We start from the raw sequence: 72,089 nt of genomic DNA on the forward strand, positions 1-72,089 counted from the left end.
GCTGAGGTGGGATGGTGGAGCAGGTGAGCAGGGGTGCCAGACCAAGGCGGGGCGCCAGTCACTGTCATTAGGGTGAGCTTCTGATGGTTACTGAAAATTCTTTGCTCCCATGCACTGCAGTCCCACCGGGTCCTTGCACCCATTGCTGGTGCCGGAGCTGGCCCCAATCACTCAACGCCATCAGCGGGTGTGCATGGTGGCTGCTGGCCCCGATTGCCCCTGAGGGCTTCTCCACCTCCCCCCTGCTCCTGAGAGGCAATTGGGACAGCAGCCGCCACTCACACCCACTAACCCTCGCTGCTGGCACTAGCCCCAATCACTCCACACTCTCAGCGGGTGTGAGCAGGGCTGGCGCCATCAGCGTGTGGGTACAGTGGCGATGGGAGCAGGGCTTCCAGCAGACAGGGGACTGGGGGCTGCGGTGGGAAGGGTCAGGAGGGGGCACTGAGGATGGGCCGAGACCCGCCCCTGTGCCCACCACAGCCTTGCGGCCCATAGTTCTTTTCAAGGTGCACAAATTCATGCACTGGGACCCTAGTAATCTTATAAAATGGCTGCTAGAAACGGTGGTGGCTAACTGCAAACATTTTTATATGTAGGTTAGAAAAGTCTTCAGAGAAGAACCACCTGAAGAGGGGTTTTAAGGATACTGAGGAATATTCCTTGGAGTCTACAATGGGAAGAGCATCTGTCATACCACAAAAGTATGAAATAGTTTGAGAATACTGGCCTTTATTGCATTGTGTATGGTGGTGATATATGGTGGAAAACAAAAGCTGAGATGAGACGCTATAGGGGAGGTAGAAGCTTGGCTCCAGTCTGCCTGTAGTTCATGCTGAGGTTTTCCACTTGCCCCTGTAGGCAATGCAGAGCCATTGTTCAACATTAATCAAGACCTTCCGTATTAAGACGGGTGACTTGGTCTCTTATTCCAAATTGCTGATAAGCTACTATGAAGTTTTCATGCCTGGGCAATAAGATAGCTCTTTTTAACAAAACATTTTAGTTGCTAATTTTGGTTTTAACATAGTGTAATTAAGCTAAGTTAAAAATCAGAGTTGTAGAGTTTAATATTTGTTCTAATAAAAAGTTTTTCAAAGGACACAATATACTTTCTAGTAGTAGTGGAGTCAATTTGTATAAGCCTCTCTCACTATTGGAAATAATGCCAAGAGGAAGAGAGATGTACTATATGAGGTAGTTTATATCATCAGTCTCAGGCTCACTAATTTACACATTTTAACATCTCTAAAATCAGAATGTGTTTTAAAATCAATGTCAGATCACAACTTTCATTCCAGATTGTTGGTTTTTCATTTTTTCAACCGGAAATAAAATAATAATACACTCTCTCAGATTTAGTGAAGCTACTGGTGATAATTTCAATGGAAATTTATTCTCTACAATAAGGAGCAAAGTTTTCATTCAAGTGCAGTCTCTGGAGTTTGGTTGGGAAGAGTAGAGCTCCCTGTGAATAACTCTGATTTTGATTTTAACTCTGTGACCCTTTAATATAGTGCCTCATGTTGTGGTGACCCCCCAGTTTCGTTGTTACAAATTGAATAAGGTTGAAGAATGGTGATTGATCACAAAGACAATATGTAATTGTATATGTGTTTTCCGATGGTCTTAGGCGACCCCTGTGGAAGGTCGTTAGACCCCCAAACAGTTTGTTAAAAAAGAAAAAATTAGAAAAATTAACTCTGAATAATTTTGATATTTTATATTTTTTCAAACTGAATAATTGCAAAATCTTCAAATGTGTAGATAAAATCAGAAAGACTTGAACATTTTAAATTAAATAATTTAAAAGAGAAACAAAATTGAATTATGTAATTCTTAAAATTGAGCATGGGAATAAGACTATATTAGGGAGAACTGTATAAGTAAATATATTTTTAACCCCAAATCCAGAAATTTTGGTTTTAGTCTTAAGTTTTATAATATGTGGTAAATACAAAATGTTGAAAGCATTTTTACCTGCTGGGTATAAGAAATATAATAAACAATTTCAAAATTGCAAGTTATTAATATCCTTTAGTTGAAAATTTCACTGCATATTTATACCTCATGAATTGATAATGATTCATCAGCTTGCAAATGTCTCAGTTTTTGTGTAAAGACTATATGTCAGAAGGTTTGGAAAATAAGCAATATGCTAAAACTAGTTTAAATATTTCAATAGAATTAAAATAAGCCCAGAATTAACATTTATATTTGCATTTATGGAAATTGTTGTTTGAGGATTTGCAACACATATTGGCTGTCATATCAAGATATATACTATATATATATTGAATAAAATATCTGATTATTTTGTTTGATTTCTTGATATCTTTAAAGTTTGCCTTTTTTATTTAACTTATATCTCTTTGAAAGAAAATAACTGTGATCTCTGTCTCTGAAGAGAAAGGTGACTCCCTCCTGTGGGTTTATAAAAGGTAACAGAAATCACTGATAGGATTATAGATTAGTAAAATATTATTTTTTATCTGTGCTCAATATTAAATAATTCTATATCCAGACTATTAATATTCTGCCATTCTGTAAGAAATCATTGATGAGGCAATGATTCTCTTCAAAGAAGCAGCCTTGGGGCCTAAGAATCAAATAATTTTGGACCTAGGAGATTCCTTCACCATAAGATGCCCTCCCACTCATGTACATTGAAGATGTCTTTTAAACTGGTTTAAGAAAAAAATGCAAGAGAATTAATATATATATATACTAGTGGCCCTGTGCATAAAATTCATGCATGGGGGCGGTCCCTCCACCCGGCCTGCACCCTCTCCAATCTGGGAACCCTTGAGGGATGTCCGATTGCTGGTTTAGGCCCAATCTCTGTGGGAATGGGCCTAAACCAGTGGTCAGACATCCCTCTAGCAATCTAGGACTACTGGCTCCTAACCGCTCACCTGTCTGCCTACCTGATTGCTCCTAGCCACTCTGCCTACTGGCCTGCTTGCCCCCAAATGCCTCCCCCGTTAGCCTGATCACCCCCAACTGCCCCCCCATCAGCCTGATCAGCACCAACTGCCCCCGCTGCCAGCCAGCTCACCCCCACCTGTCCTTCCCTCTGACCTGCTTGCCCTAAACTGCCTTTCCCGCTGGCCTGATCACTCTCAACTGACCCCCACTGATGGCCTGCTTGCCCCCAACTGTCCCCCCCTGCTAGCTTGCTCACCCCCAACTGCCCACCCCCCACCAGCCTGATCACCCACAACTTCCGTCCCATCCTGACCTGATCACCCACAACAGCTCTCCCCTCTTGGCCCCTAACTGCCTCTACCTCGGCCCTGCAACCATGGCTTTGTCTAGAAGAATGACCAGAAGGTCTCCTGGAAGCTCTCCCAGTCTAATTGGCATATTATCCTTTTATTAGTATAGATAATCAAACATATAGTATATATTATAAATACAATAATACAATACTATATGTATAGATAGATAGATGATAGATAGATAGATGATGATAGATAGATAGATAGATGATAGATAGATAGATGATAGATAGATAGATAGATAGATAGATGATAGATAGATAGATAGATAGATAGATAGATAGATAGATAGATAGAAAGAAAAAGGTAAAAAGGAGAGGGTGGCTATGGCAAAAACACTGATGGTTTTCCATCCAATATTTGTTCCCTCATTGTGTGCTTTTCTGCTTTCCTATTAGAACATCAGTTCTGGCTTTATAATACCTGGGTCTAAAACACACCTAATTCTCAGGTATTCAGTTGGTCTGAGATAGGACCTGAGAACTCCCATTTTTAACTAGTTCTCAAAAAGTTACTGATGCCGCTGGTTCAGGGAACACAATTTAAGAACCACTAGGCTAAGCCAATAATAGTAATTCCAGTGCTATTCAGATAGCAGACACCTGAATATTCATACATACAAGTTGATGACTGTTGCCCATTCTAATTAGTAATGTTCTGTTCTAACCAAAAGAGAACCATGCTATACTAGTTAAGTAGTTAAATATCACCCCCAAATAATTCATTTTCTTTTTCATTACTGGCTTAGAAGTGTCCAAGAAATTTAATTCTGGCCAATAAGTAATGAGAAGAGCTCCACTGAGAACTTGTGAAGAACATTCTTCTTGTTGTTGTTTTTTAATGCATAGAGAGAAAGACTGCTGGATCTGGGTATCGTCTCCTATTTGCATGTGACACCTGGAGATATGGAAGCTGCCTTTGTATAAAAACGGGAATGAACTTAAGAAGATAAGCCACTCACTGTAAAGGGCTGAGCATAGACACAAAGGGAGCTGGCGCCTTGATGATACTGTTGAGAGGTCTAGTGTAGGGACTATCCAATCTTTATTTGTTTATTTTTTGTTATATGAGATCATATGTGTTCTTAGTTTTAAGCCCTTTCACATCGTTTTATTTTTCTTGCAGCCAAAATCATCCTAACTGATGCAACGGTTAATCTATCTAGCATAATTAAATTGAAAGTACTACATCTCAGAAAGGATATATACACCCCTATGTTCATAGTAGCACAATTTACCATAACTAAGATTTGGGAACAGCCTAAGTGCCCATCAGCAGATGAGTGGATTAAAAAACTGTGGTACATCTACACAGTGGAATACTACACTGAGGTAAAAAAGAAGGAGTTCTTACCATTTGCAACAGCTGGAGAGCATTATGCTAAGTGAAATAAGCCAGTTTGAGAAAGATAAATATCATATGATCTCACTCATTTGTGGAATAAAATGAACAACATAAACTGTTGAACAAAAACAGATCCAGAGACAGAGAAGCATCGATCAGACTGTCAAACCTCAGAGGGAAGGTAGGGGAGGGCGGGGATAAGGGGAAAAGATCAACCAAACGATTTGTATGCATGCATATAAGCCGACCCAATGGACACAGACACCAGGGGGGTGAGGGCATGAGTGAAGACGTGGGGGGGGGCAATGGGAGGAATTCTTACCATTTGCAGCAGCATGTATGGAACTGGAGAGCATTCTAACTGCCCTCAACTGCCCCTGCTCCCCCCTGCTTCAGCACCACTGTGGCTTTGCCCTGAAGGAAGGCTGGGCAACCAGAAGATATCTGGCCCACCCAGTCTAATTAGCATATTACCCTTTTATTACTATAGATTTCCAATGTTATGTGATTTATTTTCATCTGTTTGGATTTAAAAACAAATCTAACAAGGTCAAATTGTTGTGATTATTTTCTTTTTGACAGAAATCAGGCGAAGCTTTCAAAATAGCAGTTTTAAAATTTAAATAAAAGAGTTTCATTTGTCAAAAAATATTTTTCTACTTGCTGATTACTTTGAAGTAAGGTGAATTTAGAGAAAGAAATACTACCTTTTGAAAAACAACTAATTACTAGTTTTTCATAATTTAAACAAAATTATCTCATATATTTTTAATATTCCTCATAGATGCCTCTATATTGGAAACCCATCTCTCTCTTTTTATCCTATTACTAGAGGCCTGACACACAAAATTTGTGTGTGGGTATCGTCCCTAGGCCTGGCCTGCAATCAGGGCCATCTCTCCCAGCTGCCCACAGCCGGCCCCACCCCCTGGCACCACCCGCTCCCAGTTCCCTGGTCACCATCGGGTGATCGGTGCCTGATGGCTGGGGGAAGGGACCGAGAGGTTGGCTGTTCCTGCCCACTCACTGGACCCACCACTGCCGCGGGTGGCCATGAGGCAATTGGACCCTGCCGGCAGGGGAAAGGGACCAAGAGGTGGTCAGTGCGCCTCATAGTGACCAGTCCAGCGGTCATTCTGGTCATTCTGTCATTAGGGTCAATTTGCATATTACCCTTTTATTGTATCGGATTACTCATGTTTGGCTTTGATATTTCTGGGCAGAAAACACTGAATTTTGCACTGACAACTCTCTGTCATCTGGACAAAATTAAATAGTAATGGGGCTGAGGTGGAAACAGTGGGACCTTTAAGGTATAGCGAAAGTAGTGAGCCCCGTTAGTTGACATGAACCCCCATAATTCATCATGAAGAGAATTAATGTCTTCACTCTCACTCTCCTGAGTTCACAACCAATTGAACTGTACACATGGATAAAACATTTGGAGATCAGACTTATAGATATATTTACTGCTAATGAAGTTAATTGAAGAACATGATTTGGGAGGTCAACAGGAAAGTTGGCCAACACTTCTAAATTCATAATAGCATATTTATCTACCCAGTTGGACAACCACATCCTGCCCAACGAATGTCTTCTCAGGAAGGCAAATGTGGAAAGATGGTGCAGAGAAACTAAGGTTCTTCTGCCAGGATCATTCATCAGCTAACACATTCCTCCTGGGGAGAAGCGAGCAGGGCACAATGCAGATAGAAATGTTTCTTCCATGCGAGAGCAGTGATGAGTAACTCTCTCCCTCATACCCACACCCAATATGGACTTTTTAGCTTCCTGTCTCTGATCCAGCTTAACAATTAGGCTAGTAGTCAATAAAGAATTAGGAAAGAGATTAGCAATTCAACCAGCTTTTCCACGATACCTAGTATTGTACTGCTTCTTCTATTTGGTAATTTAATGTTCTAAAATAAGTCATAAAATAGTATGAATATAACAACTCTAGTACTGAAATATTCTATTTTAACTCTAATCTCTAATTGTATCCAGGTACCTTGTCCAACAGAACTTGTCAGGGTTATGCAACACAAAGGTCAACATAGAGATGCCCATGATTTAAATTAAAATCTGAAGAAATTAAAAATGCAAACTTTTCTCTTTGTAAGTGAAAGTAAAATGTAATCAAGGTCCAAAGTAATTATACAAATAAATAAAAAATTGAAGTGTGAAAAAATGTTTCAGCCAAAGCAGTCTTTTCTCTCTCTTTCTCTCTCTCTCTCTTTCTTTCTTTAATCCTGGGTAGATTTGGTGTTCTTTCATCAGCAACCAGCTGGATTGTCTTTAAGTACATTATGTAAGACTTCCTCAGCACATTCAAAATTTGAATTAATCTAATGCAAATTCATTAATATTTAAATGTTTGTGAATTGTTAGTATTGACTTGTAATTGAATACACATATGTATAGTACAGTCTCCCATCATAAATTTTAGAAACGAGTCCCCAGTTGCTAGTCTTGTCCTGGGCAAAAATGATCTTTCCAGACCTCAACACTTTATGCCAACCAGACAACTGATGCTCATCCTGATAAAACCACAGGAGAGCCTGTGGGAGGGATAAAGCCACAACAGCTTTCTAGGGTGCAGTCTCACTCGTCTGCCTATCACAATGGTCCACAGATCATGACTTATAAACTGAAACTCAGTGGGGAATACATATCTCATCAAGAGACTATTTATGACATAATGTCTGCCTTATTTAATGTGTCCTTGTGGTGGGGAGTGGGGTCGGGTCAGAGAAATTTACCTTTATATATTGTGTCTTCTCTCTGAGTGAGCCCACTGAGACACTCTAACTTTCTTACAAAGTAGAGACATTTATAATTTGGCAACGACAGTTACCTGGATTTACTTCATACGCCTTCCTTCCTATCCAACATATTCAAAATCTCTTAATGTTTATTTGCCCATTAGATCTGTTTTTCTGTTTCCCTGGAATTTACTTACTCATTTCAGTATTCTTTTTGAGATCTTGCTTTTCTTTTTCTGTTTTCTAACACCAATCTCCATTCATTATTTCATCATAATAGTAACTAAAATACCCTTCCCTCTTTTCTTATCACACCTTACCAGCAATTAGATCCAAGCACATCGTTCATATTCCTTACCTCACTCCTGGCTTGTTCTTTAAGATTATAACTATTTTCAAAAGAAAATCTCTATCTTAATCTTTTTTTTACCCTGATATTTTTATAATTTTCATTGCTTCTATTCTGAGAGTTGTACTGAAATATATTCTCAGTACAAATGGTAAGTAATTTAATTACCATTTGAATTCCTGAAGAAATCTGTTTGATAGAGATCAGAATTTCCAAATACAGGTCCATGTAATTGCTTTATTCATGTTTGAGTATGCAATAATTTCATTAAACTACTTTCTTTCTCAATCAGAGAAGATTTGTTATACTCCATATCAACAATCTTTATACAGTTATGAGCTAAATAAGTATAATGGTTGGGTCAAAGATGGACCACATTATATGAGGCTGGTCCCATAAAATTATGATTAAAATTCCTATTGTCTAGTAATCTTGTAACCATTATAACATCACAGTATAATAGAATAAAAGAATCAGTCCTTCTGACTTCATCTTTTTTAAGACTGGCCAGTTCCTATAGCATGTTGGTTAGCAGATTCTGCTTACTTGTGAACATAGATATATTAATCATAAAAGGAATCTGACTTATGTCCTAGGAATTTCTCTGCTCTAAACTACTTGTCTAAGGAGATAAGGAAAAGTATGTGCAAAAATAATTATTATTTATCAAAAAATTTATAGCATAGCTTTATGGGGACTATAACAACTGGAATTTGTTGACCAAAAGCAAAGCAGTTGCACCCTCCTTTTCAGGCCCTTGCTAGTGTCCAGATGTCTCTAGTCATCCCTTCCCCTGACATAAAATAAGCCTGAATTTTGTATTTTCTCAAGATGGTTCTTTAGGAAACAAGTCCCCTGTTTTCATAGCTTGTTTGCTTTCTAAATACATTTGCTTTGCATTGCCCCCACACCTTGTCACTTGACTTAGTGCCTGGCTTATGGCTAGTGGTATGAGCTTTCACTTGGTTATCATGCATTATACAAATACCACTGTGTTACAATTGTCTGCAGTATTCAATACCGTAATAAACTAAAGAGCTTTGTAGCGTAGGTGCTGTGGAGAGCAGTATTTGTCACCCCAAAATATGTCTCTTTGCATAAGGGTTATTTTAGGCTGGATAATTTTAAGAAACAGCAGACAAGAGAAACTCTGCAAACCATGTAGAAGTTACTTTTTGTAAAAGGCATTTACATTTGTAAGGGAAATCTCTATTTGTGAAGGTATCAACCTCCTTGTACCAAGAAGAGGGAAATGACTTTATCTCTAGAAACTCTTATTAATGCAGAAGGCAATGACTTAAATCTGCATAACAACCTTTCACTTATTTACTGTGCCTTCCCTGGTAAATTCCATGATGCTATGATGTTTTAATTAAATTATTTTGGAGTTGATCCTTATTTCTTTTAGCATGGTTCTTATTTAGCTACTTATTAAAGTTGAATGCGAGAAGTAAACACAGTTGTGCACCAATATTTACCCAACAAGCACAGTGACAATTAACAAATTCTTCACTTCAGAATGTTGACAAAAGAACATTCAAATAAAACTGAGGGTGCTAGTTTAATATCTAATTTTTATTTAACATGTAGCCCAAAAATTCAAATCAGTTTCTTCACAGAATGCGCCAAAACCACGCTTTCCCTTACATCCCTGAGGCAGTAGGGATGTAATAATTCTTAACAAGATTCAAAGAGTAACTGCCAAATTTTATATTTCTATTGCTTTTAGTGATTGAAATTAAGAATAATTATAGTTATAATTTAATTTAACATTTTTAACTTAGAGCCCTATGGTAAATACAAATTTAAATATTTTTACATTTTAAATTATATGTATATCTTTTGTTGCTGGGATATGTAATGAGCGATCAACAAAAGTCTTTCAAGCATGAAAATATATTATAATAAAAAAATTATATGAGGAATGTAGAATGGAAATATAAGATCAAGGAAAAACTAAATGATATAAAATATTTATTGTTAAAAAATAAGCTTATTTATTTTACTTTTTAAAGACAACAGGTATTAAGTTACTATGATACTATGATACTTAGAGTACCTAGAGTTTTATTTAAGCAGTTATTTTATTTGTTCTATTAAGCAGTTATTTTATTTTAAAATAATAATAGCTACACTTGAAATGATAGTCTTCATAATTATTTTGGCCTATGAATAAAATTATAATGATTAATTAATAATTTTAAGAAATACATAGTTTTTTAAATTACTGTTTACATATATGAGCAAAATACAAAAAAATGAAGACACAACTTTATGTAATAACTAGAGGCCTGGTGCACTAAATTCATGCACTCACGGGTGAGGAAGGGTCCCTCAGCCCAGCCTGCACCCTTTTGCACTCTGGGAGCCTTTGGGAAGTGGGCCTAAAACATCAGTCAGACATCCTTAATGCTGCTGTGAAAGAAGGAGAGGCTCCTGCCATTGCCACTGCACTCGCCAGCTGTGATCCTGGCATCTGGCTGAGCAGCACTCCCCCTATGGGAGCACACTGACCACCAGGGGGCAGCTCCTGTGTTGAGCGTCTGCCCTCTGGTGGTAGTGTGCTTCATTTCATGGATTTGCATATTAGCCTTTTATTATATAGGATATCCCCACTTCCTTTAATATGTTTGCTAGTAAATTTATTCTCCGATCTCTTCATGAAGCCATAGGCTAGGTCCCTGGAGTCTAAAGTCATTGTCAACACTCTTATTCTTTATACAGATGGAGTCAACAGGGTGACTCCTCAGCCTATGGATGAGACACCTCATTCAAAGATGTTAGCTTTTCCTCAGTGCTTTCTACTGATCCCAGCTGCAACTCCAAACGACATTCAATGAGCAGAATTCAGAAAGCCGATCCAGTGCCAATTGACTAAGCTTGGCACGCAGCCACCTTGCTCTGTGATTTCATAGCGCCTGCAAGTTAAGGGCCAGGCCTAGAGGCCTGACTGAGAAATACAATAAAAGTAGCCAAATATTAATCCATCCACAAATGCCTAGAAGGCTCTATAGGAGCATTGCTTTACCAGGACTTCAAGGCTCTCTATTCTGTACAACCTAACATTGGCCTCATGGTTGCCTATATTGATGTGTACAAGAGTCAGGGGAAGGTCAGTTGAAGACATCCACCCCTTATACCCTTGTTAAGACCTATTCATACTCAAGCCAATTCCTATTACATAACAAATGACCCTGGGTCTGTAATGATAGTCACTCACTAGTAGACAAAGTATCCATAAACTGCAATGCTCCACGGAGGACAATCCCATTTAGGCTTTTACCTAAATTAGTTACACTGATTAAGGTGGAAACTTAAAGCAATCCCCATGGCTTCCCATAAACTTTGATGTCCACTTGTTATTTTGATCACTGAGTACCAATCTGTTTACTTCTCAATTTCCTGGACAAAGATCAAACTGCTATGGTTTTAGAACACTGATACTAGTAAGTATACCATTTCCCCCCCTATTCTGAATTTAGAACCATTCAAATAGCAATTTCTAGGAGGCAAATAAAATTCAAAATGTCAGTCAATTGGATACATCCATTGGAAAGCACGTCTTTATACCTGCAGTAAAAAGAACATGCATCTCTGCTCAGTCTAAATCCTAGACGAGCCTGCCCGTAACACTAGGCAAGAATTGTCTCATTTCTGAGATGCCAAAAAGAAAGAGAGAATGAGTCTATAGTATTTTCAGATTTTCTTTGGGTTAATTCCATTAGTGACAAGAACAGATACACCTCTGCCATTGGCAATTAGATTCTTATTTGTTTTCTGTGAGGTGTAAATATTAGAGAGAGACAACAGATCTGCTACTCTAGCCAAAATCCCTCCACATGAAAATATTAGCTCTAACATGATAAATATTGATAGTAAATCTAAGCTACTACAATGGTTAATTTTGTGTCAACCTGGTTGGGTCATGATTTCCAATGTTTGGTCAAATCTCAACATAGAAGTTTCTGGAACAGCAATTTTTAGGTGTGATTAATATTTAAATCAGTAGAGTTTAAGTAAAGCCTATTACTCTCCATAATGTGGGTGAGCCTCATTCAATTGGTTGAAGGTCTTAAAAGAGCAAAGTCTCCTGAACAGCGTCCAGCATGGTCAGTGGTGAACCTGAGGAGGGGCCATGAAGGATTAAAGAAAACAGACAAGAGAATATAGTTGGGGCCAGGTGGATCACTGCACCTGGATGAGGACACAGTGAACCCGCCTGTAAGCCAAATCTTTATTTTATAGTCAGATCACAGAAAACAAAACAAGGGAGTTGTCAAGATATTTACAATGTTCTTGCGAGTTTTAAATCACTTATTTCCTGCTATTGCAATCCTCTGAACTCTATCAAGCTTTGTTTTGGCAGCACTTGCTGTACCTCCCGCAGCCCACATCTCTCAGCTACCTAGGACTACAAGGTTGGACTATAAGGTCAACCTTACATAAAACCATAGTCTTTGGCTATAATTGTGCTGTGAAGGCTTTGCCACAATTGTATGTGTCTTTGCCACAAGAGGACCATGCCCTCTCATCAGTCCGAGGCTTGATCCTGTCCAAATGCTGTAGCCACTCTCCACTGTCTCCCTAGGAAGAGATATTTGCCTTTGGACTAGAACTGTAATCTTAGCTTTTTCCTGCCAAGCCCCTACAACCAAATGAGCCAAATCCTTAAAATTATCTATCATCTATCTATCATACACATTCTGTTGGTTTGGTTTCTTTTTTTAAAATTTACCTTTATTGTTTAAAGTATTATAAATGTCCCCCCTTTTCCCCACTAACCCCCCTCTTGTCCCCACTCTTGTCCCCTCCTTAAGCCTTCACCCCACTATTGTCTATGTTCATGTGTTATGCATACATGCATGTAAGTTATTTGGTTGATTTCTTCCCCCTGTCCCCCTTCCCCCCTTCTGTTTCTGTGGAAAATATAGACTAATATACTTAGTACAATCTTCTAAATATAACTCTGGATTTCAGTGGAATTTCTCTCTCTTGTTGGAAAATAGAACTTTTTAAACTAAAAAGTTCTGAGTTCTTATAATAGTTACCTTGATCATATATATATATATATATATATATATATATATATATATTATTGATTTTTTTACAGAAAGGAAGGGAGAGGGATAGAGAGTTAGAAACATCGATGAGAGAGAATCATCGATCAGCTGCCTCTTGCACACCCCCTACTGGGGTGTGCCTGCAGCCAAGGTACATGCCCTTGACTGGAATTGAACCTGGGACCACAGGCTGACGCTCTATCCACTGAGCCAAACTGGTCAGGGCAACCTTGATCTTTAAGACAATAGATCCATATTGAAAAATGTCATATTAATGACCACACTTGAAATACATTGGGGGGGAAACTCTCTGGGTCCTCAAAAATAACCTATAATTTTTCAGGTTTAATATCTATCAACTTGAATTAATCTATTTCTATATTTCTTTTCCCCCCTGGATTTCAATCTCCTTAAACTCTGAATTTGTTCCTTCTTCCTATATACTTAAAGTGAATGATACTCAGGAGTATAATAAGCACTCAATAGTTTTTCATATAAATAAATTAAATGACAACAATCTAGAATACTGAAATTAATTTAAAAAATGTAATATACTTCTTTTACCTGCATAAAATTCAAAACTCTTGCCTGCCTAGTGATAGTGTTGCAGCATTACTTTTCCAATAATGGTTGTTCTTCATCAGGAATGAAAGCTTTTGAAGTACACGAAGGATGGGGACACTTATTTTTTTTTTTATATATTTTATTGATTTTCTACAGAGAGGAAGGGAGAGAGATAGAGAGTCAGAAACATCAATGAGAGAGAAACATCGATCAGCTGCCCCCCGCACATCCCCCACTGGGGATGCGCCCGCAACCCAGATACATGCCCCCGACCGGAATCGAACCTGGGACCCCTCAGTCCGCAGGCCGACGATCTATCCACTGAGCCAAACCGGTTTTGGCAAGGGACACTTATGATGAACAAAAAATACACTGAATATACTTATTAATAGTAGAAGTTAAATAGTGATGCCATAAAATTTAGGTTATGCCAAAGTAAATATATTTTAGATATCATATCTTATATATTGCTTTAATTGCCATTTGAAAAAGTATATATGAATTAAGCTTTTCAACTCCCTTTCTTCCTTCTTTTTATTGTTCATTCATATCTTTTAATATTTCTTTCACCTGTAATATTAAATTGCTGATTTCAAAATTATCTTTGGTTGCAACATCTTCCTCTACAGACAGATCTTCATTAATTGATCTGACTGTGTAATTCCATGGCTTTACCTATATTATTGAAAACATGATCATAAATTAAAATCTTAATAGACATTATAGTCATACTAGAGGCCCGATGCATGAAATTCATGCAAGACTAGGCCTTCCTTCCCCGGGCTGCTGGTACTAGCTTCTCTCTGGCATCTGGGACTTGGGCTTCCCTCTGGCCTCAGCTTCATTTGGAAGGACATCTGGAATGATGTTTGGTATAATTAGCATATTACCATTTTATTATTCTATATAATAAAACCCTAATATGCAAATTGACTGAACAATGGAACAACCGGTCACTATGATGCACACTGACCACCAGGGGGCAGACACTCAATGCAGGAGCTGCCCCCTGGTAGTCAGTACACTCCCACAAAGGGAGCAATGCTCAGCCAGAAGCCAGGCTCACGGCCAGTGAGCACAGTGGCAGTGGCAGAAGTCTTCCCCACCTCCACTGCAGGCAGGCAGTAAGGAGAGAGGGGTCCCAGGCTGTGAGAGCCCCGAACTGTGAGAGGGATATTTGACTGCTGCTTAAGTGGGCAGTCTCGGGCTGCGAGAGGGCACAGGATGGGCTGAGAGACCCCCCTCCCTCCCTCAGTGCACGAATTTTGCGCACCTGGCCTCTAGTTATAGATAAATTGTAGAATTATTTTTTGTGCTGATTGGGCTATTTGAAGGTTACTATGCATACATAAATATATTCCTAGGCTAATAATAGTATATTATTTGGTTGAAAACAGTTTTTTCTACCACTTTGAGACATTACCTGAACTTCTGTCATCATTTGGTGATTATGGTTGTCCCCACAATGACCTTTCGGTGTCATTGCTTTGGGAACATCCATTTTCACTGGAACAGCATCTTTGAATACGAGACCTTAAAAGTCAATACTGTTCTTCCTGTGACCTACTTTCCGGATGACAATGTGACACATGGGAAATACACTTTGATGAATGAGGGTCTTTGTTGAACATTAGAACAAAAAGAACTAAATTGGGTCTCCAGATATTAATTATTCTCAAAGGCACAGACCATCCAGTGATCTTCAAATTGAGGGACAATTTTACACTTTAACATGATTGAGCGTGGAAACGTTTTAGACCTGGAGTGCAGTAAGCAATATTACAAATGGGTTAGGAAGAAGGAAAAAAAACTCACGACCACATTTATAAATTAAATTGAGAATGGTAATGTTCCCAGCCCTTAGACAGTTTGGCTAAGCAAAACTATCTAATTCAAAATCTAAAAAGAAAGGATAATTTACCCTCTTCTGTCAGTCTCTTAATAACCCATGGGCAGCTTGCTTTGTAACAGATCAAAGCACTTTAAAAACAGATGGATCTTGATCAAAGTCAACATAAATGATTTGGATGAATGCTTGATATAGGTAAAATAACAAGCAAATGTGTCTTTTGCCTTTTTATTTTTGCATAATGATAAGTTATTGTAATCTTATGTGTAAAAGTATATATAATCAATTTATCTTGTGAAATGTATACTCTTTATGTTGATTATGCAGATCCACTCCTGTTATGAGATCAGATTAAATAATGTATATGAAAATGGTTTTGGAAAATATAAAACATTATACAAATGAAAGTGATTATTATGATTATAATCTTAAATAGTGAGAGTAATTGCTGTGAACATCTTAAAATATGCTTGCAGCTAGGATAATCAGTCTGTCAGTTGTATTTACTTTATGAGGAAACACACAGAATTCTGTATTATGCCAACTGATAATCTTAAATGAATATGTAAAAGATACATGCGTATTACATTCCAAATGCCAACATATGAATTATGGCAATATTAATACAGACTATATACTCTTGAGTAATGGTAAGAAAAACAGCTGCAACCAAATAACTTCAATAAAAGGGGCTAAGGAGACAAGTTTGTATTTTCACAAAGCAGGGTAACTCATAGGTTGAGTGATATAGCACCATGGTGGCAATTCAGTATACTATAATCCCAAATCTGATTAGAACTGTTGGTTTTTGTATATGTTTGTTTGGTCAATACTGTGTCACATTTTCTCTCCCTCCCTCCATCCCTTTTTCCCTTCTTTCCTTCCTTCCCTCCCTCCCTCCTTCTTTTCCTTCCTTCCTTCCTTCCTTCCTTCCTTCCTTCCTTCCTTCCTTCCTTCCTTCCTTCCTTCCTTCCTTCCTTCCGCCTTCTTTCCTTTCTTCCCAGAGAAAATGTAAGCTCTTTATACAGAAGATTATAAATCTGTATTGTGGCTTACAAAAACAGTTTTCAATAAATAAAATGTACACTGTTGGCTGGGAGGTTTTATTTTACCCTAATTAAAAGCTAAAAGAGTATCCTGTTACTGTTTCATAGATTCTGGCAGAAGACACAAGACTTCTGAGTTAGAGACAAAGAAAGTTTACAGTCACAGCTAAGGAAGCAGCAAAGAATTACTATATTTGTTTTAGTCACCATAATCCGCCTCCCCCCAAACCCGGTGAGATGATGGACCCAGTGAGATGCAAACAGTGAGCTGGTTTTTGGGAGAGAAACAGTGAGTTTGGGGAGTCCACTGCTTCCACAGCAAGCAGTAAGTGAGCTGGTTTTTGTTTGTGTTTGTTTTTCAGGCTGATGGTTTTTATTTTTCAGGTTGGAACTTGATCCCAGTGAGAGGCGTGCAGGAGGCAGGAAGATGTGAGTTAACTGTGATAACACTCAAAAACCCAATGTGCAATAAAATAAGTTCCAGCTAGTAAACAACACTGGGGAATGTCCTGTCCCAGTCCACTAGAGAGCAGTCACACCCAGCAAGACCTGTAGTAGGAATAAAATAAACCCAAGGATAAATGTCTCTCTCAACATGTACCATGTTCATAAATGGTATATATATATATATATATATATATGATAAATATAAAGGTACACATAGATAAATAATATAACTATGCTCTCTCCAAATTAATTCATCAGTTTATTGAAAGTCCTGTCAAATTTCCAACTGGCTCACTTGAGGTTATAAAAGATATATAGATGGCTGGAGGGAGTGTATATTGACACATTTTTTATGGAATTTTACTTGGTGATATCTAGAAAAATAGTAATAGTCATGTGTGATTAGAATCTCTTTTTGTAAAGTGTTGACCTTAGTGGAACTCTCTTATATGTATACTAGAGGCGCGGCGCACAAAATCCATGCATGGGTACGGTCCCTAGGCCTGGCCTGTGATCAGGGCCATCTTCCCTGGCTTCTCACAGCTGGCTCTGCCCCCCACTGCCACCCATCCCCGGTTCCCCATTCTCCATCGGTGATCGAGGCCTGATGGCCAGGGAAAGGGACTGAGAGGTCGGCTGTTCCTGCCTGCTCTCTGGCCCTGCCCCTGCCATGGGTTGCCCTCTGTGTGAGGGGCAACCAACACTGTGGGGGCCTTGGCCTGGCACTGCCCACATCCCCCACAGTCCATTTCCAGTTCCCCATTTGCCATCAGGCGATCAGAGCCTGCCAGCTAGGGAAAGGGATCGAGAGGTGGTCAGTACACCTCATAGTGACTGGTCCAGCAGTCATTCCGCTGTTAGGGTCAATTTGCATATTACCCTTTTATTATATAGGACTAGATGCCTGCTGCATGAAAATTCATGCACTTGGGCGTAGGGGATTTCCTTAGCCCGGCCTGCACCCTCTTGCAGTCCAGGACACCTCAGGGGATGTCCACCTGCTGGCTTAGGTCTGCTCCCCAAGGGACTGGGCCTAAGCTGGCAGTCAGACATCTCTCTGGCAGCTCAAGTGCCCTTGGGGGATATCCGACTGTGGCTTAGGCCCCCTCTGGGTGAGTGGGCCTAAACCATAGTAGGACATCCTTAGCGTTTTCAAAGAAGTGGGAGAGGCTCCCAACACTGCCACTGCCCTTGCAGCTGTCAGCCCAGCTTGTGGCTGAGAAGAGCTCCCCTGTGGGAGTGCACTGACTACCAGGGGGCAGCTCCTGCATTGAGCGTCTGCCCCACTGGTAGTCAGTGCGCATCACAGTGACCGGTTGTTCCCAACCATTCTGCCTTTAGGGTCAATTTGCATATTACCCTTTTATTATATAGGATACGGGTGCTCATGGTGTAATGTTCCTACAATATTGTTTACCTTGAAAAAATTCTAAATGCTTGCTAATATGGGAATGGAGACATAAATTATTAAATACTAGAGGCCCGGTGCACGAAATTCATGCATGGAGGGACAGTCCCCGCAGCCCAGCCTGCACCCTCTCCAATCTAGGACCCCTCGGGAGATACCCGACTGCAGGTCACCCCTAACTGCCCCCCCTGCAGGGAATCAGGCCTAAACTGGCAGTCGGACATCTCTCTCACAATCCTGGACCACTGGTTCCTAATTGCTCACCTGTCTGCCTGCCTGGTCACCCTAACTTCCCCCTCCCCCCAGCTTAGACACTCCTCATTGCCCCCCCTTCCAGCCTAATTGCCCCCAATTGCCCCCCCATCAGCCTGGTTGCCCACAACTGCACTCCCCCCCCCACCACCACCAGCCTGGTCACCCCTAACAGCCTCTCATGCTGGCCTGGTCACTTCTTACTGCCTTCAAACCCCTGCTGGTCTGGTCGCCCCACACAGCCTGCTGCTCAGTCATTTGGTTGTAGGCAGCCATCTTGTGAGGGCATGAGGGTTAATTTGAATATTACCTCTTTATTATATAGGATTGATTAAAATAAATTAGCTAGATGTGGCTAAACTGTGATAATACTAAAAAACCAAATGTGCAATTAAATAAGTTACAAAATTATATATGCCATTTACACAAGTAAAAAAGCAGGACAATATTATTTTTTATGAACTTAAAATACTACAAAAGACACTATACATAAGGAGAGTATACAACCAGTTGAGGATAGTTATTACCTTTTGATAAAAAGGAAAAGGGGAAATAGAATCCAGTGGGAAGCTTTCACTGTTTATGAACTGTTTTATTTCTTTTGAAATAGAGAAGCAACAATGGAAAAATGTTGAGTTGTCAAATCTTGATGGTGGGAATATAAACATCTATCATAATTTTTGTTTCTGTCTGGATGCTGAAAATATTTTAATATTAAATTAAAGAAAAAGACAAAATATAAACACTTTGCTTGCCTGTCTGAATAAATTAATGCCTGTAAAAGCATTAAGATTGTTCCTCAATAGCTACACCTACTGTGTGATTAGTTTTGAGCATGAGCTATACTCTTATGTTCAAGTTTACAATTTAATCATAATCACTGTGAAAAATAGAAGAACATATGTTAGTTGAAAGACAACATTTTCCTAGGGCAAATAAATGTGAATAAGCAAGACAAGTTCTGCTTGGAAGGCTATTTGAAATAGGAATTAAGTATTTTAACCCAAAACAATGTCAGCCTTAATATTAAAAGCTCTGCAATAAGGAGCAAAATAATTTCTGGGATCTGTTTATCTGCACTATTATGTTTTAACGTCAGATTGTATTAGAGGCATTATTCTTATTACAGTTTCTGATTCATTCTACTAATGTATTTTTTTATATATTTTATTGATTTTTTACACAGAGGAAGGGAGAGGGATAGAGAGCTAGAAATATTGATGAGAGAGAAACATCGATCAGCTACCTCCTGCACACTCCCTACTGGGGATGTGCCCGCAACCAAGGTACATGCCCTTGACAGGAATCGAACCCAGGACCCTTGAGTCTGTAGGCCGATGCTCTATCCACTGAGCCAAACCAGTCAGGGCCTACTAATGTATTTTAACAATGCAATCAAATATTGATAAATTGACATAATCCTTTTGAAGCCCTTGTACATTTTGAGGTTTCAAAATAGTTTTCTCTGTTTGTCTAATGCTATGTATTTATGTCTGTTTTACTTTATTTTATAAACTTTATTTTATGATTTGAAAAATAATGCCATGTTTATCTATATAATAAAGAGGTAATATGCAAATTGGCTGTCACACCCTCCCACAAGATCATCGCCCCCACGGGGCCACAAGATGGCTGCCACAGGATGGCTGGCAGGGGAGGGCAGTTGTGGGCAATCAGGACAGCAGGGAAGGGCAGTTAGGGGCAACCAGGCCAGCAGGGTAGGGGAGTTGGGGGGACCAGGCCTGCAGGGGAGGGCAGTTGGGGGCAATCGGGCTGGCAGGGGAGCAGTTGGGCGTCGATCAGTCTGGCAGGGGAGTGGTTAGGGGGTGATCAGGCTGGCAGGCAGGCGAGCAGTTGGGAGCCAGCAGTCCCAGATTGTGAGAGGGTGCAGGCTGGGCTGAGCGAAAACCCCCTCTCATGCACTGGGCCTCTAGTTGCATAATGAAAAAAACACTCCAAAATAAACAAAGAAACCACCACCACCATACATTTAACACACACATGCACAATGATTCTTAAAAACATTTGGTTCCTTTTAGTACTTTTATATGCAATGTATACCATTGCTTTTAACATATTTGCAATCATAACATACAGTATAAACTATTATTATTGCTTCTGAAGTTTATTTTGAGATACAGTCTATCATTTAAAAGTCTTCCTATTACTTTAAGAAGGTGGATGGGTGGGTGGGTGGGAAGAGATTATTAACTGAAGAACTTTTATGCACACAGACAATAGTGTAGTGAAGGGTGCTTAGGCAAAAGATGCAAGAAACTGTCAGGGAAGGTACACTTTAAGACTAATTTAAGGTTTTTGAGTTGGAGGAAAGTTGTGTATCATCTGAAAGACCAGGCATTTTTTCCTTACCAAATACTACTATGTAAGTGATCAAAATCTCTACTTTATACAAGCTGCCAAAAAGAGAATGAAATTTTGTATCTCATGAGTAATTGCTGAATACTATGACAAACACACAATCCCCTGTCTTGGTTTGATCTATATTGTCTCTTAGTTTGATGTATTTGCAGTTTTAGTTTCTGCATTCAAAATTTTGTAGAATAGGGTTGAGAGAATCAATAAATGCAGTAAGCCTCAATATATTGATAAAAACAACAAAACACTCAATTCACCACTATGATAAATCTCTGAGGTATTTAAACAACATGTTGTGTTACAGAATAGTTGAGAAAAAAAATTTATATGGGCTAGGATTGCATAGTAGATAAATTAGTCTGCTTGCATCTGTACTTTCTCTTGCAAGAAAAGAAAACTTAATCTCACTTTAAAACTATAAAATATTTTTGCTAAATTACTTCTATATATATGTATATGGAAACAAAACAACCCAAACATTAGTCAATCAAAATAATTCAACTGGAATTTTTCATTCCTCACTCATTTTAATTATTGAAGTTTTACTTAAATAGGTCTGAATTTGTGTGTGTGTGTCTGATGTTTGACATAATATTCTATTAAAGGTCTGCACATGCACTATTACCAAATGCAGTACCCGTTAGACACATGTGGCTAATGAACATTTAAGTTGTGGCTAGTTCGTCCAAATTGAGATAAATGTAAAATACACACCAGACTTTAGGATATTTTATATAAAAATGAATAAAAAGTAGCTCATTGATGTTTTATATTGATTAAATGATAATATTTTGGATATATTCAGTTAAAGACATTATTAAATTATATTTCACCCTTATAAATTTTTAAGAGTGGCTACTAGAAAATTTAAAATATATGGATACGAACTTTACACATTTATGACAAACACTATATTTCTATTGGTCTGAAACACAATTAACAATGACAAGGATACACGTAACATGCTACAGAATTTTCTTAATTTTTGAGTATAGGACTCTAAAATGTTTATATCTATGTGCAAATTAAGTATCATTTTAACCCTGAATTAATTTTGTAAGATTCCTGCCAGGACATGTAGAACACGTGTTGAACTTATTAGTAGTCTCTAAGAGATGCTCTACCAAATTACAGCAACTAATTTTTATACATTTTGTGACTTTTAGTTTGAATTGCCCTCTGATTTGATAATATATATATATATATATATATATACATATATATATATATATATATATATATATATATATATATATATATATATAATATTTATGTTGAGAGTTTCTACCTGGGTCTGAAAAAGATAAGTTGTATTTTAAATTATACTTATGGATGCCAATTGTCACATAAAATTTGTAAGTGAACATAGCATGTGAGCCAAATCAGTTTCCTAAATAAATCCCAAAAACATGCAGTCTCCCATGCAGCCACAGCAGTGCTGGGACAAGGCTGGACTTCCTCTGCATGGCAGCCCTTCTAAAATCTCTTTAAGAATACATTTGACACATAGTAATTGAGCATAGTGGCTTGGGTTGATTTCTGGATTCCCTGTTCTGTTCCATTGATCTATATGCCTGTTCTTGTGCCAGTACCAGGCTGTTTTGAGCACAGTGGCTTTTTAGTATAATTTGACATCTGGTATTGATTCCTCCAATTTTGTTCTTCTTGGTCAAGATTGCTGTGGTTATTCGAAGTCCTTTTTGGTCCCATATAAAGTTTTGCAGTGTTTGTTCTAGATCTGTGAAATATGCGGTTGCTATTTTAATAGGGATTGCATTGAGTCTGTAGATTGCTGAGGGTAGTATTGGAGCAGAGACAGTCTCTTCAATAAGTGGTGTTGGGAAAATTGGACAAGTACAGGCAAAAAAAAAATGAAACTAGACCACCTACTTACACCATACACAAGAATAAACTCAAAATAGATAAGACTTAAATGTAAGACATGAAACCATAAAAATCCTAGAAGAAACCATAGGCACCAAAATCTCAGACATCTCTCCCAGCAATATGTTTACTGATACATCTCTTAGGACAATGGAAACTAAGAGGAAAATAAACAAATGGGACTATATCAACATAAAAAGCTTCTGCACTGCAAATGAAACCATCAACAAAACAAAAAGAGTCCACTATATGGGAGACCATATTTGCCAATGATACATCCAATAAGGGGTTAATTTCTAAACTATATAGGGAATTCATACAACTTAATAAAAGGAAAACAAACAATCTAATTAAAAAATGTACAAAGAACCTAAATAGGCACTTCTTCAAAGTGGACATACAGAGGCCAAGAAACATATGAAAAAATGCTCTACATCACTAATCGTCTAAGAGATGCAAATCGAAACAACAATGAGATATCACCTCACACTTGTCAGGATGACTATCATCAACAAATCAACAAAGGACAAGTGTTGGGAAGGATGCGGAGAAAAGGGAACTCTAGTGCACTGCTGGTGGGAATGCAGACTGGTGCAGCCACTGTGGAAAACAGTATGAAGTTTCCTCAAAATATTAAAAATGGAACTGCCTTATGACCCAGTGATTCCACTTCTAGGATTATACCCTAAGACCGTGGTCGGCAAACTGTGGCTCACGAGCCACATGCGGCTCTTTGGCCCCTTGAGTGTGGCTCTTCCTAAGCCTTAGGAGTACCCTAATTAAGTTAATAACAATGTACCTACCTATATAGTTTAAGTTTAAAAAATTTGGCTCTCAAAAGAAATTTCAATCATTGTACTGTTGATATTTGGCTCTGTTGACTAATGAGTTTGCCGACCACTGCCCTAAGAAATCAGAAACACTCATCAGGAAGAATGTATGCACTTTTATGTTCATAATATCACAATTCACAATAGCTAAGATTTGGAAACAACCTAAGTGCCCATCAGTAGATGAGTGGATAAAAAAAGCTGTGGTAGATTTATACCATGGAATACTATGCAGCTGTAAAAAAGAAAAAAACCTCTTACCATTTGCAACAGCATGGATGAACCTGGAGAGTATTATGCTAAACAAAATAAGCCAGTCCGAGAAAGCTACATATCACATGAACTCACTCATATGTGGACTCTAATGAACCAAATAAACTGTTGATAGAAAATAGACCCAGAGACAGAGAAGCATGAACAGACTGTTGAGCCTCAGAGGGAAGACAGGGGAGGGTGGGTGGGAAGAGATCAACCAATGAACTTGTATGCATATATGCATAATCTGTGGACACAGACAATGGGGTGATGAGGGCCTGGAGGGGATGGGGGAGACAGGAATGGGCTGGAAGGGTATAGTGGGGGGGGAAAGGAGGATTTATGTAATACTTTCAACAATAAAGATTTAATTAATAAATAAATAAATATAGAGTTCATTTCTAAAATAAAATAAAATAAACATATTTGAATATAATTTTAAACGTTTAAAAGATGAAAAATTATACCAGGGTAAACATACAGCCTGGGCATGTGACCTGACCGGGGATTGAATCATGAACTCCTGGTTTTTAGGTCAACACTATACCACTGAGCCACACCAGCCGGGCAACAGTAGTATTATTTTAATGTATGTCCTTATAAGTTTAAAAGTGGTGCATATTATTTGCCAAATCTGTTGAAATTTATGTTCTATTTGTTAGGTAAATCCTTTATTAATGGAATTTTTGCTTAATTAAGAACTATTAAATCATTCCTGCTAACATCACTATACAATTAGGTCATGGATTAGTAAGATTTATTTTTTTTTACATGAGTCTGAGGACTTAGATTTCCAACATTTTTGTTATAATAGAGAACCTATTTGGCACTTGTTTCTTTTCATTTCATACCATTATTGATGTATAATTTAATGATGGACTATTTCTAATGTATTTGTTGATAAATAGATCAGCTTTGCTGTCTATAGGATTACTGTGTTTTATCTTTTCTTCATTAAATTGTCAAGGCTGCTATCCTCAATCACAAGTACATCCTGTACAACAATGATTGGTAATATAAAAGTGCACTGAAGAGCATTTCAATTTTTGAACTTCCTGGGTTTAGGTTTTAGTTAATTATTCTACAATTGATTTGAATGTAGGGATGTCATTGATCTCCATCTCCCAAATGACTCACATATTGTCTGATATTAAACATGGCATTCAAGGTGGTATGTTAACTCTCTCAAGCAAAAGGAACACTACTGAGTGAATTATAATAAAGTTGTTATTATATTTGGGCTTTCTTTATTCAGGTCATTTATGGAAAGCTTCTGAGATGATGCCACGACCCTATATTCTTGGCCAATTATTCTGTCAATGTGTGCCCCAGTCTGACTCATGATATCATAGAGTTGCAAAGCAAATGAGAGCTTCTAGTCAGTCTCATTTTAGGAAGGCCAGAATGATTAACAGTTTTATAACATCATAAAAGTAATGATGTATCTGGGGAGAAAGGGAAAGTGACCTAACCCTTAATGCACAGTTTTAGAAGAATCCAAAATTCTTTTATGTACTAGCTGTGTGATATTTGGCAAGTTGTATAACCTATCTAGTTATTTTTTTTCATTTAGTCTAAACCGATAATGCCTACCCCATAGGTTTGTGCAAAAAATAAAAGCAGATACACAGTGATTGTTGAATTTCCTTCTTTTATTGTTATTGTTTCAGAGAAACCCACTACCAGAAATTAAAAATGATTTCTTGGTTATTGTCTCTTGGAAACATTACCCTTTATTATTTTCTAGATTAGCAAATTTTATTTAAAATCATTCTTAATGAAAGAATTAAAATATTCTAAAACATTGTATTGTCTTTGGTGGTTAAGCAGAGGGAGGAACGGAAAGGTATCATGACAGTTTGAGCTCCAGTCTCACGGCATTAGAAGTGAACTGAAGCTAGAGATATCTCAGCTTTTATATTTCCCGGAGTAGGGGGGTCTTTACAGATTGTTCCTTTATTCCATTGCAATTCCATGAACAACAGTGAAAATGAGGACTGATTCACTTGGCATCTGTGTAGCTCCCTTTGCCTCTTCTCTTGTCGTACAAACATAGGCTCCCAGGATCCTATTATTGCAGTTATTTCTTTTTTACACTAAGAAAAAACTTAGTTCTGTATGTGATATTGGTGAGATATTTCAAAGATGTCAAAATTCAGTTGTTTGATTGTTGACTTGTATTGCTGTTAAAGTTTAGGAAGTAGAATATAATGGTTGAAAACCAGGTATTTGAAATTGTACTTTACATCCTATAGCTATCCCAAAGTTAAAATATGGTATGTGTCAAACCATCTTTATTTCCATCGTCTAATTCTAGAGGAGAATTTTCAGAAGTGAATCTATTTTTTTTTAATTCAGACAAAACTGGTTAACTTCACTCTAGACTTGTGGGTTGTTGAGAAAAATACCTGGCTCGAGGCACCACAGCATTGGAAGAGCACTGCCTAAGTGTGATAAACGTGCCAGTAGAACTCCTCCAAATAAGAAGCAAAGGGGCAATGCCATATTTTTAAAATTAGGTTATACCTTTTTAAAAATTTCATGTTTGACATTAAAAAGTATATTTATTATAATTATTGACTAGTCAATACAATACACCCTTTTGTTTTAGAAAATAATTATGGGCAAACTTTTTTTTGGAACAGAAATTCATTAATGATAAGTTAGTTTTGAAATATGGGTAACAAAACCATTACATGTTAAGATAGCATTATAAAACATTAATTTACAACCCCCAATAAATTATTTGTACAATAGCAATATCGTTGCTTAATGGTATTTTCAATTTTTTATGCATTTTATGAGGTGGTTATATATTAATTGATGGCTAGCCAAACATGATATTGTTCTAAAACATCCCTTTGAAATTATCTTCATTTGATAAATAACTGAGGTTCAGAAAGATTAAATAAATTTTCCCATGTTACTCACACCAGAATTTGAACCCAGGAGGTCTTCTAATTCCTAAATCCTTTGATTTTACATTACACCCCAACACAATAAGAGATACAGAGATATTTCTGCAACAGGTTGCCTCATCTCTCTTCCTGCTGTCATTTTGGTTCCTCGTTCTGCACAAAATGCACAGAGCAGGTGTCGCCACGGCCCCAGGCTAATCAGGGTCTGGAGCAGAATCTGACAATGATGGAACAGTATCAGAGCTTCAAGAACAAGATTTCACACAGGCAACCACCTGAGCCTCGCTGGCAGCAGCAGCTGAAATCAATGAAAAAGCAGTCAGTAAGGAAAAGCAGAGTGGAGTGAAAAGAAGACACGAGAGGCTATGTCCAAACTGGGTCTTCAATGGGGCACAAGGGTTACCAAAATCACTAATCTAGAAATCTAAAAATATCCTCTTTATTGTCACAAAACCAGATGTCCATAAGAGCTCAGCTTCAGATACCTACATAGTTTTTGGCAAAGTAAAGATTGAAAGTTTATCCCAGCAAGCACAGTTAACAGCTACTGAGAAATTCAAAGTTCAAGGTGAAACTGTCTCAAATGTTAAACAGAACACTCTGACTCCAACTGTACAAGAAGAGAGTGAAGAGAAAGAGGTTTATGAGACAGGAGTGAAAGTTAAGGACATAGAATTGATTATGTCACAGGAGAAATGTGTTGACAGCAAAGGCAGTCCCAGCCCTGAAGAACAACAGTAATGATATTGTAACGCTGTTATAGAATTAACAATGTAACCATCTAAATATGAGGACCTTTTTTGTGTATTTTAAAATACTAACTGCAGCTTTGTTTGAAATTTGTACTGTTTCTATTATTAATAAGGTAATGATTTCTTGTGAATATATATATATATATAACAGTGATAATGTGGAGAGAGAAGTGAATTGACTTAATGCTAACTCACTTGAACTAGGGAGAGAACTTCTGAATCTACAGGAAGAAAACTGAAGCCCAAAGAACTTAACTTGCCCAAGTCTACCACTTGGGCTGTGATAGATCTAGTACTTTCACAGTGAGATTAAGAGAAAATGGTAACTACAAATTAAAGAAAATACAAAGATTAAGAAAGATTGCTGAGTAGTGTTTAAAAACCAATATATATTGAAGCTCAAATAAATAACCATTCTTTCCTTATAGTCATATGACCAAAGCAGTATCTTCTCAGTATAATTTTTCTAATCTATTTTCCCCAGAAAATGGAATAGTTATCTTTTTTGGTTCATATTTCCTCATTTGCTCTTCTTTCTTAATATTTTCTATTCCTTATCTCTTCTTAGGACCTGTTTTGTTCTTTAGACATTCAGCTAGTCTGCTAACAAAGAGAAATTCGGTAGCTGAAATATCATTGGCCAGGTTATTAATTACAGAATCAAGGTTCAGTGTACATAGAGCTCTGGAAGTATATCTCAGTGCTGCGGCTGATGCAATGGTGTGAGCACACTCCACCATGACATGCTTCCTCGGCACTCCAGGAAGTAGCAACACCCACCTGAATGAACTCCTAGAGCCACGTGCACAGTACCCCAGCCTTTCAGCCATTGGTCGCCTGTAGCAATGTGTCTCCCTCTGATTGGCCCCCTCATGCTATATATACCCCTGTGGTTCCACAATAAAACGGATCTGCGTCACCGAATCTGGTCTCCGGAGTCGTGCATGCAGACGCCCTAGCGCGTTGGGGCTCCATCGTCCTCACCCCCGAGGGACCCCCTGCTTCAGTTCAGTTTGTATGGTTGGTAAACAACTTTTATTGACAAACTAGAGGCCTGGTGCATGAAATTCGTGCACTGGTGGGGGGTGTCCCTCAGCCCAGCCTGCACCCTCTCCAATCTGGGACCCTGAAGGGGATGTCCTACTGGCAGTTTAGGCCTGATTCCTGTGGGATTGGGCAAAAACCGGCAGTCGGACATCCCTCTCACAATCTTGGACTGCTGGCTCCCAACCGCTCACCTGCTTGCCTGATTGCCTCTAACAGCTGCTGCCTGCCTGCCTTATCACCACCTAACCACTCCCCTGCCAGCCTGATTGACACCTAACTGCTCCCCTGCCAGCCTGATCCCCCCAACTGCCCTACCCTGCCAGCCCGGTCGCCCCTAACTGCCTTCCCCTGCCATCTCAGTCATCGCTAACTGCCCTCCCCTGCTGGCCTGATCACCCACAACTGCCCTCCCCTGCCAGTCATCTTGTGGTGGCCATCTTATGACTAGATGGGGGCAGCCATCTTGTGTGAGGGCATGATGATCAATTTGCATATTACCTCTTTATTATATAGGATACTGTCATAACAGAGCATGGATTAAATGCTCTTTCTTGTGCTGCTGAGTTCCTGGGTCACATATTTGCTTGGGCATATGTATTAAAGTATTTTCTCTAAATTTACACTTCACTGGGTTACCCAAGGCTTTCTGGGTGACTTCTCATTACTTGCTACTCGGTATGTGGCCCACTAACAAGCAACACTGGCATATTCTTATCTAATGCTCATTAAAATGGGGACTCTTAAGACCCCAGGACATACTGAGTAAAAACAGTATCCCAGATGGTTCTTCTTCACATTAAAGTTTGAAAACTACTGATATTTGCTATTCATTATCTCATAGGTAGATATTTCTTTACACAAATAGGGCCTGTTCTTCTAAGACTTTCATGTCATGGTTATATGGATATTATCTTTTATGATATTTACTTAGTACTCATGCATAGTTGATGCTCTGATGAGTATTGCAGAATGTAAAGTGGATTGGATAAGTATATTATTCCTCGTGGATGTGTCAAGTAATATCTGCAGAAACAGAAAGACCATGAAAGAATTGCATTTTAGAGTGAAGGCTTTACTGCCAATACAACCTCACACTTAATCACTCCTTATGTTTCTCTGAACACTATGAAATTTTACCCAATATATTTTTAGTGGATGCTGAATGCTATTAAGCTAAAACCCACAAATTTAAAAATAATTATCAATTTTTTATAGTAGAAATTGTAAATTCTAAATTAAACCATGAGCAATTAAAAAATGCCTTTTCCTTTTTAGGCAATTTTGTCATAATACTACAGATGAACACTTTAAGATATGGTATCAAGTTCTAGAAAGTAAATCCTCCCCAATTTTTTTTTAATATTTTTATTGATTTCAGAGAGAAAGGGAGAGGGAGATAGAGATAGAAACATCAATACTAAGAGGGAATTATTGATTGGCTGCCTCCTTCATGCCCCCTACTGGGGATCGAGCCTGCAACCCAAGCATGTGACCTTGACTGGAGTCAAACCCGGGACCCTCCAGTCCACAGGCCGACACTCTATCCACTGAGCCAAACCAGCTAGGGCCCCTCTCCAATTTTTGAATGAGAGCTTCATTAGCTCTTTGTGACAAAATGCAGTGTTTAATCTAGATAGCTTATGTAAGTCTGAAAGCTGTTTGCTAAAAAACATTTTTTAAAAAATCATTGGAAAGAAAAAAAACACCAGTGGATTATATTACGAAGCTCAACTAATATGAAATTGACTCCAAGTTTGCAATCTTCTCTATTCAAACCTAACCAAAGAAAATTCTGAATCTTAGCTAAAATAAACATACTTATAATGACAGGAAACCTAAGTGAATTAGCTCAATGTGATAGTCAGCTTTCTGAATGAGAGTTGCATAATATGAAAGATTCATCAAATGAGAAAAGAGTGCAGTTCAGATGTCAGCAGTATTTCAAAGTGAGCAGTAAGTGAGTAACTGAGTCCTGCAATCCTATCAGGAGAACAATACAATGGCATGCAGAAGAGCTTCTTGCTCTAAAATATATTCAGACTCCTCCTTTTTACCCCAAAAGATAATCCCATCTGTCGCCACAACTTTAAATTTTTTTTCTAAAGTTCTTCCTCTCTCATTCATATCTCCTATCTAAATTCTCTGTGTCAACCAAGTAAAATTCTTCACATCCATTAATATACCATAATAGATGCATTTTTTCCCCTAGTATATTGAAAACAATTTCCTCTGTTGTTTAGTAGCTACTTCTGTATTATACAAAGTTAAAACACTATGGTCAACACAAAATTACATTTTGCGGTACTCATATATCCTCCCCTTTCTACATGGTTGAAAGCAAAGAATTTTCCTGGTTAATTTTTGAAGTTTGCACATTATCCAACATATTTCAGAGCCATAATATGTTTTTCATTAATAGTTGTTGTATTGAATTCACATTAAAGTATGTATGGCTATTCAAATGTTGTATGTCATTATTCTTCTCTGATCTTGCTGTTCTGAGATCTTTTCATTACAAGAATTTTAACATTATATTTTGAAAGAAATATAAAAAATTAGCATTGCATTTTTTTTTATCATATTTTGAACATTTTTTGTCCAAGCATAAGTGACTCTTTCTTCATAGGGTCATTCTCTTAAAACGAAAAAAAAAGTCTTAAAAGTTTCTGTGAAAACAAATAGCTCTGTTTTATACTCATTAAATAATTAATATGTGAATATATTATATAACTTTATTAGCAATAATGAAGTCTAATGGGGTCTTCTGTTTATGTTTTATTGCCAAAGATATTCTCTTACTACATTTTTTTCTCTTTGTTAAGAAATGTGTGTATTTTAGATTTACTTTAAAAATTTTTAATTAATATTTTCAATATATTTTTTGTTTTACATATTTATCCTTTTTTGTTTTACATATTTAAAGTGTCTGGTTTTTCTGTAATTGGATTTTGGTCTTAAAATGTTATTACTTGGTGTGTATTACAATTAAGAATTTCGCTTCTAATATATTGCCTTCTGTTCTTGTCCTTAAAGCTGTTTCTTACTTTTTTAAAAAATACATATTTTAATTGATTTCAGAGAGAGATAGAAAACATCAATGATGAGAATCATTGACCAGCTGTGTTCTGCACGCCCCCTACTGGGGATTGAACCCACAACCTAGTTCATAGGTCGATGCTTAACCATAAAGCCACACAGGCAGGCTATTTCTTACTTTTAATTTCACTTTTTTGTCTGACCTTGAATAACTATTTTTCTTCATTAAATTTGATGACTCAAGTTCACACACTGTAATGCTTAAGAACCTCAAAATTAAATAGAACATCAGCCAGCTGGCATGGCTCAGTGATTGAGCATCTACCTATGAACCAGGAGGTCATGGTTAGATTCCCAGTCAGGGCACATGCCTGGGTTGTGTCCTAGATCCCCAGTATGGGGCATGCAGGAGGCAGCCGATCAATGATTCTTCCTCATCATTGATGTTTCTCTCTCTCTCTCCCTCCCCCTTTTTCTCTGAAATCAATAAAAATACATATTTAAAAAATTAAATAGAACATCAAGTTGTACATTTCTAAAACCTTATAGAAAAGTCAATATAAATATGAAGTGAGAAAATAAAACTAACACACAAATAATTTTTACACGGCCTTCATCCTTACAAAAAACTTACAACTGAGTAAAGAAATACTCCTTCCCTCATGAAACGTTTCTAAATTTTAGTCTATATACCATTTCCTTTCAATTCTTATTTCTATGTATATATTTCTTATATTGGCTTCTAATTGCTTTATAACTAACTATAAATATTAACTTGGATAAAATTGTACAGCCCTTGAAGAAATGGCTAAGGCTGTTTTGTATATTTCCAATATTTAAACATTTATATCACTTGTGATTACGTATTTTAGGTATTCAGCACATTGATGTACCTAAAATACACATTGATGAAAAATAATGTAATTTATGTAAAATATGCTATTAATTTGACTTCTATGGACCATGTTTCAGACATTGTGCTTTTATCACAATCATCCTACGTGCTATAACCCCCACCTTGGTTTTATTATTCCATTTTAGGGAACACAACTTAAAATACTTTAGGTCGCTCTAGTAACAAGTTCTATAATGAGAATTTAAACATAGATTTGTTTTTTAAACCCACATTCTTGAATAAATCAAATATAAAATGTAAACTAATGATAGTTCTTAACATCGGTTCTTTTGAATCAATTTATATTTAACATATACGATTGGCAACAAAGCTATGTGCATTATTTAGCTTTAAGAACCTCTTAGCTATGTCTAAACAGCCAAACAGCAAATTCCATCTTCTAATAATTAAAACATTAGACAACTATCCGCTTCAGTGCAAAAGGGACCTTCCCCCCCATGGCTCTCTAATCAAAGACACTTTCCTTCTGTTCAAGTACTCACTCCAGAGGTTACAATTCACAGGATGTACAGAAATTTCCCTGGCATCTGCTTCTTACTCAGTATAACACTTCTGCTGGGACAAAATCATGAATCACAAGATTTTATTGAAGCAAAGTAAGGAGTTGTGACTCATCCAATCATGCTCACATAAGAAAAGTGTTGTGTTTAATTACACTAGGCAAGAATCTCAGGCATCAAATCTCTGCAACCAGGCCCTCAAGTATAGTTATCTCTAGGTACCTATTATTGTAATAGCTTTGTCACCTATTTTAAAAATAATAAAAAGCATTCATGAAGCCTTCGCCAGGTTTCAGACATTGTGTTATTATCACAATTAATCATGCTACACCCCCTACCTTGGTTTTATTATTCCATTTTAGGGAACACAACTTAAAATACTTTAGTTTAAGTCGCTCTATTTAACAAGTTCTATAATGAGAATTTAAAAATAAATATGTTTTTCTTTAAAGCCACATCCTTGAATAAATAAAATATGAAGTGTAAACTAACTTACATTTACTCTTTACATTTATCCTACTGTGACAATTGGAAAAAATTGTTTTAGAATATTAATTTTGGAATCTAAAGGAAGTTTTCAAGGGATTCATATATAGTTTTGTGAGTGTGATTGTTTTGACTTAGTTTTCCAGATCAATGGTTGACATCAATTTTACCAGTATAGATATCTCTTAATCTTTGGAGATAAACATAAATAACTTTATGACCAGTTTTTCAGCATTCACTGCCATTTTAATTTGAAGAATACCATTTAAATCTGACATTTTGATTATGTCATTAAACAGATACAATATACATCATATTGAGTCAACAGAAATAGCATAATTAGATAAATTGAGCAATGATCTTGCCATCAAATTTTATTAATGCTGATAATCAACTCAAAAAGCTTTTATGAAGTGATTCTCTTAATCCAATAGAAATTCTGTGTCTGTTATTTTTATCATGTGCTTTTTAACAACAGCTAAATATTTTGATTGGTTGATTGATTGATTTATTCATTCATCCATTCATTAGTTGCTTATGTTGCCTTTAAGACACTGATTCCCAAAATTGTTGACTGCACAAGTCATCTTGAGAGTTTATAACCTGTTGCATCACAAAGATTCTGATTCAGTAATTGACAAACAAAATTTGGTAATTCTGAAGCAGATTAAATGCATCAGGGAATAAAACTTATTAATATCAGTCACCAAATATATTTACTGAAAAACACTCTATTAGTTTAAATAGCATATATTCATGTCTGTATTTTTTAAATTTTTTTCTTATTAAAAGATAAAACCTATTATTATATTTTATTTTTAATTACTTATGAAATTTACTGGGATTACATTGTTAATCATTTTATTTTTCAATTGCAGATGGCATTAAATATTACATTAGTTTCAGGTGTATAGCATAGTGGTTAGCATATAATTTACAGTGATCCACCCGATATTTAAAGCACCCACTTGACCCCATACATATTTATTAAAATATTATTGACTATATTAGAGGCCTGGTGCACGAAATTCGTGGGGGGTCCCTTCAGCCCAGCCTGCACCCTCTCCAATCCGGGACCCCTCGGGGGATATCCAACTGCCAGTTTAGTCCCGATCCCTTGGCCTAAACTGGCAGTTGGACATCCTTCTCACAATCCTGGACTCCTGGCTCCTAACCGCTCACCTGCCTGCCTGCCTGCCTGCCTAATCGCCCTTAAATGCCCCCCCCCCCACCAGCCTGATCACCCCTAACTGCCCTCCCACCGGCCTGGTTGCCCCCAACTGCCCCCCTGCCGGCCTGGTTGCCCCACACAGCCTGTTCGGTTGCCCATTCGGTTGCGAAGGTCACCTAGGCTTTTACACAGATAGATTTCCTATACGTTATTTTGCATCCTCATGACTATTTTGTAACTACAATTTGTACTTCTTAATCCCTTCACTTTTTTCACCCAGTCCCCCAACCCACCTTTGCTCTGGCAACCATGAGTTTGTTCTCTGTATCTATCTGTTTTTGTTTTTGCTGGTTTATTTTGTTCTTTACGTTCTGCATATAAGTGAAATAACATGGTCTCTGTCTTTCTTTGGCTGACTTCTTTCACGTAGCATAGTACCTTCTAAGACAATCCATGCAGTAGCAAATGGTAAGATTTCATTCATTTTTTAAAAATTTATATAGGGAGATAAATTTGTATACAGATTTTAGGATATTTGTGGAACAAATGTAATTACTCAGTAGTTTTGAAAAACCATAATTTTCAAATACATATATTCTTTATTACCTTTATTTCAAAATTATTTTCCCTGAAAATTTCCTCTTAGGTAAGTACAAAATATAGGTAATGTCACATCTTTTCCTAAAGGTGGCATAAAATATTACAAGCTGATTGAAAATTAGAGAGTTCATATTTATACATTAATATTGTTATTAGATATAAATATCTTATAACCCTGTTTAAGCTGTAGGTCTTTTTTTTTTGTCTTTTCTCTACTGTTATATTTAATTAGAATAAAGCCCAGAAAATATGTGGTTTACTCATTTTCAGTTGCTTGTTCTAATTTTTGTAGTCATAAAAAATTTGGCAAAATATTAACTTGTATTTTATAATTACATATATTTAGTTTTGATATAAGCATACCATCTGGATTTATTTGGTGTGTACTGTGAAAAGTTAAATAATCTTTGCCAAACTAAAAGATATTGAAGTATTAATGAAGGTTGACAGGTATCTTTCATTACTAACAAAATGAACACAAATATCAAGGAAAGAACTCACTATGGGAAAAATAAACACAGAAATAGTTAATTGTGGGAGAAATAAGCAGGATTACCAGCTATAGACTTGCAGAAGATCTTATTGTATTAATTATCACTGGGTTTTGATGTGTCTTATTAAATTTTAGTCAAGTTTTACTCAGAGAAGCTAATTTAAATAGGCTTTGTGTTGAGCTCTGTCATAATGTTTAAAATCAGAGTGATGCACTTGAATCACAGAGTGGTGGTAAACAATGCCATGTTCTCTGGGTGCCATAGGGATGAATGCCAGTCTGGTTTTCTGTGAAGCCTCGTTAATGATCTCAAAGACAGAGTAAATAGTGTGCTAATGAAATTCTGAAGTGAGCTCAGATAAGCAGGTAGTGAAAATTCTGCTAAAAAAAAAAAGGTCACTATTTGAAACTACCTAAAACGGGTAGGATCTTGGCCAAAAAGTTAAAACATTTAATTTTAAAAATAAAATATAGCTGAAGAAATTAATGGGAGCTCAATCGTTCGTTAAAAGGCAGTTTGGAAATGGGTAAGAGTAAGTAATAAATTTGAATATTTTATTCTAATTTCATAGTAAAATAGTTTCATAGATATTACAGCATAACATACAAAAGTTTAACAAATTAATAGTTCATGTCATCTATATTGATATCCACATATTTATTTGAAAGTCTACATGCACTTTTCTATATTTAATACTTTAGATATATCTACATTATTGCCCCTCAGAGACTGAACTTTTTTTTAAATATATTTTTTAAAATATATTTTATTGATTTTTTACAGAGAGGAAGGGAGAGAGATAGAGAGCCAGAAACATCTATCAGCTGCCTCCTGCACATCCCCTACTGGGGATGTGCCCACAACCCAGGTACATGCCCTTGACCGGAATCGAACCTGGGACCTTTCAGTCCGCAGGCCTACACTCTATCCACTAGCCAAACCGGTTTTGGCAGAGACTGAACTTTAAACCTTGTTGTCAATGTTGGACAACTCATTCCAAGGAATTAGAATGAGAAACTTTTACTATTAAAAAAATGAAGTGGCAGGAGAGAAAGAAAAAAAAAAATGCCATCAAAAGCAATTAAGATGTGAAAAAGGAATAAGAATTAGGAAAGAATAGCACTGTTATGACACCGTTGGGAAAAGAGAGCGAGCTTTAGTGAAATCATTTATACAGACAGGAGAAGGGAAGATAAACAGGAAAATCAGATTTAGAATTAATATGAAGAGAGGTAAACTAATGGGAATAGTAGTATTTACAAGTCAAATCAGTTTGAAAATAACTTCTCCTTCAAAGATTACCTTTTTAGAGCAAACGAGTTTCAGCCTCTAAGTTATAAGATCAGTTGGCCTGTTTCTCTCTGTCCAGGGATCCTTTTTGCTCTACTGATTTAATCATTTCTGTAGCAATAAAACTGTGATAATTCCAAAACATTAAACATTCATTAATTTTAAAACAAATTTATTTAGAAACTATCAATTTATTTGTAGTTACTGAGCATGTTTTGCCTTAGGCAACTTCAAAAATTTATTTGGTATTCTAGAGTTTGGCTGAGTTTTTAAAAAACCATGTACTAAAAATGCATTTATTTAGGGCATAGAAAAGAGCTCTGATTTTGGTGTTTTAGCAGATATATTTGAGAGAGTTCTGAATTACAACTCTGGGAAGATGGATTTCATTACTTAAGTCACTAACCAGGATGACCTTGTATAAAGTCCTTAAACTTTTACATTTAACTAGAGGCCCCACGCATGGATTCATGCACTGGTGGGGTCCCTCCGTCTGGCCTGCGGAGATCAGTGGACCTCTGCATTGCCGTAGCCGGACCTTACCGGCTAGCTCTTCAGGCTCCAAGCCACTGTCTGCATCAATCCCAAGCCCGGGCTGGGCACTGTGGGAAAGGCTCGCTGCAGCTAGCTTGCCAGTCCTGAGCTTGGTGTCTGGTGCCCGTCTGACACCTGAGTGGTGCTCCTGCTGTGGGAGCTCACTGACCACCAGGGGGCAGCTCCTGCACTGAGTGTCTGCCCCCCCGGTGGTCATAGCTACCAGCCAGCCTGCAGGTTGTCCAGTCATCCGGTCATCTGGTCACTTAGGCTTTTATATATATATAGATTATAAAAATGCAGGAGTGGGGTTAGATGGTCCTACAACTCTAAGATTCTGTGAGTGGGAGAGAAGTTCTTTGTCCCTCTTATCTTTTAAGATACAGCAAATAGCTATATTAGAACAATATTTCTAAGAAGACTACTGAAAAGAGAGACATGATATAACTAACGAAAATAGATCCTACTGTAGAAATTTAACAGAAATAAAACACTATCAGCCACCTAAACACTATCTCAAGAGAGTATTATTAACATGTTAAAAACAATATAGAATTTGGGGGATAAATGGGCCTTAATTGTAGGTATTTAATGACACTTTTAGATTTTTGTATTTAAATTTTTCATATGGAATTTTGATAAATGCCACTTGGAGGCACTCTTATACTGTTGTACTATACAATATATGCTATCAGGATGTCGTATAATGAAATTTTCAGTTTTTCTTTTCTTTTTTTAATTCTAATAATCACTTGGGGATTGGTAATTAACAGTGGTTGTGCTATTTAAACTTTGACATCATTCATATTTATTACCTTGTAAATGTTTACTGTTGTAAATAATCTCCTGTTCATCTAATCAAACATATTTTATTCATTCCTGTAAGGAATGAAAGACAGTTTGGGGACAATACCTAATAATTAATTTGAGGATAAATTTTGGTTTACAATTTAATGGTTATTTTTCAAATTAGAAATTTTTACTATTTAAAAAATAGTGGTAATTTAAATTTGCTATTATTCAAAGCAGACAACCAATAAATACATAGAGACATCCTTCATGAGAACCAATCTGATCAATACTTTTTTTAAGTTTCCATAGAAAATATAGACAACTGATAGCATTATGTTAAAATATCTAATGGAATACGACATTTACTGGGGCAATCATTAACATTGATCTGTACAGGAAAACTAAAGTGTATAGCTACCAACTTCTGGTAAGAAATTTATAAAGTAATGGAATCATTATTTGAGATTTTTTCATTTTTATAATGTCCATTTAGTTTAAAAATATATAAGCATTCTTACTATGCATATAAAGGTGGGTTATTAGTCCACACTTTTCTTAGTTTTAAATATATTTAAAAGATGCTGAATATTACATGAGTAAGTATATGTGTTTTCCTTAACTTCTACTTTATTCTAGACCTGGAATCTGCAAAACAATGCATTAAAGTACATAATCATTTTTACTATTACTTCATAGGCTATTTCATTGTGTTTTTCATTATGAGTGATGTCATTATAACATTCAAACTACAACATAAAAATGTTGATTTTGCTCAATATTATATTAATTCATAATATATAATATTAATTAAAATAATCTATTTGACTATGAACTAAATGAGTAAACACCAACAAGTTCATGTATATGTTAACCCACCTACATGTTTGCAAAGGTCAATAAAGTTTTAATTCTTTAAACTCTTGCTAATCCTGTGACACATTAAAAAGGAAAAGTCATTTGGATATCTTTAGGTGGCAAAGAGGTTCTTCATTATTCTGAACTGTCAATTATGCCCCCACTCACAGTTCTGGGCACTATCTTACTATTCTTTTTTTTTTCCCAACATTCATTTCTTCTGGAGAGAGTTACTCATCTGCAGGCTCTTAACAGCTAAGTCATTTATATTTCTCAGCACTACAGAGGTGCTAATTATTTGTCCTAATGGAATACTCTCTTCCATTTAGGAATTTGATTAACGTTTGAGCACTTATATATACATTCATGTATATCTCCTTTTTATTGATTGGAGTTATATCATAGATTACAAACAAACAATAACAGGAAAGCTCTGTTCATTTAATTTCATACACGAACCATAGTTCCACAAAGTAACTGAAATTGTACTTTCTGCAGTAAGTTAAAGGCAAATTTTATTTAGATCTGAGAAATCCAAAAATGCTGATCAATTGACTGGATTTTTCTCTTTTCAAGTCAATGGTTAAGCATTGCATAAGGAACACATGATAGTGAAAATGTGTGTGTGTGTGTGTGTGTGTGTAACAAACCATCTCAAAACAGTGGCTTAAATCAATAGAAATCACTTATTTTACTCAAATCTGGGAGTTGATGGGACTCAGCTAAGCCAGTTTTTTCTCAGGGTACCTCATGGAGCAGGTGAAGCATCGTGAAGGCTTTTACCCCCAAGCATCTGGTACTGTGCCCTGTGGGCGTCCCTGTCTCTCTCTACATGGTATGTCCGTGTAGCAGCTCAGGGTAGTTGAACTTTGCACATGATGGCTTCATGCTCCCATACAAGTTTTCCCAGAGAAACGGCAGAATGTACATGGCCTTTTCTGAAGTGTGAGCGTATCCTGGTCCTCTTAGACCAGTGGTTCTCAACCTTGGCTGTACAGTAGAATCACCTGGGAGGACAAGGCCCAGAAATCAGGATTTTAAAAAGATTCCCAGGTGATTCTAATGTGCAGCCAAGGTTGAGAACTACTGTCTTAGACCTTCAGAGTATCCAAGACAGTGAATTCCTGGTCAGATCACCTGCATGAAATAAGGAATCCTACAATCTAGATCAGGCATATATCAAAAGGCCACTTCCCATTCAGCAGAAAGATTCACCTAAACAGCCCCACCCCGAACCCTGAATATCAGGAACAGGTTATCCTGGCTGGAAAACATGCTGCTTTGATAGAATAACAAATGCAAGAGACTGACATACAAACAAGACACCCATACTGTGGGTAGTGAATAGAATGTTGGGCTTATTCGTTTGGTGCAGAGGAAGATCCAAGACTTAGAAGCTGACAGAGAGCCTCTGTTCCATTAAAAGACTTTGGATGCTGTCTTTGTCCCAATGTCCTTAAATTAAACATTGATTGGAACATTGAAATCTGTTCATTGTGTTATGTTTGAAATGGAGGAGAGGAGGCAACTACTCTTTCTTCTGCCTCCATGCTATTGCCTTCTACCTTCTTTTTCTGACTAGGAGTTGAAAGAGAACAGTAAATATGCTTTCAATTTACACAATGCCTACCGTATCTTGCATTCAAAAATTCAATAAATATTTATTCAACAAATACATATTTACTGAATGAATAAATTAATCTATTTTGGGTGTTTCTTTACCATCAGAAATATCTCTGACCTGCAGTGAATAAACAGAAAAGACATTGCCACTGAGTCTTTTCTGGAATAGAAAGGGGACTGGGAAAACACAGACAAGAGCTTTTTAATCCCAGAATAGCCTGCATTTTAGAAAATGTTGGTACACATCTAAGAGAGAAAACCATTCTCACAGCTTCATGATTTCTGCCAAATGTGTTTGCCTGGTCTCAGTGAAGGAGGGTAGAGGCAGGAGAGGCAGTGAGGAAAAGGGGGTCCACGGGAGAGGAATGCATACCCGAGGGTCAGAGAGAGCTCCAAGTCCCCAGATTGTTCATCTCACCGACACAGAGGACAGGGGAATGTTACAAGATAAGGGGAAGAAGGAGAGGGGGGCACCAGGTGAGCTTTGAAACTGGTACCATGCAGGGAAAAGGGGGAAAGTGACCAAGTAGGAAAAGTGCAGGGTGCAGAAAATGAGGAAGGATTCGATTAGCAGGTAGGACATACAGACAAAGAAGCTACCAGCATTTATAAACCCACAGACAAAGAGACTCAGGGGACTAGGATTTTTCCTATTTTGGGGACCGCTCCCCAGGGGGTTCTCCTTTGAGGACCCCTCCCCAGGGGGAGCTTGCAATAAACTTCCACACTTTTGCTTAAAATCTTTTAGTCCACAAATTTTATTCTTCAAACTTCGTAGGACAAGAACCTGCAGGGAGAGTCCCAGCTTGCCATTTGGGGTATCATGAAGACATCTATGCCCTCTGACTTTTCTTAACCAAATAATACAAATGGAGAGGCCAGTACTAGAGAAATATTTAAACAGTATCATCATGCAATACAGCTTCCTTATAAAACAAAGCAAATAAATTGGTGGTCTTATTGCTGGTATAGGTGACTGAGATTCCTGCCCACTATGAAAGTAAGTAGTATATTAAGGGAAGGGGAACAAAAGAGAAGGAGGACCATGATGATTTTTCATAGTGATGTCTTTATTTGCTATATATTCTCATTGTGGGAGAGTCACAGTGGAACTGAGGAAATGCGCAGCATTTGGAATCAGGTAGACATGAGGTCAAATCTCAGTTTTAGCACTGACTTTGAAAGCTATAGAATCTCTCTGAGCCACTTAATCTATTTTTTGAGAGGGCGAGGGCTACGCCCTCCATATTACCCCGGATCCTCCATATTTGGGCAGCAGCCATCAGCCATGTGCTCGGCAAGGAGCTTCTTCCCGGAAGCCCAAGCCTCTGCTCTTTAAACTAACCAATGACGATCAAGGGAAGTGCGCGACATAGACACAACCACATCCTGTGTAACAAGACCCCGACTTGCACCTGGCCGATCGGCAGGGCCCACAGTCCTCTCTTCTCCCCTTACTCCAACCCCCCTATAAAACCCCTCTTCCCACAGGGCTAGCTCTCTCTCTGCCCCAGCCGCTGCGTCGGCGAGTGTGGGGGGGAGCTCAAGCTAGCTTGAATAAAGACTCTCTGCTTTTGCATCGGACTTGGCGCTCCCTGGTGGTCTTTTGGGGATCCTGAAATCTGGGCTTAACATTTTTCAATATGGTTTTTGTGACTATCACATAATATAATGTAAGCATGATTCCTAGAACAATCTCTCTCTCACTCTCCTGATCCTCTCTTTTTTTGTCATTAGTGGCTTATCTTGGATAATTATCATATCTAGAGATTGATAATGCTGGTGTGGGTGTTAACAAATATCAGATTATGGTATCTACCAAAATATTTAACTTGGACCTGGTGACAACAGCATACTCATGTGACACCTGTTTGTGCCTCCTTAGACCTTTGAAGTATATAAAACAGTGAGTTCCTGGTCAGAACACCTGCATCAAATAAGTAATCTGTACAACACTGATCAAGCATATACCAAAGAGCCATATGACTCAACCTTAAGGAGTTCTCTGTCGAGTGGGTGTAAAAAACACAACATAGAGATCGTTTCAAAATATAGAGCAAAGGTAGCAAGCTAGGAACACAGGGCTTGAATTCAGAAGACTTGGACTGGCTGTGTGCTTAGTTCTAGGGCGATGGCAGTCATTTAAACACTGCGTGTTGCCTTGATTTTCTTACCTGTGGAGAGTAGGGATGGGTCATATAATCATAAGCTGTATTGGGGGTCTAAATCCATGATTTGCTAACAATATAAAATGTTATGCTTTTAAATATAAAAGCAAATGTTATTCCTTAAATTTTTTTGTTCTACGAATGCAGTGCCAATGAAAAGAGAAAGAAAGGGAAGTCTATAAAGACAAATGGAGGGTTAGCATGGGTTTAATAATTGGACTGTTAACATTTCTTGATTCTCCAATCTAAACCTCAATTTATTTTCTAGTGTGGAAAATTATAAAATCAACAAATCAAAGGGGTTCCAATTAGCCAACTAATAACTGGTTACATTTGAATTACAATATCCTGCTGTCCATTTTCACTCCTTTTTGAAATGTGAGCAGAATCTGTTTTTGTTGTTGTCTCTGTGAAGCATGAATATTTTCAGACTCCCACCACAGCAGCAACAGTTGCATTTGCTTAATATTCCACCTACACGGCCACATTGCTTGCCCCTTGGCCATGTGATGAGTTCTGACCTGTGGACTGTGGGCAGAGTGGTGTGTCCTTCCCAGCCAGTGCCTGGAAAAGCTGCATACAGCTCTCTAGTCCGCTCTTTCCCTGAGGCAACAGCAGACAATACCTCATGCTGCTGTGGTGCAGGCAAATACAGTACAGTCTCAATTGCTGGAGCCCTAGCTATCCTGAACGAGGAAGAAAGAAACCATTGTTTTGTTAAAACAGAGGCCTTGGTTTTGTTAAAACTACAGCATAACCTACTCTGTACTGACTAATTCTTCTGTAAGGTATCAGTTTGATGGCCTCCTTACTATATCATCTGACACTTAGTTTGCCAAGGCAGCCATTCAGTACATGTATCAAAATTCACGAGAGGAACTAAAATAAGTTACACATTTAGGAAAATATACACTGAGTGGCCAGATTATTATGACCACCTGACGTTTGTAGGCAAATTAGCTATAATTTCGCTCTGAAGTTGCTAGAGGGCCAGATCATTATAAACGTCTGAATAGCACAACATACCTAAGTATCGCTGCTGATCAAGTTCATCCTATCATGTTGATGGTATATCCCAATGGAGACGGCTTCTTCCAACAAGACAATGCACCATGCCATGGTGCTCGTATTGTGCAGGAGTGGTTTCAAGAACATGAGGGAGACTTTACCTTGCTTAGGTGGCCCCCACAGTCACCAGATCTCAATCCAATTGAGCATTTGTGGGACGAAGTTAAAAGAGCCATCAGGCAGCTGGTTCCACAACCATCAGATCTCACAGAACTGGACAGTGCTATTCATCAGGCATGGTGTCAGATTCCTCGCATCACCTTTCAACATCTCGTGGAGTCAATGCCAAGAAGAATTGCCACAGTATTGAAGGCAAACGGTGGCCCAACGAAGTACTGATGGGGTGGTCATAATAATCTGGCCACTCAGTGTATATGCACATGAACAAATTGCTAAGGGGAAACTAGGATTTTTGAGGACCACTAGGTTCAATAAGCATATTATCATTTCTAAATTACACAGAAGAAATCAGTAAGGGTATGATAAAGCTGGGAAGTTGTATAAAGCATGTACCCTTATATTTTGACTCCAACAGATCCACTAGCAGACTGAGGTAACCAGCAACATTCTCACAGGAGTCTAAACCTGTTTACTAACTAACTGGTAACTTTTTACTGAGCCCACTGGACAGGGTTGAAAGTTGAAGAGTCTCTTTTTTCTTTTCTCTTTTTCTAGCAAAATTGTTATATGTTAAAACTGTGGAAGCAGCAGTTGTGGCAAGTTTTACCTGAAAGGCTTTTTTTTTTTTTTTTTTTTTTATGAAAGTGCCTTTAAAATGAACTACATTGAAATTGAATGGATAAATTACAGGAGCTTTCAAAATTTTCTAAGGAAAGATAGGTGAATTCATAACTACATTTCAGATTTGAAGTTTTTTACTAGAATTGTTTGAATGGAAAAGTTTTGGGCTGCTGATGGAAGGGGGTGTATAAGAATACCAGCAATGCTCTACATATGTTTGCACACTCTTAAACCTAATGAACTACGGATATGTGAGTGGAAAATGACATTTCTTCAGTCATCGCCGTTGATTTAACTCTGGTATTGAGGAGGTACATATCTTATTTCAGAACATTGTGAAGACTAAACTCCAAAGGACTTAAATTACTTTGGGTACTTGTGATCTTTTTTAAAAAAATATTTGTGTGACTAGTTTCAAGTAGACCTGTATCATATGATAACTGTCACTAACCAGAAATTAAACAAATGGGAGGATTTTTTTCATGCAGCTTTCTAAATTATTAATTCATGATCTTCTCTACCAGACTCTTTTGCAGATATGGTTTTACTTGCTCATAAGTCACTGGATGGATTTATACTTGTGGTTTATGCCTTAAGTTGGTGCCTCGTGTTAATTTGACCAGCCAACAGATGAAATACTTAAATAATTTCTTTGTTAAAATGACTCAACAGAAGTAAAATTATTTACTAGAGCGTTAATCAAAAGACCATCTGCTCTTACAAGAAATTTTATAGTTTCCTAGTTGTTCTCTGAAAGTTTAGTGAGACCACTAGATTAGAAACCTCACTGTTTGCATAATATTAACACAGGTAACAGAGTAATCTAAAGTTTTCTAAGAAAGAATATATAATAACGTGTATATATAAAGATAATTTTAGCTCTTCTAAAAATATCCAAGTTTAAAGTCTAATTAATTCAACATTATTTACTCTTTTACACTTTAAAATATGGTGCCTCACTACGTAGTTACCAAAGCTTAGTGAAAAGTCCTGATTTCAGATTTAAATACCAAAAAGAACAGCACATATCATTCCAAAATGTCGCCCTTTAGCAGCATCACTCATATTATTGGGGAGAACGTTTGATCTCTGAGAGCAGGGATTCAACATTTCCTTTAAAGAAAAAAATCCATGATCCTGAAACGAACTAAAATCAGTTAGTAAATATGCATGGGTCTTAAATGTAAGATATTTCAGTCTTTCCTGCTGCAGATAACACCACACCCACCTTAAAAATTGTTTAGACAATAAGAACATATGACCTCATGTAATAAGAGCCCTGAGGGAGGAGGTTCCAGAATTTGTTAAATTAGTAGCTCAATTAAATCATCAAATTACCCAATTCTGTGAATTTTTTCTGTGCAGGCATCCTCCCCCTGTCAGCTAAAATCCTCAGACATGAGCTCTTTTAGTATCATGATAACTGAGTAGCTCTCAACATCCCATCCTCATACAACCATCTAAATGTGAAATGGGACAAAGAGAATTTGAACCTCTCTAAGGACACAATCTTTTCTATAAGGCCAAGAAAGATTTCCTTAGCACTGTCCTTGTCTGGATTGCATGAAAAATCATTTGTAAAGCAATCAGTGTTGAGAGGAGTAGAATTGCTGTGACATTCAATAAGCAAGATTCATCCTCCAGCTAGGTCTGAGGAGGAGACCATCTTTCTAAAGCAGGTGGCTACTTGTGTGTGAGTAAATCTGTAGATAGATTACCAAAGGAAAATTGGGGAAACATTGCTATTGGGTAGTGACCAATAGTTTCCGCCATAGAAACTAATAGTATTATTTCAAAGAAGCCATAAATAAATACCAAGTGGAATGCAATGAGAAGCAAAATGAAATATTTTGGTACTGTTTTCTATTCATAGAAATATCCTTTTTCTTAGTTGATAATCCTTTCACTAATTAGTATTATTGTTAAACTAGAGGCCTGATGCACGAAATTTGTGCAAGGGGCTCAGCCCTCGCAGCCCTGGCTTCATCCAGAAGGTCACCCAGAAGGACATCCAGAAGGTCGTTTGGCTGTCCAGTCTAATTAATATATTATGCTTTTATTATTATAGATTAATAATATGGATAGTAAGACTGAGCATTTGAAAGTGAAAGGAATTCTAAGGACAAAATAGGCAGGTTTAGGGAATAAAGAGGGGCTATGGAGGAGGAATGCACTTGTGAAGGACAGAGGTATCTCTGGCCTGAGCAATTAAAGCAATTATAAGGTAGACCAAAAGCATCCCTGACCTGAGCAGCTTGGAGATGCCAAAATACTTACCTTACTTGTACAAAGGATAGGAAAAGGCCTCAGGATAAGGCGGGAGGAAGACATACATTCACAGAGAATAAAGAAAAGTCACAGGATAGTGGAAAGAAGGAAACATATTTTCACAGAGAATAGAGGAATGTTATAAGATAAGGGGGGCGGGAAGAGGGGGCACCACGTGGGCCTTTGAAATTGATACTATGTAACAAAATAGCCAACAAGGAAAGCACAGGGGTCCTAAATTAATGGAAGGTCCAATTAGAAAGGGTCAGGTTCAAACTAAGAACTGCAGCATATATAAATCGGAGACAAAGGGACACGAGGCAGGATTTTTTTTTTCCCATAAAAGAGAGAGAGAGAGCAGGCTTTCACATTTGGGGGCCCCTTCCAGGGGATCCCCTTTGGGGATACCTCTGCCCAGATGGAGTTTGTATATGCTTCCAATAAACTTCTGCATTTATATTGAAGGGATCTGTTAGTCCATGAATTTATTCTTCATCTTCGTCAGATAAGAACCCATGAGAAGAAGTCTGTCCCCAAATCCCACATTTCAAAAGGAAACATTTCAGTCACAAAAGACCAAAGAATATATGTGAAGAAACAAAATAATGCTTTCTAGAGTTTTTCATAGGCAAAGGGTATACTGTTTCCTTGACTCAGGTAAAGAGAATAATAAAGTTGTAGAATATTGGGACAATAGTTTCTGGATAGGAGAAAACAATGGCGGAGGTTTAGATGGACGTGTGGGTGCCTTGTCCCAGAGCAGATAAGGGCGAGCAGCTGAAACGGGTAACATACAGCCCGAATAAGCAGAGGACATTCAGCTGAGAGACAGTCTGCAGCCAGGAAAGACAGAGAACTCCTAGAAAAAGGGAACGGTTAGAGACTGAGGCTGAAACCTCTCCCGGTGCGCCGGCTCAGCCACCGAGACCACGCCGTCTTGAGTGGCTGTTACTGGCATCCAGAGACCGGCTACTAACCTGGAAGCAAAGGCTCTCATGCAGCGTGACTATGTGAACTCAGAGGAGCCCTGCTTCTCCCCACAGAAAGGTTAGACTTCCCCCAAAGGTGCGGTTTGCAATTTAGGTTGGAGAGTGGAACCCGCGCTGGGGGGGGGGGGGGGGGGGGGGCGGCGGGGGGGAGGTCTGCGTCCCACAAAGTCCGTGGCTGTCGTGGCCAGCGTGACCCACGAGTGTGGAAGGGCTCCCCAGGGCTGCTGGCAGAAGGGGACGCTATAAATAAGCCTACAGTTGTACTGGATGCAAACGGGCAGCCTCAGATTTTGCCAGTGAGCCAGCTACTTGGTGCCAGGGGCCAGAGCGTGCGCAGAGACTCTGCACAGATCTGGAAGGTGGAGCCCTGTTCGCACAGCTTCCCAGGCTCTTGTTTTTACACTTCCTCTTAAACCTGTGCGTTTGATTGTTGAACCCAGTGCATGGGATTACCCAGTTGGGGTCAGTCGCAGAGCCTGTAAGGGAAGGTTGTTTCTGGGGAGCCTGGGAAACAGAGCGGGGAGTGACTACTGGGGGAACCAGCTCTGGGCAGAGGACTTTCCCAAGCCAGTTTCAGGTACAATAGAGAGCACCTGGTCAGAGAGGACTTATAGCCTCAGAGGTCAATCCCGACACACTGCCACCCAGAGGCAGAGCCACGAACTGACTCTTCTGTAAATACAGATAAAGGCTGTCTGAGAAACCAATACGGCCTGCCTTAAAATCAGGACTGTGGCTTACAACACAGAGGAACAGTATATCAGAGGGAGATTCAACATTCTCCTGAATACCTGGCATGCCAAAAAGAAGAGTAGAAGATCTGAAGCACCTTCATTACTGCACATTTTTAATTATTTTTTTTATTATTTTTTCACCTTTTAACTGAGAAACCATTTTTTTTTCTTTTTTCATCACCTGATTTTACCCTTTTAATTACTACATTTTTATTTTTAACCAGTATTACTACTGCTACCATTTTACCATTTTTTAAAGTGTCATTTTATTTTCTCTTTATTTTATTTTGGGGCTAGTGTTCTCCATTCTATTTTCATCGTTCCTTTAGCATCATTTTCCTCTACCTCAATTTTGCCTCTGTGCTAAAACCCTCTTCCCCACTTTTCCCCTTTTGCTTTCCTGTTTCTCTTACCCTATTCCTGCTTTAGAGTTTCCCTATTCTTTTTACGCCCTGTCTAAATTTCACCCTGTTTATATATCCTATTTCCAATCACCTGCTCTAAATCCTTATACACCTCTCCCTTATCTTTCTTCACTATCCAAACTTTTTTTCTTCTTTTCTCTATTGTTTTGTTGTTGTTTGCTTGATTGTTGAGTATATTGAGGTTTTTTTAAGGATTGTTTGTGAGGTTATTCTGCTTTTTCTTTTTCTTTTTCTGTTTCCCACCCCCCCCCCCCAGTTATTTTTTTTGCTTCTGTTTTCCCTTGCCTTGTTTGATATCATTGGTTGTTTGTAGTTTATTCATCTCCAGGGATCCGTCGCTGGAATTTGTTGGGATTAGTGGCGGTTCTATTGGAGTTTTCTCCTCATATAGATAGTCTCCTCCCCTCTTCTACTTCATTCTCTTTTCTCTCTTACTTTTTTTTTCTTTTCTGTTTTCTCTTATCTTTTTCTCTTCTTTCTTCCTTATCCCCCAACTCTCTTAGCTCGGGTGGCCACCTTTATTTGGGGTTATTAATACCGTAAATACATTTGTGTTCAGTGCCTGGTACGTTGTGCCTTGTTGTGTTGTATTTTGTGCCTTTAAATCAACGCAGCAGATCCAAGCAACAGCAGCCTCCTGATCACCACACGCTCTGTCTGAGGAACAGTTGCTGTGTGTGAAGCATCCCTCCACCAGCCAGAAGAGCCACCACAGCTGTGAACAGCACCCACCAGACGACCTGCTACCAACGGAGGAGCAGCTCCTACCACAACTGGCCAAGGAGCAACCACAGCCCGAGGAGCCACTGCCACCCAGGGAGCAGCCACTGAATGACTCAATATCTATATATGTCGGTGAGATCAAACATGGGTAGACAAAGAAACCCCCAAAGGAAAGAAAAAGAGGACTCGCCTGGAAAGCAGCTAAGTGATATAGAGGCATGCAACTTGACATAAAAAGAATTCAGAATAAGGGTCCTAGAGTGCATAAGCTGGATGGAGGAAAAAATCAACAGCATATACAAGACAAGAAGAAACAGATGAAAAAATCAACAACTTAAGTAAGACCCAAGAAGAAATGAAGAGCAATATAGCTGCAATAAAAAACACCATTGAAAGTATGAAGAGTAGACTAGGAGAAGCGGAGGACCGAAGTTATGAATTAGAAGACAAGGAAGCAAAACACACCCAAACTGTACTGCAATTAGAGAAAAAAATTAAAAGACAGGAGGAGAGTCTAAGGGAGCTTTGGGACAACATAAAATGAAACAACATACGAATAATAGGGGTGCCAGAACAACAGAAAGAGGAACAAGGATTAGAAAACCTATTCGAAGAAATAATATCAGAAAACTTCCCTGAGGTGGGGAAGAAAAAAGTCACACAAGCCAAGAGAGTCCCAAACAAGGTGAACCCAAAAAGACTAACACCAAGACACATCATAATTAACATGGCAAATGTTCAGGACAAAGAGAGAATCTTACAGGCTGCAAGAGAGAGACGGAAAGTTACATACAAGGGATCTCCCATTAGATTGTCAAATGATTTCTCAACAGAAACACACCAGGCCAGAAAACAATGGACTGCAATTTACAAAGTGATGCAAAGCAAAGGACTGAATCCAAGAATACTCTATCCAGCAAGGCTATCATTCAAACTTGAAGGGGATATAAGAAGCTTCACAGACAAAAAAAGGCTAAGGTAGTTTATCACCACCAAGCCAGCAATGCAAGGAATGCTAAAGGGTCTGGTATAAAAAGAAGAAATAAAAAGCTCAGAAAGAAAACAGCCACACAAAAAAAGAAATGGCTACAAACAAATACCTTTCAATAATAACTTTAAACGTAAACGGACTAAATGCTCCAACCAAAAGACATCGAGTGGCTGAATGGATAAAAAAACATGACCCATACATCTGCTGTCTACAAGAGACCCACCTCATTAGAAGGGACTCACACAGACTGAAAGTGAAAGGATGGAAAAATATCTTTCAGGCAAATGGAAAGGAAAAGAAAGCTGGGGTAGCAATACTTATATCGGACAAAATAGACCTCAAAGTGAAGGCCATAACAAGAGATAAGGAAGGCCACTTCATAATACTAAAGGGATCAATACAACAAGAAGATATAACTCTGGTAAACATATATGCACCCAATGCAGGAGCACCCAAATTCATAAAAAAAACTCCTGGAAGATATCAAAGGAGAGATCGACAACAATACAATCATAGTAGGGGACTTTAATACACCATTGACACCACTGGATAAATCCTCTAGACAAAAAATCAGCAAAGAAACAGCGATTCTAAATGACTCATTAGATCAGATGGACTTAATTGACATCTTCAGAACACTTCACCCCAAAGCCATGGAATATACATTCCACTCAGATGCTCATGGGACAGATTCAAAAATAGACCACATATTGGGCCACAAGCAAAGTCTCCCCAAATTCAAAAAGATTGAAATCATACCAAGCATCTTCTCAGACCACAAGAGCATAATATTAGAAATAAACTATAATAAAAACAACCCAAAATACTCAAACACTTGGAAGCTGAATAGCATGTTATTAAATATTGATTGGGTTACCAATGAGATCCAAGAAGAAATTAAAAACATCCTGGAAACTAATGACAATGAAAACACAACAATCCAAAACCTATGGGACGCAATGAAAGCAGTCCTGAGAGGGAAGTTTATAGCTCTACAGACCTATCTCAAAAAACAAGAAAAAATGGTAGTAAGTCATCTAAATCTACAACTCAAAGAATTAGAAAGAGAGCAACAAGAAAACCCCAGAGTGAGCAGAAGGAAGGAGATAATAAAGATTAGAGCAGAAATAAATGACATAGAGACCAAAAAAACAATACAGAAAATCAATGAAACCAAGAGCTGGTTCTTTGAAAGGATAAACAACATTGACAAACCTCTAGCCAGACTCACCAAGAAGCAAAGAGAGAGGACTCAAATAAACAAAATCAGAAACAATAGAGGCGAAATAACAACAGACCCCACAGAAATACAAATGATTGTTAAAAAATACTATGGACAGCTCTACTCCAACAAACTAGAAAACCTGGAGGAAATGGACAAATTCCTAGAAAAATACAACATTCCAAAACTCAATCAGGAAGAATCTAAAAATCTCAATAGGCCAATAACTATGGAAGAAATTGAAGCAGTCATCAAAAACTTCCAGCAAACAAAAGCCCAGGACCAGACGGCTTCACAGGGGAGTTTTACCAAACATTCAAGGAAGAACTAAAACCTATCCTCCTCGGACTACTACAAAAAATTCAAGAGGAAGGAACACTTCCAAGCTCATTCTATGAAGCCAGCATCACCCTAATACCAAAACCAGGTAAAGACAACACAATGAAAGAGAATTACAGGCCAATATCCCTCATGAACATAGATGCCAAAATCCTCAACAAAATCTTAGCAAATAGGATCCAGCAGTACCTCAGAAAGATCGTACACGATGACCAAGTAGGATTTATCCCAGGGATGCAAGGTGGTACAATATCCGCAAATCAATAAACGTGATACATCACAGAAACAATTGAAAGAAAAAAACCACATGGTCATATCAATTGATGCAGAAAAAGCATTTGACAAAATCCAACACCCATTTTTGATAAAAACTCTCAGCAAGGTGGGAGTAGAAGGATCATGACTCAACATAATAAAAGCCATTATGACAAACCCACAGCCAACATCATACTCAATGGACAAAAACTAACACCATTTCCCCTAAGAACAGGAACAAGACAGGGATGCCACTCTCACCACTCCTGTTTGACATAGTACTGGAAGTATTAGCCACTGCAATTCGGCAAGAAGAAGAAATAAAAGGCATCCAAATTGGAAAAGAGGAAGTAAAACTGTCCTTATTTGCAGACAACATGATATTATACATACAAAACCCTAGAGACTCCATCAAAAAGCTACTAGACTTAATACATGAATTTGGCAATGTAGCAGGATACAAGATTAACCCCAAGAAATCTGAGGCATTTCTATACACCAATAGTGAACTTTCAGAAAGAGAGATTATAAAAACAATCCCATTTACCATCGCACCAAAAAAATTAAGGTGCCTAGGAATAAACTTAACTAAAGAGGTAAAAGACCTCTACTCAGAAAACTACAGGACGTTGAAAAAAGAGGAAGACATAAACAGATGGAAGAACATTCCGTGTTCATAGATTGGTAGAATCAACATCATTAAAATGTCCATACTACCCAAAGCAATCTATAAATTCAATGCACTTCCCATTAAAATACTAAGGGCATACTTCACAGATCTAGAACGAACTCTCCAAAAATTAATCTGGAATAAAAAAAGACCCCGAATAGCTGCAGCAATCCTGAGAAAGAACAAAGTAGGTGGGATCTCAATACCGGATATCAAGCTGTATTACAAAGCCACTGTTCTCAAAACTGCCTGGTACTGGCACAAGAACAGACATATAGATCAATGGAATAGAATAGAGAGCCCAGAATTTGGCCTGAACCAATATGCTCAATTAATATTTGACAAAGGAGGCAAGAACATACAATGGAGCCAAGATAGTCTCTTCAATAAATTGTGTTGGGAAAATTGGACAGATATATGCAAGAAAATGAAACTAGACCAACAACTTACAACATACACAAAAATAAACTCAAAATGGATAAAGGACTTAAATGTACGACAGGAAACCATAAAAATTCTAGAAGAATCCAAAGGCCACAAAATCTCAGACATATGCCGAAGCAATTTCTTCACTGATACAGCTCCTAGGGCACTTGAAACTAAAGAGAAAATGAACAAATGGGACTACATCAAAATAAAAAGCTTCTGCACAGCAAAGGAAACCATCAACAAAACAACAAGAAAACCCACTGTGTGGGAAAACATATTTGCCAATGACATATCTGATAAGGGCCTAATCTCCAAAATTTATAGGGAACTCATTCAACTTAACAAAAGGAAGATAAACAATCCAATCAAAAAATGGGCAAAGGACCTAAATAGACACCTTTCAAAAGAGGACATTCAGAAAGCCAAGAGACATATGAAAACATGCTCAAAGTCACTAATCATCTGAGAGATGCAAATCAATACAACAATGAGGTACCACCTCACACCTGTCAGACTGGCTATCATCAACAAATCAACAAATGACAAGTGCTGGAGAGGATGTGGAGAAAAAGGAACACTTGTGCACTGCTGGTGGGAATGCAGACTGGTGCAGCCACTATGGAAGACAGTATGGAATTTCCTCAAAAAACTGAAAATGGAACTCCCATTTGACCCTGTGATCCCACTTCTAGGAATATATCCCAAGAAACCAGAAACACCAATCAGTAAGGATATATGCAACCATATGTTCATAGCAGCACAATTCGCCATAGCTAAAATCTGGAAACAGCCTAAGTGCCCATCAGTAGATGAATGGATTAGAAAACTGTGGTACATCTACAGGATGGAATACTATGCTGTTGTAAAAAAGGAAGGAACTCTTGCCATTTGCAATGGCATGGATGGAACTGGAGAGCATTATGCTAAGTGAAATAAGCCAGTCAATAAAGGAAAAATACCACATGATCTCACTCATTCGTGGATAATAGAGACCATTATAAACTTTTGAACAATAATAGATACAGAGGCAGAGCTGCTTCAAACAGATTGTCAAACTGCAGCGGGAAGGCCGGGGAGGGTTGGGGGGCAGGAGTGAGGGGGGTAAGAGATCAACCGAAGGACTTGTATGCATGCATATAAGCATAACCAATGGACATAAGACACTGGGGGGTAGGGGAGGCCAGGGGATTGCCAAGGATGGGGGGGAAAAAAAGGGACACATATGTAATACCCTTTGTAATACTTTAAAAAATAAAAATAAATAAATAAACAGTTTCTGTTACATTATAAAAGAAACTTCATTTTAGGCTACACCCAAATGCTATTTTTAAATTTTATTAATGTATATTTAATTTCCTGGTTCAAAATCAACTACAGTTAAGAAATTCAAAACTTGAATAGTATTCTAAATTGTTATTAATAAAACGTAATTACATCAATTTGAAGAGTAACTTTGAGGTCCAGAAGTTTTTGCACACCGAATCATGAACAGCCTTAAAAAAAATAAATAAATAAAGTATGTAGTGGAATACTGTAGCTAATAATTTTTGCTCATAATAGTAATACTTTGGGATTTAAAAATGAGCAGTGAATTGAGGAACAGGAAAATGTTCTCTCCATAATATCCCTTAAATACTATTACATCCAATTTAATGTGGTAGAAATATTTAACTCCCAAGCAGACCTGCAGCACTGTTGCCTCAGAAATCACCCAGAAGGCACCCTTCAGGCTAGTAGACAGAGCTATGGGGACACAACTGAGGTGCCTTTGTTTGAACAATAGACAACTGAGGCTAGCTTATTTGGAAAATCCTCGCAGCCCACAATTGTAAAATTTCCATTACATATTATTTTCTATTTCCTCAACTTGAATACCTTTGTTCTTAATAACCAGAGGATGGGAGGTAAGGCTTTAGATCTATTCAAAGTTTGTTGCACACTTTGAACATTTGGTTTGGATGAGTCATTGACTAGGTGGCTATTGTTATGAGACAGATAATGTGTAGGTAGTTGGGAAGCTGTCTTAATGTCTGGAGGATTTTTCTTTTATCCCTTAGAGAAGTAAGTGCATTTCTCTCCTCTGATCCTCAAATAGGTCCTAAAATTCCACCTCTTTCTAGAAGACTGAATAATAGGAAGAAACCAGAAATACAGCTGTGACCTTACATAGTTTAGCCTTAAAACCCCCCAAATTAGCTGTCATGGCACACTGTCTCAAAAATTTAAGTAGAACTTATTTTTTTAGATTGTATATTCTTCTATTCTTACTTTTTCTTCTCAGTCTCATCTGTGTACGGATGATGATTAATATGACTGTACATGCTAAATGTTTTTGGACATCAAATTTTGCCCCATTGTGCCCATAAATGTGCACTTCCTGGTCATATCACTCATTATATAAGTTTGCCAAGTCACAGCCTCATCCAAGGGTAGACTATGTGCTCACTCCTCACGCAGAACACTCTTCCTACACAACAAACCTCAGGTAGAATTATAGTTCCCCAAGTCCACAGGTGAAGTCGGCGGGACTTTAATGTTTTATGTCTATTAACATCTGGTCAAATAAAAAATAAATTAAAAAGCGGTGTAGGATGCTGATTTTCCCAGAGAACATGAATGCAGGGGGAGTTACAACAGATGTAAGGATGCTTCATGCTGCAGAAATACTGCCTTTGCTGCAATTCAGGTATGTCTGGGCATTTTTGGAGTCCTGGTGGGACATCCCAAAGAGAATTTCCTTTATATGGTGACTGAAGAGATCCTTAGGAAAGAATTCTACTTAGGAGCGTTACCAGTTGGGGTTACCGGCCGGGACCTCGGTGCTTTTCGTCGATGCAGAAAAGATTTTAAGGTCAAGGAAAATAAAAGTAAAGCAAAATGAGGTTTATTGAAGATACGTTACGAATGAGGAGCAGGCCAGTCAAGAGGGTGTGGGAGATAAAATGGCCGGGCTGCTTACATGCCAAAGGAGGAGCGGGTCCGTCCAGAGACAATGGCCAGGCTGCTCCAGCAGACTGGGAAGGCAGAGAAAGGGGAAAGGGAGTGGCATGGGTGTGCTCCTTGGAGGTAGAGCATGAGAACAGAAAGCGCGAGAGCGTGGCCCGGAACTCCTTGGTTTCCAAGAGGGATTTTCTTGGTGGAGACTTTCATTCAGGGACGATTGAGAGAAGTTATCTTTCTTCTGGGCATGCTCTTACCCATAATGCACACAGGAAAACCCAAAGGAGGGCAGGGTCAAACCCGAAAAGTAAATTTTATTCTAATTAGTCCGGGACTCCAGTAAAGCCGCCTTAGTATTGAGGGCATGTCGTGTTCCGCTGAGCTTGGACTAAGAACCTGCTGCCTCAGAACCTGCTGCTGGCGGCCTGCTGGCTGCTGGGCCGCCCATAGAGAGGCATCTGAAGGCACTTTGGTTTCACCCCTGTTCAGGACCCCAGGGAGGGCCACCCCACCCCACCCCACCCCAGCCGCTCACGTCTAACTTCCTACCTGACAGGAGCAGAATTGTCTGGAGTAGGCCTTGGAAACAGAGTATAAGAGACCACCTTGACAGTAACGGAGGGACAGAGGGAGAGAATTCATCCGAAGACAACAGCTGTGTATGAGAACTGACTGTGCATTGTGGAGGGGAGTCAGGATTCTGATCACACCATGGTGAGCACTTCCAGCCCAATCCCATAGATTCCAGGGAGAAAAGGACTGTACATGAAAAATTGTACAGAGCTGTGCAAAACCCTGGGGCACAAGCAACTCTGCTTAGAGAGCTCTCTGGGAGAGAGCTGTCAAGCTGCCTGACAGGGAGGAAAGGAGAGGGGAGGGGAGGGGAGGGGAGGGGAGGGGAGGGGAGGGGAGGGGAGGGTGGAGGGAGGGGAGGAAGAATTAAAGAAAGAGAGAGAAAGGTAGGTTTATTCTAAGAAATTGGGTCGCATCATGATTGCAAGGGCTGCAAAGTGCAGGAGAAACAGTTTTGTATTCTATTTGGGCTTTCAACTGATGAGGCCCACCTACCCTGTGGAGAGCATTTCACTGACTTAAATATTAATCTCATCCCAAAATACCTTCCAAGATGACACAAAATTAACCATCACAACTGCAACAACTGATGGGAGATGATATGCTTAGTGAGCATATTTGATACCCCTTGGAGATCCCCATAACTAATGCTGAGAAACAGCGGATACTATAGGTTGTTAGACTTAAAATAGTAGTGGAGCTATACATCAATGGAATTTAAATCATTATACAGGGGTGGACAGACATAGGTTTACAGTTGTGAGTACACAAAACACAGTTAATAAAGCTTTCATAATAATCATAACCTGCATGTCTTTTTCCATATGAACAATTGTAAACCTACTTTTGCCTGCCCCTGGAGTTGTTTAATTCCTCACTGTCATGTAAAGTAACTGTTAAAGTCAGTACAAACTCCAGTTGCATGTTGTTGTTTTTTTAATGCAAGGTGGGCATCTTGGGCTATAAACCATTAGATAATGTCTGATTTAGAATGTTTAGCAAAATACATTGTTTTTAATGATATTTAATAATTATTTTTGTGATAAGGGTGATGTTATATTACAGTATTAAAAGCATAATAGAATTATTTCACTTGGGTTCAAGTCCTGCCTCTTATTGCTAACAGGGTGGTTTTCTGTAAATTTCTTGATTTTTCTATGCTTTTGTTTCTTTATGTAAATGTATAAATACTTATGTAACCTTCCTCACATAGTTTTAAGAATACATAAAATAATTGATATTGAGTACCTGATATAACTTTTAATACATAAGCAGTACATGTTAACTATTATTATTTTTACTAGAGCCTGGTGCATGAAATTCGTGCATGGGTAGAGTCCCTAGGCCTGGCTGGTGATCAGGGCTGATCTGCGGGGTGACTGGTGGGGCAATCAAGGGTCCCCCGCTAGCACCTGCTTTGGCTGGCCCGGCGCCACCCACCTGCTGGCCCCATCCCACGCCACCACCTGCGGGCTGGAGGCAGCTCCTGCATTGAGCATCTGACCCCTAGTGCTCAGTGTGCATCATAGCGACCGGTTGTTCCACCGTTTGGTCAATTTCATATTAGGGTTTTATTATATAAGATAATTTTATAGTATGATTAAGCTACTCAAGTGCCCAACTCATTATCAACCCATCCATTTGTATGCATATATTATGTAGCCAAAGGTTTATAAAAAGTTAACATTTAACATTAATAAGAAGACTAGTTGATATTAGCATAAATGGGGAGCAATGACAAGTGACAGCTAATAATACCTGTAATCTGTACTTAATTATCTATCATAAAGACAAAGTTTTCCACATGAATATGTTTTGCAATGTATACAGTATAGATTATATTTAGTAGATATCAGCATATAAGGGTAGTTCTTTTTTCCTTTATAAAAAGTATACTTTATTTTTTAGAGTAGTTTTAGGTTTATAGCAATATTGTGTAGACTTTACAGAGATTTGCTCTATACCACCTGCCCCAACACCCGCATAGCCTTAACCTCGGTATTAACATTCTAATCAGTGGTACATTTGTTAATAATTGATGGACCTACATTGACACATCATTGTCACTCAGAATCCACAGTTTACATTAAGGTTCACACTTCGTGTTATACAATCTATGGGACTGAAAAAATTTATAATGACATATATCTAATACTATCTATACTAATAAAAGGGTAATATGCTAATTAGACCAGGAGACCTTCCAGACGCCCTTCCAGATAAAGGCATGTCTCAGGGCCAAGGCAGAGGCAGTTAGGGGAGATAAGGCCAGGAGGGGAGGGCAGTTGAGGGTGAGCAGGCTGGCCGGGGTGGGGGCAGTTTGGAGCAAGCAGGTCAGCAAGAGGGACAGTTAAGAGCAAGCAGGCTGGTGGGGGGACAGTAGGGGGCAATCAGGCCAGCGGGGGCGGGGGAGCAGTTTTGGGCGAGCAGGCTGGCAGGCAGAGTGGTTAGGGGTGATCAGGCAGGCAGGCAGGTGAGCGGTTAGGAGGCAGTGGTCCTGGCATCCCCTGAGGGGTCCCAGATTAGAGAGGGTGCAGGCCGGGCTGAGGGACACCCCCACCCCATGCACAAATTTCATGCACTTGGCCACTAGTAGTATCATAAAGAGTAATTTATGCCCTACCTGGTTTTGCTCAGTGGATAGAGCATCAGTCTGTGGACTGAAGGGTCCAGGTTCGATTCTGGTCAAGGGCATGTACCTTGGTTGTAGGCTCCTCCCCAGCCTAGTCAGGGGTATGCAGGAGGCAACCAATTGATGTGTTTCTCTCACATTAATTTTTCTCTTTGTCTTTCCCTCTCTCTTCCACTCTCTCTAAAAGTCAATGGAAAAATATCCTTGGGTGAGGATTAAAAAAAAAATAAAAGAAGCTCTAATGTCCTCTGTGCTCTATTTGTCCTTCTCTCTGCCTTAACCTCAGGCAACCACTGAACTTTTTATTGTTTTCAAAGTTTTTCCTTTTCCAGAATGTAATATAGTTGGAATCATACAGTATTTAGACTTTTCTGATTGACTTCTTTCTCTTAGTAATATACATCTAAGGTTCCTCCACGTTTTTTCATGACTTGATGGCTCATTTCGTTTAGTGTTGAATAATATCTTATTGCCTAGATGTACCACCGTTTATCAATTTGCCTACTGAAAAACATTGTGGTTGCTTCCAAGTTTTGGCAATTATTAATAAAGCTTATATAAACATTTGTGTGCAGGTTTTCATACGGACATACATTTTCGGCTCCTTTGGGTAAATTCCAAGGCACATAATTGCTGGACTGTTGTGTAAGAGTATGTCTAATTTTGCAAAAAAACTGCCAAACCACCTTCCAAAGATACTGTACCATTTTGCACTCTCACCCACAATGAATGAGTTTCTGTTCCGCATCATCACTAGCATTTGGTGGTGTCAGTGTTTTGGATTTTGGTCATTCTAATAGGTGTATAGTGGTATTTAGTTGTTTTAATTTGCATTTACATTTCTTCAATGACACATGTTGTAAAGCATATTGTCATATGCTTAATTTCCATCTGTACATCTTTGGTGAAGTGTCTGTTAAGGTCTTCAGCCCATGTTTTAATCAGGTGGTTTGTTATTATTGAGTTTTAGGAATTCTCTGTGTGCTTTGGATAACAGTCTTTTACCAGACATGTCTCTTGCAAATAATTTCTCTCAATCTGTGGATTGTCTTTTCATTCTCTTGATAGTGTCCTTCATAGAGCATAAGTTTTTAAATTTAATGGAGTCCAGCCTACCTATCATTTCTTTCATGTGTCTTGCCTTTGATGTTATATCTAACATGTTATCACCAAACACAAGGTCATCTAGATTTTCTCCTATGTTATCTTCTAAGAGTTCCACAGTTCTGCATTTTACAGTTAGGTATGTGATCTATTTTGAGTTATTTTTTGTGAAGGATATAAGGTCTATGTCTAGATTCATTTTTTTTTAAAAAAAAATGTGAATGCCCAGTTGTTCCAGGACCATTTTTTGCCTTTCTTTTGTATGTGAGAATAAGGTTTTATCCAACATTTTTATTACTCATTAATTTATTCAGCAACAAATGATATTTAATGGCTCATACATACAAGATACTGTGCTAGACACTGAGCTTTCAAAATGAAAAACAAAACATATTCTTTGCCTGCAAGGAATTCCATTATCATAAGGGATACAGATAAGCAAATCAATAATTAAAATAAAATACACACATGTTGTTTTTTCTGTAAGGCAAGTAATTATGTTGATAAATATAAATTATAATGCACACATATATTACAATCTGACATTTTATATAGCTTAAGTACAGAAAGACAGTGGGGATATTCATCAACAAATTATAGCACATATTGTCTCCTTTTAAAGAAAAATATCTGTTAATTTACTCATTCAAAAATACTTATTAGACTACTACTCTATGGAAATCACTGGGCGGTTGGGTTGGAGTATGGAATAAAATCAAATATAAATCCTGACTTCAGGGAGCTTAATCATATGCCAGAGATAGAAACATAATTGGTCATAATTCAAGAGTGAGCACAGTACATGCACTAAAAGAAGTGCATTGAAAGAACTATGGGAGTGCAAAAAAAAAGAGAGAGAAATTGGATTAAAAAGCAATAGTGGGTAAAACTGCTGGTATCTTAGCAGGAATTAAAGCATATACCAGTGGTAATTATATTTTTAACTGCTATGGGTTTCCAGTACTACAGTGACATTTTCACTTATAAATGTCCCTAGTAAAGAGTATTAATTCTATTAAATCTCCACCTTAAACTGCACATTTTTAATCTTCTGTGTGACAAAATGGAAAGTGTGCATAAAATACTCCTGCAGCATACAGAAGCAGGATGGTTGCCTAAAGGAAAAGCCCTTGTGTGAGTCCGTTGTGAGCTGAGCTAAAAGCTCTTTGTATGGAACATCATGTTGTTGTTTTTTAAATAATGACAAACTGATAAATTACGGATGTCTTGACTTGGTTATTTGTCAGATATTTTCCAAAAAATAAACAGTGACAGATAGGTTACCAAGTATAAAATGAGAGTTTTTACAGAAAAATTAAAACTTTGGAAAATATTTATCTGCCACAGGGAGCCTGCCAGCTTCACCTTATTTAAACACTTTTTTAATGAGATAAACGGTCCTATCAATGAAAGTGACTGTTTTTTATATCCTATAAAAATGTGTCAACATTTAAGAGATCTGCAGAAGTTAATGAGCCAATATTTTCCAAATGACCAAAACATAGTTATAAAATTATATGTTGATAGCATCCATTCAGAAATCAAGATTGATCGATTCCAAAAGCCAATTCCAGCATGTCAGCAGGGCTGAATCATCTGGAAATGGCTGAGGGCATTTCCCCAAACCTGAAAAGGATGCATTAAATGATTGCTTCCTGCCAGACAGCTCAGGGCATCTCAATCTACATGTTATTGCCTCCTACTGGCCAAACACCTGAACAGCCGAAGGCTATTCTTCCAATCTGACAATGGATTGTGTATAGGAAACCCTACCCTTTGATGTGTATATCTCCACCTTGCCTTAGCACAAATTGTGTTAATAAATAGCAATGGGTCCTGAGACAAGGAGAACTTAGTTCCTTTAGCTAAGTCTTCTCTAACTCTCCATAATGCCTTTCAAAATTATGTTTCATCTCTGTACTCTTATTTAATTTACACACAGTGCCTTCTACAGGTTCCTGAACCCTTCTAGATGCTGGATCAACACACACCGGCATTAGATCAACATATAATTTTTCAGTAGAGTGTGAAAGAGTCATTGATTTGGTTTCTGATTTCACAGTAGTGCCAATCTTCTAGAAACTACCTTTTATGGATTTTGGTGTTGTATCCAATATGACCCACAGTCATATGAAAGGCTATTAAAGTATCCCTCCATTTTCCAACTACATATCTTTACGAGGGTGAATCTGATTCTTTTCAATATACTGCAACCAAAACTACATTATCACAATAGAGTGAATACAGAAGCATATATAACAGCGGTTCTCAGCCTGTGGGTCACAACCCCTTTGGCGGTCGAATGACCCTTTCACAGGGGTCACCTAAGACCATCCTGCATATCAGATATTTACATTACAATTCATAACTGTAGCAAAATTATAGTTATGAAGTAGCAACGAAAATAATTTTATGGTTGGGTCACAATATAAGGAACTGTATTTAAAGGGCCAGAAGGTTGAGAACCACTGGTATATAAGAATTAAATTGTCTTCTTTTAAAGCAGACATCAAAGATATCTTTGCAAAATGTAAAATAACATTACTCTTCTCATTATTTTTATTACCAATTTAAACAAATCAAAAATATTTTAAAATTTCTATAGTTTTAATTTATTCTAGATTTAACTCACATAAACAAAAGCCCCTGTGGGTACCAGTGCCAGTTATCAATTTATTGCCTCTCAGCCCTGTATTTATCTTTTTGCCTGCTCTGTGAAAGTGGAGCTGTGCCTTGTGTAAATTTCTTCTTTGCCTGTCAGCAGAAAATTAACTTCCTTCAGTAAGGGCACTGGAGTGGCTTTAGAGGTGGGAGAGGTTTTCCTTCTGCTTTGGGGGTGGTTTTGTTCCCAGGATCCTAGACAATGTGCCTTTTGTAGCTTGCTTTTTTTAAAATATATTTTATTGATTTTTTACAGAGAGGAAGTGAGAGACATAGAGAGTTAGAAACATTGATGAGAAACATCGATTAGCTGCCTCCTGCACATCTCCTACTGGGGATGTGCCCGCAACCCAGGTACATGCCCTTGACTGGAATCGAACCCGGGACCTTTCAGTCCGCAGGCCGACGCTCTATCCACTGAGCCAAACCGGTTTCGGCAACAATGTGCTTTTTGTAGCTTTCAATGTAGGCAACTATGGTGTCCCAGCACCTCCAGACACTGTGGGATCTGCAGCCCAGGCACATGCCAGAGGTCCAGTCAGGGTGCATACAGTGAGCAGACCACCCATCCTTTACCTCACACAGTCCAGTCCAGTCCCAGAGGGCACTAGGTTTGTACAGATGGAGGCCTGTCCAGCTCCTGGCTTTAGAAGTTCCTGCAGTGGGGCTCTGACTGCCTCTGGGAGTTTAGACACTACCTTCAGTTCACCTGAACCTCAGAGGGCTCCTCCACTTGCCCAGTGACTCTGGACAAGCTCTTCCCAGGCCATTCAGCAAAGTTTCCTACCATCCTCTGGATTGCACCAGACTTTCTTCAAGTAGGTCTGAGCCCCAGCCTTGGGCTCATAGTTCCCCCTAGAAGTTTGTCCTGAGTTGGGAACTAACCCTCCGCTCTAGGTACCATTCAGCATTGCCTTTCTACCTTTATAGTTACTCTACTGCAATAGCTTGATTATAATTATTTACATTAAACTTCTCCATTTAAATTATTGCGTGGTATCTGACTCGCAGTTAGACCCAGAGTCTTTAATACTTTCTAAGATGGTAAAAGTGACTTGAGACCAAAACGTTTGAGAATGACTGCTAAAAGTAAGCGAAGGTGATCATCATGGCCCAGAGGGACTAGGGAGCAATACCAGTTAAGCACTTGTCCCTCTAGAAATAAGTTAGTAAGGTTTGAAGATTAAAATGTCTTCTAAAATGGGAGAGACAAATCCTTTTGTGGTGATAGGAATTTCAGAACACTCTCCCCCCCCCCCCCCCGCCCCCCGTGGTCTTAGTTAATAAAACTGCATTGATTCTGGGACATTTAAAAAGTGCAAAACCTGTTTCCCCTTCATTTTTTGCATTTCACTTAATAACCCAGACACTGACCCCTTCTCACCACCATTATCACTATTATTACAAACCAAGCTCCCCTCATTTCTTGCCTACACAATGACAATGACATCCTAACTGGATTCCAGGCTTCTGCCCTTACCCCTTCCAGGCAAACGTCTACATAGCAGGCTGTCATCTACATAGCAACCAGGGTGATCCTGATAAAATATAAGTAAGACAATGTCACTCCACTAGCAAAACCTCCCAGTGGTTCCCCATGTAGTTCAGAGTAAAAAACAAAATCTTTCCAAAGGTCCAAAGGTTTCTATACAATATTATAGAAATTGCCTCATTACCTTTCTGCCCTCAACAACGGCTACTTTCCCTGTCATTCCTGTCCCAGCCACACCTGCCTCCTTGAAACAACAGGCACAAATAAACCACTGATGGCTGGGTAGTTTTTTCTTTGCTTATTTATATAAACTCAGCATCCAGAACAATAACTGAAAACATTAGTCAGTGTAGAAATCTCTTCTTGAATGAAGAAAGAACCCCCAGTCTGAACTGTAAGCCTTGAAAAACCTAGATGGAATTTAAGCTATGGTTTTCTTGAAAGTGATATTAATTCCCAAGTTTTTCTCTGGTTATGCATATTTTGTTATATTCTACACCAGGGGTCCTCAAACTACGGCCCGCAGGCCACATGCAAATACAAATATTGTATTTGTTCCCGTTTTGTGTTTTTACTTCAAAATAAGATATGTGCAGTGTGCATAGGAATTCGTTCATAGTTTTTTTTTAGACTATAGTCCGGTCCTCCAACGGTCTGAGGGACAGTGAACTGGCCCGCTGTTTAAAAAGTTTGAGGACCCCTGTTCTACACCCTAGAGAATACTGTTGTTTCATTCCAGTTTAAAACTATATTTCCAATATTGTGTTAGAATAAAACTGTAAGTCAGAAGCAAGGCATTTAATTGCCATTCAAAAATATTAATTTAACACCTAGCAGATTTAAGATAATTCTTTTAGCTACTATGTAAGTCAAGATGATAAAAATGTGATACCTGTCAATTATGTGAAAGACAACTTAAAGTATACAGTGGACAGTTTCACTATCTAAATAGCAGACCAAACACACATTGAAATCACTGTTTGCCACTCCAAATCTACAAAAGTACAGGAGAAGAATAGTAAAAACAAATTAATAGCATTCAGCCATGATCAAAATAAAGAGAAAGTCTTGGAGGCACTGAATTTGAGTAACATATTTTTAAAAGGGGCAACCAACTGAAATTTATCACTACAGCAATAAGCTAAGAATCCAAATAGAATATCACAGTCCACAAGGGAGATCAGATGGTCCAAATGCAAATAAGAGAATTCTGTCATAAAACTAAAGCATATAATTATGACTAGCAAACATCTGAGAAAGTTCAACACCATGAGAAAAAAATCAAATGTACAAAAATGTTCAAGAAAATAGAATTAAGTTGCTAATCTAGAAATAGATTATAAGTAACACAAAACATATAGAAATATGTCTCATTCTCATTTAGCTAACAGGGTATATGATTAGAAAAGACTCCTTTTCTGGGAAACTTAGGCTCAGAGAAAAAGAGACTTGTGAGACGGTAGGTCAAAACAATCTTCTGGGAGAAGTTAGGTCTTTAACCATTTGTGGTAGCAAACATAGAATTGAACCGATGGAGAAGAAAGATAGATTGGATTCCTTTCAAAATAGAAAGATAATCAGGACTCAGACATTATGAGGGCACATAGGGAGGACTGAAATTTCTGGACTAGAGTATTGATGTTAAGGTGAAAAAGAAAATAAGAATAAAAATTCAAGGCAGAGACAAGTGAAGTTTGAAGACGTTAGATTTAAGTTAACAGGTAATGGGAAATGTAGGCTCATTAGTAGAGTAGAAACATATGTCATGGGCAGTATAGGACTAGTTTTAAAGACAATTACTCTTTTGTACTGAAAAGAGTGGTAGCAAGTCATAGAATAAAGACTCCTGTATATATTTTAAAATGTTAGTGAATACTTTTTTAGGTCTAAAAGATTTCTGAAAAAAATTCCAGGCTGTTAGTATTTTAGTTAGCTTCACACATTCTCATCAATATTACACGTTTTTAAAATGGTAATGAGTTGATGAATATCATCTGTGGAAGCTTAAATCAATGGTTCCAAATTTGTTGGAAAAATTTGTTGGAAATTTTCCTGTTGAATCTTAGGGTCTATGCACTCTCCCCTTAGAAACTAGATGGGTTAGGGGTCTCCTTTGAACATGAGGGCAGAGCAGAAGTGTATGCATAAACACAGTGCAATGGTTGTTGTATGCCCTTTGCTTAAGAACAGTTCCAAGGTAGCAACAGTAATCGAAATGAAATGTGGTACCTTGAGGTGGGGTGAAGTCATAAAACAAAATGAAACAAAAAAAATAGACTAAACAAAATAATCTAAAACATAAAGTGAAAATCTAAAACATGTGTGATTAGCTTTGGGACTGGTCATGAGTAGATGCTTAAATGGGCCTTGAGGAGGTTGTTAGGAAGGCTTAAAGGAAAATAAAGAAGCTGATATTGGAAACTGGAGGAAAATAGATTTCTTGTTACACAGTGATGAATAACCACAACTGGCACCTGCAGTAACATGGAGAGTAGACTAGGAACAGATAGATCTGGCAAGGGATATTTCTAGACAACATGCTGAAAGTGACAATTACTTTCTTGTAGGTGCACATCACAAGGTGAGAATACACAGAGATAAGCTAACAATAACCTTATTTAGTTTTTCAGTCAGAGCTTAAAGAAAATGTCAGCCCTTCCTGCTTCTAAAATACATCAACTCATCCCCAGGGCATTGGTTTGAGTCCTCTGAGAAGCAGATGTCAAGTATCACATTGTAGTAGGTTACAGGGAGAAATACCTGTGATATAAACAGTGGAGGGAAACTGGAGAAGGAGAGCTGGTAGACCATGATGCCGGTATGATCCTGTGAAGAAGAGAGGAAAAGAAGGAGGATTAGATAAGAAGAGTCTATAGTGCCATTCTAAGAAATTCTGGCCAGGTCAAAGTTTCTCAGAATCAAAACCATAGGACAAAAATACTGGTAGCTTCAGAGTGTAGCAGCCAGGATCATCTGTCCATTGGAATCCCTGCAGCACAAAATCTGGATTATTTTAGTCACCACAGTTCACTGCTTGCACTGTACGGATATACTTCCCCACAATGTTCAAAGAGCAGCTTATTCAGGTTTCCAGGGTATCTTTTCCTGAAGATAAATGTATCTTAGAAGGGGGAGGTTAGTGAGACAAATTTTAGCCCCCATCAGTGTAGCTTATCTTGGAACCTTGAGAGTTGCAGTACTCTCCCTCCTCCATACTCCATTCTAAATCCTCATTTTCAGCTTTTCCTTGGTGGCCCGCTAAGGTGACCAAAGCTTCATTCTGGAGAGACTGAACCCTTGGCCATCATACCCTTATCAACTCTGGGCTGGGACATGTGCTCACTTACAGTATCAATGGAACAAGGAAATGCCAGGAGGTGCCCAAGTCCTTCATTCCACATATCTCTCCATTTCCTCATTGAATAAAAATATTCCTGTCTCCTTTTGCTGATCAGGGCCAATTATTCTTGGAAATATGGTGACTCCTCTTCCACCTACTGGTTCCTGGATATAAGAAGTCGCAAGTGCTCCCAACTGCTCTATGGTACAGCCTAGTTTTGTTAGAGTGTTTCCTCTAAGTCAACAGTTCCTCTATGTTTTTAGAAGCTTGTTTCAATGTACTCTACCAATACATCTCTTTCAGAAGCATGTGACATAAAATAATGGATCCCATCATCATAAGCTCAATACAGCTCCTTCATTGTTAGAAAATATTAGTAAGTCTGCAGACCAGATATTACCTGGGATTCCTTACTTCAAATCAGGCAGTTTATAATCACTTGAGTTGTAAGCTCAAGTTTTCCTGGAAGGAAAGGCAAACTCATATTCATAATAGGTCTATATACCTAAGAGGATAAACTACTGGCCTTTTCAGAATGAAAGTGGCCCAATGCCCAAGTTGACTTGTTTCCAATGCCTGGTTTGTCTCTTTAAGGAATAGCGTCATATCGGTAAGTAAGCATTGATCTAGATTGCTAATAAATTGTTCATTTAAAGGCAGCAGTAGGCTCTGGCTGGTCTAGGGTTTGATCCCCAGCCAAGGTCTGTTACCCAGCTCCCATCAGGGCACCTGTGGGAGGCAACCAATCGACGTGTCTCTCACATTGATCTCTCTCTCCCTCTCCCTCCCTCCCCTGCTTCCCCTTTCTCTAAAAATAAATGGAAAAAATATCTTCAGGTGAGGATTAACAACAACAACAAAAGTCAAGGCAGCAATAGCTAGATAAGTGTTGGACTGTACTTTTGAGTCCGTATCAATAATTTCACCCTGCAACCATAGCCATTCCAGCCATTGCCCCACCATGGTTGGTCTAGGATGCCTAGTAAAGAAGGTTAATTATTGTCAACTGGTCAAGTCATTTTGAGTCCTTGGTTTTTCACTACCATTTCCATGGTGGATCCTTTCTGGTAAGAATTAAAGTATGCTACCCAAATCTCCACTCCTGTATGCCCGTCTCATGCTTCCATCCATACTTCCTTATCTCTGATCTTCCAGTCATTTCCCTTTTAAGCTTCTGATCAGAGAGAAAACTAGGTCACTGACCACTGCTCAGCAATCAGTACATATTCATTTCCCAAATAGTCACTTTTCCTTTCTCAGATGTATATATGCAGGTGTACCACTCAAAGCTCTGCCCATTAAGAAGAATTTCTCTGTCCATTATCTTTTATGGGAAAACATGAAATGGTTGCAACACAGTTGCTAGTCAATTTTGCTTTGCATCCATCTGAAGAGATGGCCTATTCATAAGTCAAAACAGGATTTTTCTCTTCCTCAACTGGTCTTACAAGACCCCCCGCCCCGCATTTGCATAGTGAAAGCTGGAGTAGGGGTGCTGTTATAGATGTGATAGGTGACATAAGAATGTGGGATTCCTGCTCATACAGCTTTCCAGGTCCCAGGAAATCCCTTTGCCAAGGGCAAACTGACCTAGATAGTCACACTAAAACTAACAGGGATGCTAGCCAGCCTCATTAAAAGTGGAAGATCTCCCATGTTATTTTGGGGGTGGGGTATAATATGAGATATGTTGTCTCCTGGATGCAGAGGGGCTTGTTACTGTGTTCTGTGCTTCTTTGTGATAAGGGATACGGATACATCAATGTGTCTTTTATTTTGGAGAAGATTCCTTGGCATGCGTCTGAAGTGTGGACCTCCAAAATTCACAGAAGTGGCAGGTCTTTAAACTTTTGTAGCATTTAATTCTCAGCTTCTGAGGCTCCTGTACTTCTACCAAGGCCTCCAGAATATTAGCCTCCTCTTGCTCATTTTATCCGTCAACCTGATGTAATCAATGTAAGGATCTGTGTAACGTTCTGTTCTTTGGGATGTTCAGGCAGTACTGATCTCTTCAGACTATATGATGGCAGAGAGTATTAACATAGTCTTGAGGCAAAACTAAATGAATATTGTTGTCTGACTTACACGAATACAAACTGTTTAATATCCCTTCCTAATCTGAATGGAAAACAATGCATTTGTCAAATCGCTGTCACATACGGTGTATTTATTTGTCCTTGCAATGATACCACACGTGGCACAGCAGCTATAATCGGGGATATGACTTAGGTAAGCCTTCAGTTATCTACAATCATTATTCAGGATTCATCAAGGTTTTGCAGAGGCCAGCCTGGTGAATTAAGTGAAGGTATGATAGGACTATCATCCCTACATCTTTACATCATGAATGAAGGCTCTAAACCAGCCGTGGGCAAACTACGGCCCGCAGGCCGGATCCGGCCCGTTTGAAATGAATAAAACTAAAAAAAAAAAAAAGACCGTACCCTTTTATGTAATGATGTTTACTTTGAATTTATATTAGTTCACACAAACACTCCGTCCATGCTTTTGTTCCGGCCCTCCGGTCCAGTTTAAGAACCCATTGTAGCCCTCGAGTCAAAAAGTTTGCCCACCCCTGCTCTAAACTCTGTATTCATGCCAGGATATGATATTTTCTTGATTTACTCTCATGGCAGGAAGATAGTTTTAGAAGTTTCTAATTAACCTTATCCACAGTATAGTTTTTACTCTCAATGTCATTTGTATTAGTCAGCTACTCTAAGAAACAGAAAACAAAAAGGCATTGAATGTGCAAGGATTTTATTGTAGTAAATGCTGTATGAGAACACAGTGGGGAAGCAGAGGAGCTGGGGAAACCATCCGATCAAGAAGCAACTCTGTTCTAAGAAATTTTGCTAAACAGATGAGGAGTCCTTGAGTCGAAGTCCTCCATCAAAGGAGTTTTGTCTCTCCCAGGAGTGTGCTTAAGTTACCTTGCCTCATGTAGTCACTGAGAGCAGCCCATGGAAAACATGGGCTCATCACGTTTTGGTGGATTCAAGTGGATTCAATGACTGTGCTAGAGGGACCACGCCCAGGAGCCTCATCCATTCCTGGACCATATTTTGATGACAGAATCCTGGATTTGAATTTAAAACTAATTTCACAAAAAAAGTTGAGACATTTCTGGAGCCTTAGAAGAGCCTGAGTCTTTTGCAGATGTAATAAATATAAATAAACTGTGTTAAGATATAGCACATTGTATGACTCGCCTCACATGACAAGTGGTCCAATGAGTATGAGTATGGGTGAGGTTTGTAGTTGCTTCAACTAATAGAGCCCAGCACAAGTGACCCCATGTGACTGGAGTTAGTTTGTAAAAGCCATGTAGCTTCTTTCTGACTCACTTGGAATGTTCACTCTCATCACACTTTATCTTAGAACCTAGCCAACATATCGTGAGAATACCAAGTCACATGAATGGCCGCAGGCAGGTGCTCCAGTTGACAGATCTAGCTGTGCCTATCCTTTGAGCCATCTCCTCTCTGGAACAAGAAAAGCTTGAGAAGAAAACTCAAGATGATTCTGTTGCCCTGCTGTTCCAGTATTCCCAGGTGAGCCCCAGGCACTGTGAAGCAGAGAGGCAGTGACCAGTACATCCTGT

The 72,089-nt window shown here is 38.4% G+C and overlaps 1 pseudogene; it reads left to right on the forward strand.

Moving 5' to 3' along the window:
- The first annotated feature begins 15,092 nt into the window (after positions 1-15,092).
- On the forward strand, positions 15,093-27,402 carry LOC132238869 (nascent polypeptide-associated complex subunit alpha-like; annotated as a pseudogene).
- Positions 27,403-72,089: the final 44,687 nt, after the last annotated feature.

This window comes from Myotis daubentonii, chromosome 7 (genome assembly GCF_963259705.1).
Source record: "Myotis daubentonii chromosome 7, mMyoDau2.1, whole genome shotgun sequence".
Lineage (NCBI taxonomy): Eukaryota > Metazoa > Chordata > Mammalia > Chiroptera > Vespertilionidae > Myotis > Myotis daubentonii.